The sequence below is a fragment of the Ranitomeya variabilis genome, chromosome 4 (genome assembly GCF_051348905.1).
Source record: "Ranitomeya variabilis isolate aRanVar5 chromosome 4, aRanVar5.hap1, whole genome shotgun sequence".
NCBI lineage: Eukaryota > Metazoa > Chordata > Amphibia > Anura > Dendrobatidae > Ranitomeya > Ranitomeya variabilis.
Window position 1 is genome coordinate 406727412 of NC_135235.1, and position 72089 is coordinate 406799500.

General features: G+C 43.8%; 1 pseudogene; it reads right to left on the reverse strand.

Annotated features, from left to right (window-relative positions):
• Window positions 1–13214: 13214 nt before the first annotated feature.
• Window positions 13215–16951, reverse strand: LOC143767898 (acidic leucine-rich nuclear phosphoprotein 32 family member A pseudogene; annotated as a pseudogene).
• Between the last annotated feature and the right edge of the window lie 55138 nt (window positions 16952–72089).

A 72089-nucleotide genomic window follows, 5' to 3' on the forward strand; every position in this document is an offset into this window, starting at 1 on the left:
TGTATCCTCCCACAAATACATGAGAGCATGCCTCTGTTCGCACAGCCTCTGAAGCATGTGCAGTGTAGAGTTCCACCTTGTTGCAACGTCGATTATTAGGCGGTGCTGGGGAAGCTTCAACGATCGCTGATGGTTCTGCATACGGCTGGAGTGTACGGGCGAACGGCGGATGTGAGAGCAAAGTCGTCGCACCTTGAGGAGCAGGGCTGGTAACCCCGGATAACTTTTCAGGAAGCACTGCACCACCAGGTTCAAGGTGTGAGCCAGGCAAGGTATGTGTTTCAGTTCTGAAAGGGCTATGGCAGCCATAAAATTCCTCCCGTTATCACTGACTACCTTGCCTGCCTCAAGATGTACACTGCCCAGCCATGACTGAGTTTCTTGCTGCAAGAACTCGGCCAGAACTTCCGCGGTGTGTCTGTTGTCGCCCAAGCACTTCATTTCCAACACAGCCTGCTGATGCTTACCACTGGCTGTTCCCTAATGGGACACCTCGTGTGCAACACTGGCAGCTGCGGATGGAGTGGTCGTGCAACTGCTGTTATGGTCTGGTAATTAAGGTGCGACATGCGACTAGCTCTGAGCAGGTGGTAACTATACCGACCGCAGTTCCTGATCTTAACACAGACACTAGCAGTAGCCGTGGGATGTTCCTGTCACTCCCTAGACACCTCGTCACAGCCGGAGATCTAGCTACCCCTAAAGGTAGCAACAGGAAAGCTATCTTGCCTCAGAGAAAATCCCCAAAGGATAGGACAGCCCCCCACAAATAATGACTGTGAGAGGAGAAGGAAATGACATACGTAGTATGAAACAAGATTTAGCAAAGGAGGCCACTACTAGCTAGACAGAATTAGTACAAGACAGAACACTGTGCGGTCAGTAATAAAAACTAGAAAAAGTCCACCGCAGAGAAATGCAAAAATCTCCACACCTGACTAAAGGTGTGGAGGGCAAACTCTGCTGCCCAGAGCTTCCAGCTTAGCTAAATAGATCCATACTGATAAGCTGGACAAATGAGCAAAACATAGAAAGTGCTGAACAACAAAGTCCAACAACAAGTGAACTGCAAAAAGACAAGCAAGGACTTAGCTTTGCTGAAATGGTCAGAGTGGCAGGGAAATCCTCAGAGAGCCATGACTCCAAGCTCAACAATTGACAACTGGCATTGAATTAGGGAAAAGGCCAGACTAATATAGCCGAGCCAGAAAGACGATCAGTGAGAACAGCTGCTGATGCTAAATCCAAGAAGCAGCCATACCACTCAAAACCACAGGAGGGAGCCCAAGAGCAGAATTCACAAAAATGCTACTTATAACCACCGGAGGGAGCCCAAGAGCGGAATTCACAACAGACTGCGCTCTGTGGATGAGCTTTCGCTTCGGCTGGAAGAGGAGGAGGAGGAGGAGTGGCGAACAGCCAACTGTTTCCTAGACCGTGGGCTAGGTAGAACTGTCCCACTGTGGCTGTCCCCTGTGGACCCTGCATCCACCACATTAACCCAGTGTGCCGTGATGGACACGTAACGTCCCTGGCCATGCCTACTGGTCCATGCATCAGTTGTGAGGTGCACCTTTCTACTGACTGATTGCCTCAGTGCATGGAGAATGCGGTCTTTGACATGCTGGTGGGTGGAGGGCTGGGATGGCTTTTCTCGAAAAGAAGTGTCGACTGGGTAGCTCATAGCATGGTACTGCGTAGGCCATCAAGGCTTTGAAAGCGTCGCTTTCAACCAACCGGTAGGGCATCATCTCTAACGAGATTAGTCTAGCAATGTGGGCGTTCAAACCCTGTGTACGCGGATGAGAGGGTGAGTACTTTCTTTTCCTAATGAGAGTCTCTTGGAGGGTGAGCTGGACTGGCGAGGTGCATATGGTGGGACTTGCGGTGATGGTGGTGCTGGTGGACATGGCGGATTGAGAGAGGGTTGGTGATGGGATTCTCGATGTAGGCCTACATGCTGTTTCCTACCAATACACCTGTGATTCCCTGACTGCTTTGCCCTAGCGACGACACCTCCGCATTTGCTGCTGTTGTTGTTCTAACCGGTGGGCTTACAGTGGGGGAAGCGATGTAGCATTGCTGACTACCTGGATTCTGAGCAGGTGCACCAACGGTAGGGGACGTTTGTGAGTTATTCCAGGCTTGCAAGTGCATGCTGGTTACATGTCTGAGCATGCACGTTGTATTTAAAGAGTGGGAATTCTTCCCTCTGCTAAATGTTTTTGAGCATTTCTTACAGATAACTTTGAACTCCTCATTCGGATCTTGGGTAAAAAATTGCCACACTACACTCTTCCTACTATGGAATACCTTTTCAGGCATTGCACGCTGTGTTACTTTCACCGGATGGCCACGCTGTCCTAAAACTGTTTTTCAAACTTTTTTGGCCAGAGACGGGCCTGCCAGATGAAAGCAAATGTGATGTAGATGGCTGCTGCCGATCCTTCTCCGCTTCTGAGCTACTGCCAGCGGCACCCTCTTCCCTCAATGGCTGCCAATCTGGGTCAACAACTGGGTCATCTATCACCTCCTCTTCAATCTCATGTTCAGCTATCTCTGTGTCACTGTGTAAGGTGCTATAACATTCGGGAATGGGCACCATCGTCTCATCAGGGTCAGTTTCTGGCTCAGTACACAGCAAGGGCAATGTAGTGATGTGAGTCAATGGAACAGCATGACAATCTAGCTGTGGCTGTGCATCAGTGCACTCCATGTCCGAATCATCTTCTAGTGGGCTGTTAACTATTTCCCTTTCTAACCCAAGCACAGTATGTGTAAAGAGCTCCATGGAGTAACCTGTTGTGTCGCCTGACGCATCCTTCACTGTTGTTTTGGGGGAAGGACACAAGGAATCAACTTGTTCCTGACCGGGAGCATCGACCGACGACTGGCTACTTTTCAATTTTGTACTATCTGAAGAGGAGGCGAAAGAGCTAGAGGCAGAGTCAGCAAGGAAAGCCAAAACTTTTTCCTGCTGCTCCGGCTTTAACAGCGGTTTTCCTACTCCCAGAAAAGGTAGCGTTCAAGGCCTTGTGTAGCCGGACGATGACGCTGGCTCAACAACTCGAGACTTAGGTGCTATTTTGATTTTCCCTCTACACCCGATGCTCCACCAGCACCACCATCAGCATTACCAGATGACAATGACCGCCCACGGCCACGACCTCTTCCACCAGCCTTCCTCATTCTTGGAAAAATGTAACCAAACTAACAACCGTTATATGGTACTGAAAAAAAAGGTAGAAGGTGTATGTCAACTTGTTGTGAATATAATATATCTCCCTTTTTATGTGTGGGTGAGTGCCGAATAAAGCAGGCCCACTGTATTACAGTATAGTTTCTGTGGCAGAAAATGACAGACTGAGATACAGACAGGACTGGCACAGATGCACAGATTTGGCAATATTAATCTCCCTTTTTTGGGGGGGGGAGGAGACTAGTGAATAAATCAGGCCCACACTGTATTACTGTATAGTTTCTGTGGCAGAAAATGTCAGACTGAGACACCACAGACAGGACTGGCACAGATGCACAAATTTGGCAATATTAATCTCCTTTTTTTTGTTTTTGGTTGACGTGAATAAATCAGGCCCACTGTATTACAGTATAGTTTCTGTGGCAGAAAATGACAGACTGAGATACCACAGACAGGACTGGCACAGATGCACAGATTAGGCAATATTAATCTCCCTTTTCTATGTGTGGGAGACTAGTGAATAAATCAGGCCCACTGTATTACAGTATAGTTTCTGTGACAGAAAATGACTGACTGAGATACCACAGACAGGACTGGCACAGATGCACAGATTAGGCAATATTAATCTCCCTTTTTTTTGTTTTTGGGAGACTAGTGAATAAATCAGGCCCACTGTATTACAGTATAGTTTCTGTGGCAGAAAATGACAGACTGAGATACCACAGACAGGACTGGCACAGATGCACAGATTTGGCAATATTAATCTCCCTTTTTTTTTGGGGGGGAGGGGAGACCAGTGAATAAATCAGGCCCACTGTATTACAGTATAGTTTCTGTGGCAGAAAATGACAGACTGAGATACTACAGACAGGACTGGCACAGATGCACAGATTTGGCAATATTAATCTCCCTTTTTTTGGGGAGGGAGGAGACTAGTGAATAAATCAGGCCCACACTGTATTACTGTATAGTTTCTGTGGCAGAAAATGTCAGACTGAGACACCACAGACAGGACTGGCACAGATGCACAGATTTGGTAATATTAATCTCCTTTTTTTTTGTTTTTGGGAGACTAGTGAATAAATCAGGCCCACTGTATTACAGTATAGTTTCTGTGGCAGAAAATGACAGACTGAGATACCACAGACAGGACTGGCACAGATGCACAGATTTGGCAATATTAATCTCCCTTTTTTTGGGGGGGGAGGGGAGACCAGTGAATAAATCAGGCCCACTGTATTACAGTATAGTTTCTGTGGCAGAAAATGACAGACTGAGATACTACAGACAGGACTGGCACAGATGCACAGATTTGGCAATATTAATCTCCCTTTTTTTTTGTTTTTGGGAGACTAGTGAATAAATCAGGCCCACTGGATTACAGTATAGTTTCTGTGGCCGTAAATGACTGTGTCAAGCTGCTGCAGTGCAGTACAGTGCAACCTCCACCAGAGGCGTCTAGGGAGGAAAGTAAGAGTGCACTAACAGGACAGCAGAACAGACGCCACCAAGTGGCGAGAGAGTGGTCAGACAAGCAGAGTAAAAAAAAACACTAGATAGCACGACAGTATAATAGGATTAGACAGATGGATAGTCAGAACATAGCCAGAGATCAGTAAACCCGAACGGGCAAATACGGTACAAAAGGGACAAACAGCAACTAAGTAACCAAGCCAGAAGATCAGAACTGGAGAATCAAGCAGACAAACAGACAGAGAAACACTGGGAGAAGGGCAGACAGAGGGAGTTAACAAACGCAGGACAAGTCAGGGTTCACAGCAGGGCAAATCAAGAGCTACCAGCAGGGTCAGGTTAACACGCCAAAGGCAGAACTATAACTGACACTGTCAACAAGATTCATGGGAGCTAAATAGCAAACCTGAACCCAGAATGAGGCAGAGCAAAGTTAACCCTTGACATGATCCGTCCAGAAAAAAGGGCAGACACTAATAAACCCTGGAACGGATCATGACAGTACCCTCCTCTCAAGGGGGAGCCACCGGACCCCCAGGTTTCCCAGGATAACGTGCATGAAATGCCCGGACCAATCGATCAGCATGGACAGATCGCGCCGGGACCCAAGATCGATCCTCAGGACCATAACCCCTCCAATGGACCAAATACTGAAGAGAACTACGGACTATGCGAGAATCCACAATCCGTTCTACTTCAAACTCGGTCTGACCATCCACAGAGACAGGAGGCGGAGGAGATGGAGGCCCAGCGGAAGATGGTACAAAGGACTTAAGAAGGGATTTATGGAACACATTGGGAATCCGAAGCGACTGAGGAAGGCGTAACCGAAAGGCAACTGGATTGACCACCTCAATGATCTCGTAAGGACCAATAAACCTGGGACCAAGCTTAGGAGAAGGAATCTTTAGACAAATGTTCTTGGTAGACAACCACACTTTATCTCCTACTAGAAATATAGGTCCTACAGACCATCGCTTATCAGCAAAAAGTTTGTTTGCCCTGAGCCTTCCCAATGTTTTTCTGGACCTCCCTCCACACCTCCCCCAATCGTTGCACTGCCGTATCAGCCCCTGGACATCCTGAATCCAGCCTAGAAAATTCACCAAAATGGGGGTGAAACCCGTAGTTACAGAAGAATGGAGAGGTGCCCGTGGACTAGTTAATCCGATAATTAAATGCAAATTCAGCCACGGGCAATGAAGAACACCAATCATCCTGCTGAGATGTAGCAAGACACCTCAAAATCTGTTCAAGTGACTGGTCCTCTCTGTCTGCCCGTTGGTCTCAGGATGGTAAGCAGAGGAGAAGGTCAAACAAATACCCAATCTTTTACAGAATGCCCTCCAAAATTTGGACACAAATTGTACCCCTCTATCAGAAACCACACTCAAAAGCACGCCATGCAGCCGTACAACGTTCTCAACAAACAATCTAGATAGTGTCTCAGCATTAGGCAATCCTGCCAGAGGTACAAAATGCGCTTGCTTACTGAATCTGTCGACCACAACCCAGATTAGTTTTGCCATTGGAAGGAGGGAGATCAGTGATAAAATCCATGGACAAATGAGTCCAAGGTCTATCTGGAATTGACAATGGCATCAATTCCCCGGCCAGCCGGTTATGGGAGCTCTTAGCACGGGCATAGGTATCACAAGCAGACACAAACTCAATGATATCAGAGTTCATGGAGGGCCACCAAAACAGTCTAGCCATAGCTTTCCGGATGGCAGAGATCCCCGGGTGACCACTATGAGCAGAATCGTGGAACTCCCGGAGAATCCTCAATCGGTACTGAACTGGGACAAAAAGCTTATTGTCAGGCAGAGAGGGAGGAGCAAGAGACTGAGCCTTTCGAATCTCCTGCTCCAATTCAGAGGATACCCCCGCAACAACCACCCCGTGCTGAAGAATGGAGGAAGGAGGTTCGGGAGGTGATATCGGATCAAAACTGCGAGATAAGGCATCAGCCTTGACATTCTTGGAACCAGGCCGAAAAGTGATTGAAAAATGAAAACGAGAGAAAAAAAGCAACCATCTTGCCTGTCTTGGAGTTAACCGTTTGGCGGTTTCAATATAAGACAAATTCTTGTGGTCTGTAATCACAGTGATCCGATGAACCGCCCCCTCCAAAAAATGCCTCCATTCTTCAAAAGCCAATTTTATGGCCAATAACTCCCGGTTCCCCACATCATATTTCCTCTCAGCAGAAGAAAACTTACGGGAGAAAAAGGCACATGGTCTCAAGTTGATCAAAGTAACGGGTCCCTGAGACAACACCGCCCCTACTCCCACCTATGATGCGTCCACCTCTACAATGAATGGTTTAGATGGATCAGGCTGAACAGGAGCAGACATAAAACATTTTTTTTATGTAATAAATGCTTCAACTGCCAAGGATGACCAAACTTTGAGATCAGCCCCCTTGCAAGTGAGATCGGTGAGTGGCTTGACTATCTGAGAAAACCCTTTGATGAATTTCCGATAATAATTGGCAAAACCCAGAAAACGCTGCAACCTCTTGAGGTCTCTGGGTTGCACCCAATCAACAATGGCCTGTACCTTTCCGGGATCCATCCGAAACCCATTCGCAGAAAGGATGATCCCAAGAAAAGAAAGCTCCTGGACACAAAACAAACATTTCTTTGGTTTAGCAAAAAAAGAATTTCCCCGTAACCGGTGAAGAACAGCACGTAAATGACCAATGTGAGATTCCTTGTCAGGCGAGAAAACAAGGATATCATCCAGGTATACAACCATAAAGCGCCCGATAAAATCAGAAAATACATCATTCATGAAGTTCTGAAAAACCGCAGGCGCATTAGTGAGACCAAAGGGCATGACCAAATTTTCAAACAAGCTCTCGGAGGTGAGAAATGCCGTTTTCCACTCATCCCCTTCCTGAATGCGGATAAGGTTATATGCTCCCCTTAGATCGAGTTTGGAAAACCACTTAGCCCCAGACCATTGGTTATAGAGATCAGGAATGAGTGGGAGAGGGTAGGTATTTCTCACTGTAATTTTATTTAGTTCCCGGAAATCGAGGCATGGGCGTAAACCACCATCTTTTTTCTTGACAAAAAAAACCTGCGGCCACAGGTGAGACAGAGGGACAGATGTGACCTTTGCGTAGACTATCAGAGATATAGTTTTTTATACCAGGACGTTCCGGGCCAGAAAGATTGTACAAACGGGCTTTGGGCAATTTAGAACCCGGAATAAGGTTGATGGTACAATCATAAGGACGATGGGGGGGTAAGACCTCAGCCTCTTTTTCGGAGAACACATCACCAAAGTCCTTTAGGTACTCCGGAATACACTCCGGACTAATGGTGGACACAAACACAGCAGAAAGACAACCATTGGAACAATTAGGACCCCATTTAACAGTATCACGAGATCCCCAGTCTATAACAGGATTATGCCTCTGTAACCAGGGGAACCCCAACACCAGTCCCGCAGGAAGATTATTCATAACATAGCATGAAATTTGTTCCTAGTGCAAAGCACCCACCTTGAGGAGGAACTCCTCAGAGACAAATTTAAGGACATTTTGAGCCAACGGTGTCTTATCAATGGCAACGATATGGATGGGAGTCTCTAGCCTAACTGTCCCTAACTTTAACTTGGACACCAGACTATAGTCAATGAAGTTCATGGAAGATCCACAGTCTACAAACGCTGAAGTGGATGCAAAAACACCTCCATAATACAGTTCCACCTCTAACAAAACTTTTTGAAATGACGAAAAAGGTATCTGTGAGTCTGGATGACCGCCTAGACCATCACCCAGACTCGGTAGCTTGTTACTCGATGGACAAGAGGGGCAGTCCTTCCAATGTCCCGGATCTCCACAGTAAAAACATAATTTCCCATCACGTCGCCGTTTCCTCTCCTCCTTGAAATTGATGGTACCAACTTCCATAGTCTCCTTGAATGACATCACCTCAGACTTGGCAGGCAAAACAGGAATCTCACGCTGGATAAATCTCTCCCGTAATCTCCGGTCCATATGAATGGTCTGAGTCATGGCCTCCACCAGGGAACTGGGAGGCGTGTGAAGGGCCAGCGCATCTTTAAGATGATCAGAAAGTCCTCTCTCAAACAAGCGCCTCAGAGCAGAGTCACCCCAAGACACCTCAACGGACCACCGCCTAAACTCAGAATAATACTGTTCAGCAGTGAGTTCATTCTGGGAGAGACTCATGATCATGTCCTCTGCAACCCTGACCCGGTCCGGTTCCTCATAAATAAGTCCCAGAGCCTCAAAGAATCTATCCACAGACAAACGTTCAGGGGCAGAAGCAGGTAAAGAGAGAGCCCATGATTGAGGTCCCTCCCGCAGTAAGGAAATAATTATCTCCACCCGCTGACTCTCATCTCCAGAAGATCTGGGTCTGAGAAAAAAAAAGCTTGCAATTCTGCTTAGAAGTATGAAATCTCTCCCCAGAGAAGGTGTTATGATCCGGTGACTTTGGAGCCGCATGAACTTTCTCTGGAGTAGGTGGAAACTGTACTGACCGCAAAACCTGAACTAACACTGCAACTAGAAGTAGCCGTGGGGTGTGCCTAACAAACCCTAGACACCTCGACACAGCCTGTCTAGGATTCAGCCGCTTGGCTGACTCGAGGTAAATCAAATTCTTATGATCGGTCAAGACCACAATACGGTGCTTAGCTCCCTCAAGCCAATGTCGCCACTCCTCAAATGCCCACTTCATAGCCAACAACTCCCGATTGCCGACATCATAATTGCGTTCAGCAGGCGAAAATTTACGGGAAAAGAATGCACACGGTTTCGTCAAGGAACAAACATGATCCCTCTGGGACAAAACGGCCCCTGCGCCAATCTCAGAAGCGTCAATCTCAACCTGAAACGGAAGGGAAACATCCGGTTGGCGCAATACTGGAGCAGAAGTAAATCGACGTTTAAGCGCCTGAAAGGCAGAAACAGCCGCAGAGGACCAATTCGCCACATCAGCACCTTTTTTTGTCAAATCGGTCAAGGGTTTAACCACGCTGGAAAAGTTAGCAATGAAACGGCGATAAAAATTTGCAAAACCCAAAAATTTCTGAAGGCTCTTTACGGACGTGGGTTGAATCCAATCATGAATGGCCTGAACCTTAACCGGATCCATCTCAATAGATGAAGGAGAAAAAATAAAACCCAAAAAAGAAACCTTCTGCACCGCAAAGAGACACTTAGACCCCTTCACAAACAAAGCATTGTCACGAAGGATCTGAAATACCATCCTGACCTGTTCCACATGAGACTCCCAATCATCAGAAAAAATCAAAATATCATCCAAATATACAATCAAGAATTTATCAATATAAGTCCGGAAGATATCATGCATGAAAGATTGAAAAACAGATGGAGCATTAGTGAGCCCGAACGGCATCACAAGGTATTCAAAATGGCCTTCGGGCGTATTGAACGCAGTTTTCCATAAATCACCCTGCTTAATACAAACAAGATTATACGCCCCCCGAAGGTCAATCTTCGTAAACCAACTAGCCCCCTTAATCCTAGCAAACAAATCGGAAAGCAAAGGTAAAGGGTATTGAAACTTGACCGTGATCTTATTCAAGAGGCGATAATCAATACAGGGTCTCAAGGAGCCATCCTTCTTAGCAACAAAAAAAAAATCCCGCTCCCATCGGTGAAGAAGATGGCCGAATATGCCCTTTCTCCAAAGACTCCTTAACATAACTCCGCATAGCGGTATGTTCAGGCACAGACAGGTTGAAGAGTCGGCCCTTAGGAAACTTACAGCCTGGAATCAAATCAATAGCACAATCACAGTCCCTGTGCGGTGGAAGAGAACTGGACTTGGGCTCATCGAATACATCCTGAAAATCAGACAAAAACTGGAATTTCGGAAAAGGAAGAAGAGGAGATGGACTTTAAAGGAACATCATTATGAACCCCCTGACAACCCCAACTAGTCACAGACATAGACTTCCAATCGAACACAGGATTATGTACCTGCAACCACGGAAAACCCAACACGATAGCATCATGTAAATTATGCAATACCAGAAATCGACAATCTTGCTGATGGGCTGGCGCCATGCGCATGGTCACCTGTGTCCAAAACGGGATTATTTTTAGCCAAAGGTGTAGCATCAATGCCCCTTAAAGGAATAAGGTTCTGCAAGGGCTGCAAGGGGAAACCACAACGCCTGGCAAACTCAAGGTCCATTAAGTTCAAAGCGAAGCCTGAATCCACAAACGCCAAGACAGAAAATGATGACAATGAGCAGATCAAGGACACCGATAACAGAAATTTAGGTTGTACAGTACTGATGGTAAATGAACTAGCGATCCTCTTTGTCCGTTTAGGGCAGACTGAAATGACATGAGAAGCGTCGCCACAATAATAACACAACCTATTCTGACGTCTGTGTCCTTGTCGTTCTGTCCTTGACAGAATCCTATCACACTGCATTGGCTCAGGACTCTGCTCTGAGGACAACGCCACAGCGCGCACAGTTCTGCGCTCCCGCAAGCGCCGATCAATCTGAATGGCCAAAGACATAGAATCACTCAGACCGACAGGCGTGGGAAACCCCACCATAACATCTTTAACGGATTCAGAAAGACCCTTTCTGAAAATTGCAGCCAAAGCATCATCATTCCATTTAGTCAACACAGACCATTTTCTAAATTTCTGACAATACAATTCTGCCGCCTCTTGACCCTGAGAGAGGGCCAACAAGGTCTTCTCCGCTTGATCCACAGAATTAGGTTCATCATATAATAGTCCTAAAGCCTGAAAAAAGGAATCTACATTAAGCAAAGCCGGATTCCCAGATTCCAGGGAAAATGCCCAATCCTGTGGATCACCACGCAGCAGGGAAATGACGATTTTAACCTGCTGAATAGAATCCCCAGAGGATCGAGGTCTCAAAGCAAAAAACAGTTTACAGTTGTTTTTAAAACTCAAAAATTTGGACCTGTCACCAAAAAACAAATCAGGAGTAGGAATCTTCGGCTCTAAAACAGGAGTCTGAACAATATAATCAGAAATTCCCTGTACCCTAGCAGCAAGCTGGTCTACACGAGAAGCTAATTCCTGAACATTTATGCTAACACAAGACTCCTTAGCCACCCAGAGAAAAAGAGGGAAGAAAAGGCAAAGCAAACTGCAGAAAAAAAAATGACTCAACACCTTTCTTCCCTTCTTCTGAGATGCATTTAACTCATAGTGGGCCAGTTGTACTGTTATGATCCGGTGACTTTGGAGCCGCATGAACTTTCTCTGGAGTAGGTGGAAACTGTACTGACTGCAAAACCTGAACTAACACCGCAACTAGAAGTAGCCGTGGGGTGTGCCTAACAAACCCTAGACACCTCGACACAGCTGGAGGACTAAACTACCCCTATAGATAGAATAAGGAATACTACCTTGCCTCAGAGCAGAACCCCAAAGGATAGGCAGCCCCCCACGAATATTGACTGTGAGTAGGAGAGGAAAGACACACGCAGGCAGAAAACAGGATTCAGCAAAAGAGGCCACTCTAGCTAAATAGGGAAAGATAGGACAGAATACTAAGCGGTCAGTATTAAAACCCTTCCAAAAATATCCACAGCAGATAATACAAAAAGTTCCACAATCTAACTAAAGACATGGAATGTATATCTGCCACTCCAGAGAATCCAACAAGACTGAGAAAATACTGACACAATCTAAGCTGGACAAAAAACACTGAATAGCACAGAATTATTAAGCACACAGCATGTGTGCCACAGAAACAAAACCAGACACTTATCTTTGCTGATTTGGCAGAAGGCAGAAGGATCCAAACCAGGACCCAAACCTCCCAACAACCATGGACAACTGGCAAGGACTAATGAATCCTGCACACCTAAATACCCCAGTCAGAACTGCAATCAGCAGATACACCTGACCAGGACTGCAACTCAGGGGCAACTGCATTACCACCTACAACCACCGGAGGGAGCCCAAAAGCAGAGTTCACAACAAGAAGGTATCTGGGAGCTTGACAGTAGGTTCGGGAGAGTGCAAAGAAACATCCACAGTGTCAGAGTGCTTACAGTCAGTCTGCAACAATTTAACTGTGTCAGAAAGCTCCCTTTGCAGGTGTTTATGAGACGAGGACAAGGCCCTCTGTTCCACAAACAGGTCTTGTAACATGGTTGTCAAACTGTCCATTTGATCTGCCAAGTTATGGAGCGGATCCATAGCAAACAGAGCAGAGGAAAAAAAAATGCAGAAATCCCTTAAAATGTATGGGTCGGTTATAATGTCGGGCTGCTGCAGTGCAGTACAGCGCAACCTCCACCAGAGGGGGCTAGGGAGGAAAGTAAGACTGCACTAACAGGACAGCAGAACAGATGCCACCAAGTGGCGAGAGAGTGGCCAGACAAGCCGAGTCAAAAAAAACACTAGATAGCACGACAGTATAATAGGATTAGACAGATGGATAGTCAGTACATAGCCAGAGATCAGTAAACCAGAACGGGCAAATACGGTACAAAAGGGATAAACAGCAAGTAAATAACCAAGCCAGAAGATCAGAACTGGAGAATCAAGCAGACAAACAGACAGAGAAACACTGGGAGAAGGGCAGACAGAGGGAGTTAACAAACGCAGGACAAGTCAGGGTTCACAGCAGGGCAAATCAAGAGCTACCAGCAGGGTCAGGTTAACACGCCAAAGGCAGAACTATAACTGACACTGTCAACAAGATTCATGGGAGCTAAATAGCAAACCTGAACCCAGAATGAGGCAGAGCAAAGTTAACCCTTGACATGATCCGTCCAGAAAAAAGGGCAGACACTAATAAACCCTGGAACGGATCATGACAGACTGACAGAGATACCACAGGCTGGACTGGTGCAGATGCACAGATTTGGCAATGTTAATCTCCCTTTTTTTTTGTTTTTGGGAGACTAGTGAATAAATCAGGCCCACTGGATTACAGTATAGTTTCTTTGGCAGAAAATGACTGACAGAGATACCACAGACAGGACCGGTGCAGATGCACTGATTGGCAATATTAATCTCCCTGTTTATGTGTGGGAGACTAGTGAATAAATCTGGCCCACTTGATTACAGTATAGTTTCTGTGGCAGAAAATGACTGACTGAGATACTACAGACATGACTGGCGCAGATGCACAGATTTGGCAATATTAATCTCCTTTTTTTTTTTGGGGGGGGGAGACTAGTGAATAAATCAGGCCCACTGTATTACAGTATAGTTTCTGTGGCAGAAAATGACTGACAGAGATGCCACAGGCAGGACTGGCACAGATTTGGCAATATTAATCTCCTTTTTTTTTTGGGGGGGGGGGGAGACTAGTGAATAAATCTGGCCCACTGTATTACAGTATAGTTTCTGTGGCAGAAAATGACTGACAGAGATACCACAGACAGGACTGGCGCAGATGCACTGATTGGCAATATAAATCTCCCTTTTTAGGTGTGGGACAGTGCAGAAAAATACAGGCCCACTGTTTTACACTACACAGTTTCAGGGGCAGAAAGTGGCTGGAAGATATATATTAAAAAAAAGGGACTGTACTACAATTACTATCTCCCTACAATAATCTCAGAAAAGTATGGCAGGCAGCAATAAAAAGGACTGCTGCACACAAAAGTGTGGACAAACAAACAAGATAGCTGTGCAGAAAGGAAGGAGCAACAGGATTTGTGCTTTTACAAAAACAGTTGGTTTGCACAGCAGCGTACAAACAGCAATGCAGCTATCAGGGAGCCTTCTAGGGCAGCCCAATAAGCTACAGAGCTGATGAATAAAAATCTAGCCTCCACTGTCCCTGCAAAGAAAAGGTGGTGTTGGACAGTGGAAATCGCTACAGCACAAGCGATTTGGGGGTTAATGTACCCTGCCTAACGCTATCCCTGCTTCTGACGAAGCGGCAGCAACCTCTCCCTATGCTCAGATCGCCAGCAGTAAGATGGCGGTCGGCGTGCACGCCCCTTTATAGCCCCTGTGACGCCGAGGAGAGCAAGCCAATCACTGCCATGCCCTTCTCTAAGATGGTGGGGACCGAGACCTATGTCATCACGCTGCCCACACTCTGCATCCACCTTCATTGGCTGAGAAAAGGCGCTGAAAGCGTCATACGAAACGCGACTTTGGCGCGAAGATCACCGACCGCGTGGCCGACCCCACACTAGGGTCGGGTTTCACGAAACCCGACTTTGCTAAAAGTCGGCGATTTATGAAAATGAACGATCCGTTTCGCTCAACCCTACTGTTCAGTATAATGAATGAAACTAACCCTAAAAACAAATGTATCTGTGTTTTCCTTGAAAGTCTTTAATACTCGTAAATAAGTATGTGATGACTGCTTAAATCTCTGCAGCCATACTTCAGCTTCTTCTTTGGCAAAAATCTTTGTTCTAACCTTTGCATGGAACCAGCCTTCATCCTCGCCTTCCTTGAAGCACGCTACGTCATAATCATAGCTGCTTGGTAGAATATCCTGCAATGTGGTATGGCAGAAGGGAGAGAAAAGGTTAAGTTCTGCAACGGGTCTCACATCACTAAATGACGGCGGCCTGACAGTTACTTGCTGCGGTGTTCATCTCCCTCCTAATCTATACTAACTATACACAGTATTTCTCAAAACTGAGTACACCCCTCACTTCTTTATAAATGTTTTATCGTTTCATGGGACAACACAGAAGATAACACACTTTGATAAAATGTAGTCAGTATTCAGCTTGTATAAAGGGTACTTTAGATATTCAATCATCGCTCCGATGATCGCTGCTCAGAGCGATGATTGAATGTGTAAACGGCCAGACGACTTGGCAGCAGGAGCGATGATCGGCTCCTTGCTGCCAGTCATTTGATTTCAACATGCTGAAAAATTGTCGCTAGTTGCAACAATTTTCCAACATGTAAAGGCCCCGCAGCTACTTGTGAGCAACGAATGTGAGGACGTGTAATCCTCCGGGAGCAGCAGCCACCGATTGGCTGCTGCTGCTCCTATAGGGGATAAAGAGGATGCCACCTGAGTCTTTTACCTGCTCCGGGTCTGCTCTGCCTGCAGCTGGAATAGCTCCAGAGCAGAGCTCACGATGCGCCCAGCGTCCACCGGTACTGGGAGCTTCACTGCGTAGGAAAAAGCTGGCGGCGTTGATGGGGCCTGGCGGCGTAAAAAAGCCTGCTAGCCAGCTCCCGCCAATGGGAGAGGAGGGGTGGCCACACCCTCGACACTCCCATAGATTGTGCAGCAATCAGCTCTGTTCACGGTGTATAGCTCTGTTCACAGTATATAGCTCAGGATGGGAGATGCTCACCTATGCAGCTCTGGTTACAGTTTATAGCTTAGGTCAGGAGTGCTCGCCTAAACAATACACAGCTCTGGTTACAGAGTATATAGCTCAAGTAGCTCAGGTTGGGAATGCGCGCCTACAGCATACAGCAGCTATCACAGGCGCACGATTCCGTACTGACTAAGCACACTTCTGAATGCGCGCCTTCCACCTTCTAAGCCTGCCCCACGCTGCCCTGATACACCAATCAGCGTCAGGCCAATTGCAGCCTGGCAGCCAATCAAAGCATGGAGCTGCACAGCCAATGAGTAGCTGCAGCTCCCAGAGACTGACACTCCCACTACACAGAGGACTTTTGAAGTGCAAACTCGCATCCTGGTCAGCCTCCTCTTTTTTAGAAGCTTCATCATCCTCCTCTTAGCCGCTAACGTCCTCCCCTTCTACCTCATCTTCATAGTCCTCTTCCTCGCCCTCTATATCCATGGGAGTGTCCTCATCATAGTCTTTCTTCGTCATCTTCATCTTCTAAAGCCTCCATATAGTCGTCATCAGTCAGGCGCTTCTCTCTCATACCCATCTAAATAGATGAGCTGGAGAAGGAGCTTGAAGACTTCTCTGTAGTCACAGAGGTTGGTGACTTTGCAGTTGAACAGGTCTAAGCTCTTTTAGGGTCTCTAATTTTTCAGCAATTCTATTGTGCTCAGGTCCTTTATTCTGTTTGTACTTAGGTTAAGATGTGTGAGGTTTTGACGCTTTTCTGATAACCTCTCTGGTGGACTGGAAATACTATCACTCAATTCCAACCTTTTCAATTTGTTTAACTTTGGTAAATTTGCGACAGAGCTGAGGCAGATATTGATTGTGCTCAGAAATTCCAGTTCCTCAAACTCGTCAGTCAAGCCCTCTATTTTTCCATCTTTTGACCGTCAATTATCGAGAACGAGCCCTTTTACATCTGCCGGGGTCTGATTCCGCAGCTCCAGGTGAATGCCCTTCTTCATGGTGAAGTAGGGTAAGGTGAAGAAGAAAAACATGATGGTAAAATTTTGTATGTGAAAGTATGAAACAAAGATGGTGCTGATTGCCCTGCGGCTCCCAGTTTGTCTCCACCCCCTTAAATTGTCCCTGAAGGATGGACGTGTGTGTGTGTGTGTGTGTGTGTGTGTGTGTGTGTGTGTGTGTGTGTGTGTGTGAACCAGAATTTAGTTTGGGTGGAGACCTGTCGTGTATGTGGTGTCCCCTGTTCGCACATGAACCATTAATCCTCCTACTCTTAAACCAGGATTGCATGCTTTGTTATTACCCCACCATCCATTTCCATAATGTGCCCCTCCTGACAAGTGCCCCAAATGTTACACCCCGCAAATCTTGGAGATGCTCCCAATGAACATCATGCCTGCACTGGATGGCACGAACGCCCCCTCAAGACCTGCCCTGCCCTCCACCTCCTTCCCTGACACAACACAAATGGATGGAGCAGTGATATGTCAGTCTTTTGCTGCCATCTGAGACAAACTAGGACAATTAGTCAGGGTGGGCAGCCCACCTTAACCCCTGCTGTTCGCCTGCTGTACTTGCCCAGATTGCTACCACCAGACTTTACACCCTAGTCTAGGGGACCTGGTACTGTAGAGCCCCAGCAGTGTGTGTGTGGCATCTCTGGGTTCCTAGTGAAATGCTGGCCATGATGAGTAGAATGCCAGACCCTGACATATTTCCCATGTCATTTGTTACAGAGGTTAGAAAAAAATAGTTATGGTTTTTGACATTGCTGGTGAGATTTAGAGAACCTGGTGTTAGTAGAAGAAGGTGACACCTTTTACCCCCTTGTCGCAGGGGCAATAGAAGCCCCACTCGCAGATTATACTTCACTAGTTTGGGGGAAGCAGTATATGAGAAAACTCACCCAGTGGGGTCAGGACAGGTTAGCCTCCCAGTCAGCCATTCTTCATGATATCCAACAGGATGCTAGTCAGTAGAAAAATATTATACCCGACTCTGTCACAGATGGCAGGACGTACAAGAACACATCTAAGGTCGACACCTGTTTACCGTCCCATGCCTTTGTTTAAGGTTTAAAGCCCATGGTTATAGAGCCATTAATAATGTCCCACTCAAGGTATCAAGTCATGTCCCCAGCTCTGATACTCTGAATAGCCAAGGCTGTGGAAGGAACCAAAAGCCCTGAATAATAAGGCAAAAACCTGGTCCAGAGCCCCTCTTACGTAGGCCAGGCAAGGGCAAATAAATTTCACATGCTATGATTATGTAAAGTATGCACACAGAAGCTGCAGGTCTGCTATACTCAGAGCACATAAGCCCCCTTCTCAAGTCTCTTGGGGGAGTCAGGGTCATGAGTCATGTGCTGCTGTACTTGTCCTAACTTTCTCCCTCATTGTTTGTCTCTCATGATGTTACAGGCATTCTCTCTGAGTACTGCTTGACATCTGAGGTTTCAATGTGCCCTCCTCATGCCTGATAACATCACCATTCACGTTGCACTACTGATTCCAGCCATCTTGTTGTCTCTGGAGGGGGGGTAGTGAGTGGTAGTGATAAATTGGATGACCTGCTAGTTGAGCCACAACAGGAACATGACTGTGTACAAATAATGTCCCATGGGGGTTTGTCATGTTGCCAATGTCCCACTACTTAACCCAGACCATGAGCTCTTTGTGGGTGGATCGCCGTATGGCTTGGATGGCCTGTTCTACACCAAATATGAAACCATAAATGCAGAACTGTTGCCTCCACTCGTCCGTCCTGGAAGCTGAACTCCGTGCCCTAGAAGAAACCTGCAGACATCCTAAAGACCAAAATGCCACCATTTATACAGACAGCCGCTATGCTTTCTCAACTCTGGACCTTTATGGACCGCTTGATGGTTCATCGCAACTGCAGTTAAGCCTATCAAGAATGATAAATTTGTCCAACTCTTGATGGAGGCCCTACTTTTACTCAAGAAAGTTGCCATAGTGAAAGTCAAAGGCCATGTAAAGGCAGCTTATCAACTGAAGTGGGCCTTTTGGTGGCAGCGTCCAACTCGGCCTGGCAGACTGGAAATGTTTTCAACCAAAATTGCACATTAATGTAAGTAGTGATAGTCCAGGCAATACCCATAGGAGGTAGCAGGATAAGTAGGGAAAGTGGCAGTCGGTGAGGGTCCAAGCCTTTGTGTGTTTCCTGCCTCAGAATTATGAGAATAACTGCTGGCTGGTCTGCTGTATGGGTAGTCAGCTTCTCTTTGTTGGGGTTCTCGTTGTTGGGGTTTTGGTCTCGGACGGAAAAGTCAAAAAAACCCCATCAATGTCTTCATGCGGTGAAAATGGAGCAGGGTCCTCCAAAGCTGTCAGTGACATCTGCACCATAGTCATAAAAATTGACTGCCTATCCAGTGGCAGTGAACGAGCCTTCCTTGCAATAGTCAAGGCAAAAATTTGGATTTTTGATCAAATCCAGAGTATCATTTGCGACTTTAACTGTTTTATCATTTTTTTTTTTTTTTGCTCGGCTCTCCTGGATAGGCTACTTTTTCTCTCCTCTGTTACAACAGCTTCTGCGGAACCAGATGCTCCCAACAGCTGCTGAATCAGATGTGCCTGCAGCAGCTGCTGATGTGGCACCAGCAGAAGCTGTTGCAACAGATGGAGAACTGGTGCCACCAGCTCCAGAGGAATTTCCTGCTCCATCTTCAGATTCATTATCAGCAGGAGGCTGTCGGAGAAGTGTTCCCTTCAGTCCTGTGTGAAAAAAAACTATAATAATTACGGTATTTTCCCAACGCTGCGTAGGAGCAACACTTTCAACGCAGCAAAAAGGCCGCTCCGCCCAAATCGCTGCCCCTTTTTTGTTCGCGTGGTGATAACGCATGTGTTCATTGCAAAAATGCGTTATCACCACATGCTCTCAATACACTGTGCTAGTTATTCTTGCGGAGTCAGAGCGCCAACGCAAGATAAATAGACATGCTGTGGTGTCAAGACACGACGCATGTCCGGTAACTGTCTGACACCTCCATCTCTGGAAGCATAGTGGAGACGGGATTTCAGAAAATCCCCTCCACTATGCTGTAACATCTTGATGTTGCGTATTGAACGCTGCGGCTGTAAGCAGCGTTCAGTACGCAGCCAACTGCGCTACGCCACATGTAAAACATCAGAGGCTTCATATATCGTTAATTAAAGATTTCTCTATTTTTTGTTTAAAAATTACCTCCGCAATGTCCTGCTTGTGATAAGAAATTGCAATTCCTCATAAAATGGAAACATTTTCTGTCTGGGAGAGGAGCCACTTTTATCACAGGTGTTTACAAATTTAGTGAACCAGTCCCTCACCGACCGCCACCTCTGTTTAATATCTCTCTCTAAAAAATATTTTAAAAAATTATCAATCTTAGTGAATTTTGTAGAAAGTATAATATTACTTGTTAAATAACATTATAATTACCAATTTGCAATTGCCTTGCATTTGTACAGGAATCCCATTCGGGATATAGCTTGTTGTGAATTCTGTTCTCAAACTCCCTCCTGTGGTCATGAATGGTACGTCAGCGAGTTCTGTCCATGGACTCCCTCTGGTGGCTGTGAGTGGAGCTGCTGGTTCTGAGGTTCCTTCCTCAGCTGACCTCGTTTAGTCCTAGGCTGGCTGCTCTATTTAACTCCACTCAGATCGTTACTTGATGCCAGCTGTCAATGTTCTAGTACTGGTTCAGATCTCTCTTGGATCTTTCGGAGGACCTGTCTACTCCAGCAGAAGCTAAGTCCCTGCTAGTTTATTTGCTGATCTTTGTTTTCTTGTCCAGCTTGCTATCATGATATTGCCTTGCTAGCTGGAAGCTCTGGGAGGCAGAGTGGCACCTCCGCACCGTGAGTCGGTGCGGGGGTCTTTTTGCACACTCTGCGTGGCTTTTTGTAGTGTAGCAAAGATACCTTTTCTATCCTCAGTCTGTTTAGTGAAGTCTGGCCTCCTTTGCTGAAACCTGTTTCATTCTTATGTTTGTGACTTTCATCTTAACTCACAGTCAATATTTGTGGGGGGCTGCCTTTTCCTTTGGGGAAATTTCTCTGAGGCAAGGTAGGCTTTATTTCCTATCTTTAGGGGTAGTTAGCTCTTAGGCTGTGAAGAGGCGTCTAGGCAGAGTTAGGTACGCTCCACGGCTATTTCTAGTGTGTGTGTGATAGGATTAGGCTTGCGGTCAGCAGAGCTCCCACTTCCCAGAGCTTGTCCTGTGTGATAGTTTAACCATCAGGTCATTCCGGGTGCTCCTAACCACCAGGTCCATAACAATAGCTCCCGAAATATTTTTGTCCAACAAATGTCTCGGAAATATTTGTCCTTATAGAACTCAACTGCGGCATCCCATTTTGCTGGAAAATCACAAACGTACAATGAATACAATAATGTAATTAGATACTATATCCAACACCAAAACAATCTTAAAAAAATAAATTTAAAAATAATAAATTTGGTATATATTTAGATCTAACCCCTACCCTAACGCAAGGCCTCACCATAAGCCAAACACCAAAAAGATTAAAAAAAACCTAATCCAAAACATAACGCCAGGCCTAACCAGAACCCTAATCTCAACCCTATCCCTAACCCCAATAGCAACCCTGCTAACCCTAATCTCAACGCTAACCTTAATAGCAATCCTAATCCCAACCCTAACTGTAATTTCAACCCTATCCATAATCCCAAACCTAATTCCAACCCTAACCCTAATCTCAACCCTAATTGCAATAGCAACCCTAATCCTAACCCTAATCCCAGCCCTAACCATAATAGCAACCCTAATCCCAACCCTAACCCTAATCTCAACACTAACCTTAATAGCAATCCTAATCCCAACCCTAACCGTAATCTCAACCCTATCCATAATCCCAACCCTAACCCTAATCTCAACCCTATCCCTAAGCCTAGGAAGGGGCCATGGATAATGTCCCCACCCTGGCTACAAATACCAGCCACTGGCATATGGGTTAATAATTGGTTAATGTCCCCTTGCTATTGTAAGGTGACATTAAGCCCGGTTAATAATGGAGAGGCGTCAATAAGACACCTAACGATTATTAATCCAATAGTGTTAATAAAGAGTAAATTAAACACACAGACACTAGAAAAAAGTATTTTAATGAAATAATGAGTGTTTTTGACCATAATTTTATTTCACGCTCAATCCAAGCGAAGCCCTCGTTCTCCTGGAAAAAAGTAAAAAATAACAAACAAATTTATACTCCCTGATCCGATGTAGCCGATAACGAGTGTCCCACGACGATCTGCCATGGAGAACAGTCACATCAGGTAATAACTTGATACCAGCTATGTTTTGCGGAATAAACTTTTCATTAAGTTAAAAGATTAGTGATAAATATTTTGTTTGCTTATTTCTTAAACACTTTTTATTGTGTTAGTCTAGAAAGCGCGATTCTCTAAGTTCAGGTCTACTAATGGGAAGACAAGATCACTTTATTTTAGAGGTTAGTTTATAATGTTGGTAACAACAGGGTTTTCAAGAAGAATGGCGGTACATCCTTGCTATTCATAAAGATTCCGTGCACAGAGGGGATACATCACAGAAGCTGATATTATTTGAAGTATGCTTTATTTGGTAAGAGAGTCACACACCATTTCAGGGTCTAAATAGAAGCTGAGATTGCAAACTCGAGGAGTATCTTTTGACAGTATATGAACAATGGTTTTAGTTACCGTATTTTTCAGCGTATAAGACTACTGGGCGTGTAAGACGACCACTTGGGAGTGGTCCCGGATAGTTCCCTGGGTCTGGAGGAGAGGAGACTCTCCTTCGGGCCCTGGGATCCATATTCGTGTAAAAAAAAAAAAAATTCTCAGCGGTGCATGCGGCGGCTTCCGTTCCCAAGGGATGCATTGCGCGCCGCGAAGGACCTTTGTGATGTTACTTTATGTATATTTGATCTATGAGAATTGATTCTATAATCAGTGCCTGTGTGGTCCGACCAACGTATTGTTTCCTGCATATGCATTCAATAACATAAATTTACAAATTCGGTGTTTCATGTCAAAAATTGATTTGTAGGAAAACCCTCACCTGTAGAGGTTGAGAAAAACATAGTTGTGCCATGATTAATAAAGCTACAGCAAAGACAATTCTTGGAGTTACATTTAAAAATGCCCCTTGGTTTATTAATTTGGTGACATGTATTATCTGCCAGAGATGGATTGAGTCGCATTGGAGCTAAAATATTTTTAATTGTCGGCGTTCTGCGGAAAGTGATATTCAGGTTCCTGGGAAGGGTTTTTCCTAGGATGGCATCACTTTGTAAAATGTGCCAATGGGTCTGGAAAATTAAGTGTATTTCCTTGTAGCTAGAGTTGTATTGGATGATAAAGTTATGTTCATATCTATTTTTTGTTACTGTTTTTTCCAGGAGTGTTTTCTGATTAGTCTTCATGGAGTTAGAGAACGCTCGCGTAACTAGTTTATTAGGGTATTTCTCTGAAAATCTATTTTAAAATTTTTGCTTGTAGTTTGAACTCATCTCGGCTGCAAATTTTTCTAATTCTTTAATTATGTGGTATATTGTCCAGCCATTTGACAGAGGATATTTATGTCCACCTTCTTAAAGGAGGTTGTTGTTATAATTGACCCATTTATGCCAGAGATTGTAATATCCCAAAAATTAATAGCTAAGGAATCCCAAATAGGTGAAAATGAGAGACCCCAATTGTTACTGTTTATATCGTGAATGGAAGATGTCACATTTTTATTTGTGTCATCACATACGAAGAAGAGGTCATCTATAAATCTTTTGTAGAGGATTGTGTTTTTCCCATTTATTAGTGTGATGAAGATGTCTTGAAATATGCCCAGAAAAAGATTTGTGCGACTTTTGAACCTATTGCAGTGCTTTTCTTTTGGTAACAGTGGGTGTCTTCAAAAGCAAAATAATTGTTTTCAATGATAAAAGATAATGCATGTGAATAAAGTTTTTTTGTTCTACAAATAGTCTACTATCTTTTGATAGATGTTCTGAATAGCACCTTAGACCGATGTGGTATGTTTAAATAAAGAGCTGCCACATCTAATATGAAGAACATATAATTGCATTCCCAGCAGACTTCCTGTAGATGTTGAATGAGATGGGTAGAATCTCTCAGATGACATTGTAGTTTGGATACATGTTCCTGCATTGTTCTGTCAATATATTCTGATCGGTTACTGGTAGTGCGGAGCGAATATACTCGTTGCTCGGTTGATCTCCGAGTATTTATTAGTGTTCGAAGATTAAGTTTTCATCACCTCAGCTGAATTATTTACAGCTACTATCCAGGCTGAGTACATGTGAGGGTTGCCTGGTTGCTAGGGAATCTCCACATGTAATCAAGCTGGCTAATAGCTGTAAATCATTCAGCTGCCGCAGATGAAAACTTAATCTCCGAGCAGTCATAAATACTCGGAGGTCACCCGAGCGTGCTCTGGGAAAACCCGAGTAACGAGTACACTCGCTCATCACTAGTTACTGGTCATGGAGCCAATACCCGATATGATGGGTCTGTCAGGGGGATTTTGGTAAAAAATTGGGTGGTCGGTGGGAAGGCAGGATTCTCCTTATCTTTGTTGATAAGAAAATGTCTTTCTAATGTAATTTCTCTACTAAAGATTTGTAGGTCCATAAACACGTCAAAATCTTTGATGCATGCTGTGGGTCAAAAGGATAGTCCTTTAGATAGTAATGATTCTTCATATTTTGTGAGGGAATTTGAAGATATATTGAAGATATTGATGGGTTTTAATGCATGGGACTGGATGTGGTGGTACTGCTACCTTTTTGCTTTTTTGCCTCCTAGTTTTCTTCTAAATGATTTTTTAATTTTTCTCTTCATCTTGCTTGTGGCGAAAATAATTTTACTATCAGTCCCTTTTTGGGGGACACTGCTCAGGGTAAAAAATGAACTAGAGCAGATTTTCCAGACATAGTGTGGTCAACAGTCACTTTTTTTGGTATTTGGGTGTGTCAGAGTTTGGCAGCAGCATTTTTAGCTGGTTTTTAGCTAGAGCCGATTCCAGGTTTTAGTGGTCCCCGTGCGAAAGAGTCTCAGTGGGCCCCTTTAACACATAGCACAATTCATGATGCACAGAAACGGCAGTGAAATATATGTATAGTACAAATGCCAAAGGTTTCACTGGCTGCTTACATGAGTGATATCTACTGTAAATTCTACAATACCATACAGCAGGGGGCTTTATGCAAGTCAACCCCTTATGTGACTATTCTTGTGCCATACCCCCTCCCTCAGTTCCAGTCAGCATTTTATTCTTAGCTGAATTCCCTGCAAAGACAAAAACTATGGACATTGAATATGAAAAATGTTTTATTTAAAACTTTTTAGAGTTCACATTGTAAAACATTAATGCAGAACATTTGTAAAAGTGCAAAAAGTGAAGAAATTACAAAATGGGTTGCAGCATCACATACATATTTGTTGTCCCAGTTCCGTGCTTTGAATTTGCTCCAGGTTTGGTTGGTAAAATACTGATGCAAAACGTTAACCTAAATAGTGCCATGTGCAAGAAGAATGCAGCCTAAGATAAATTAAATAAGACAAAAAAACAAAACCAGTAGTGCAATTAGGTGGCAAACTGTAGATAATGTGATTTAAAATTGCTAAACGTGTTGTGAATTTGGATTCTGGGCTCCCCCGGTGGCTACTGGTGGAATTGAACTGGTGTTTTCATCTTCTCTGTTCACCTGTTCCCATCAAGATGTGGGAGTCGCTATATAACCCTGCATCTCTGTTAGTTGCTTGCCGGTCAACAATGTTATCAGAAGCCTCTCTGTGCTTGTTCCTGCTCCTAGACAACTACTAGATAAGTTGGACTCTTGTCCATGTTTGTTTTTGCATTTTTGTTCCAGTTCACAGCTGTAGTTTTGTTACTGTGTCTGGAAAGCTCTTGTGTACAGGAATTGCCACTCTGGTGTTATGAGTTAATGCCAGAGTCTTAAAGTAATTTCTGGATGGTGTTTTGATAGGGTTTTCAGCTGACCATGAAAGTGTCCTTTCTGTCTTCTGCTATTTAGTAAGTGGACCTCAAATTTGCTAAACCTATTTTCATACTACGTTTGTTATTTCATCTTAATTCACCGCCAATACATGTGGGGGGCCTCTGTCTCCTTTCGGGGTATTTCTCTAGAGGTGAGCTAGGACTAATATTTTCCTCTGCTAGCATTATTTAGTCCTCCGGCTGGCGATGGGCATCTAGGGATAAAACGTAGGAATGCTACCCGGCCACTGCTAGTTGTGCGGTAGGTTTAGTTCATGGTCAGCTCAGTTCCCATCTTCCAAGAGCTAGTTCCTATATATGCTGATGCTATGTTCTCTTGCCATTGAGATCATGACAGTTTGACCGGCCCACTAAAGGGTTAAAATCCTTGGCTGAGAAAGGAGAGAAATAAGAAGTCTGCTGAGAGTTTTTTTTTTTTTTTTTTCTCTTGAGTGTGCTCTTAATTGGACCTCTTGCCAGTCTGTCTATGCTGCAGCCTTTTTTTTTTTTTTTTTTCCTTTCTCTCCTTCTAATCTTTGAATGGCTCTGTGTCCACCTGTTTGTAATGGATCTTCAGAGTGTAACTGCAGGTTTGAATAATCTCGCCACGAAGGTACAAAATTTGCAAGATTTTGTTTTTCATGCACCTGTATCTGAGCCGAGAATTCCTTTGCCGGAATTTTTCTCGGGGAATAGATCTGGGTTTCAGAATTTTCGAAATAATTGCAAATTATTTTTGTCCCTGAAATCTCGCTCTGCCGGAGACCCTGCACAGCAGGTCAGGATTGTGATTTCCTTGCTCCGGGGCGACCCTCAAGACTGGGCTTTTGCATTGACACCAGGGGATCCTGCGTTGCTCAATGTGGATGCGTTTTTTCTGGCCTTGGGGTTGCTTTATGACGAACCTCATTTAGAGCTTCAGGCAGAAAAAACTTTGATGTCCCTTTCTCAGGGGCAAGATGAAGCTGAAATTTACTGCCAAAGATTCCGTAAATGGTCTGTGCTTACTCAGTGGAATGAGTGCGCCCTGGCGGCGACTTTCAGAGAGGGTCTCTCTGATGCCATTAAGGATGTTATGGTGGGGTTCCCTGTGCCTGCGGGTCTGAATGAGTCCATGACAATGGCTATTCAGATCGATAGGCGTTTGCGGGAGCGCAAACCAGTGCACCATCTGGCGGTGTCCACTGAGAAGACGCCAGAGAGTATGCAGTGTGATAGAATTCTGTCCAGAAGCGAGCGGCAGAATTTTAGACGGAAAAACGGGTTGTGTTTCTATTGTGGTGATTCTACTCATGTTATATCAGCATGCTCTAAGCGCACTAAAAAGCTAGATAAATCTGTTTCCGTTTGCACTTTACAGTCTAAGTTTATTCTATCTGTGACCCTGATTTGCTCTTTGTCATCTATTACCACGGACGCCTATGTCGACTCTGGCGCCGCTTTGAGTCTTATGAATTGGTCCTTTGCCAAACGTTGTGGGTATGATTTAGAGCCTTTGGAGACTCCTATTCCTCTGAAGGGGATTGACTCCACCCCATTGGCTAATAATAAACCACAATACTGGACACAAGTAACTATGCGTATTAATCCAGATCACCAGGAGATTGTTCGCTTTCTGGTGCTGTATAATCTACATGATGATTTGGTGCTAGGATTGCCATGGCTGCAATCTCACAACCCAGTCCTTGACTGGAGAGCTATGTCTGTGTTGAGCTGGGGATGTAAGGGGGTTCATGGGGATGTACCTTTGGTTTCCATTTCATCATCTATTCCCTCTGAAATTCCTGAGTTCCTGTCTGACTATCGTGACGTCTTTGAAGAACCCAAGCTTGGTTCGTTACCTCCGCACCGAGAGTGCGATTGTGCCATAGATTTAATTCCGGGTAGTAAATACCCAAAGGGTCGTTTATTTAATCTGTCTGTGCCTGAACATGCTGCTATGCGAGAATATATAAAGGAGTCCTTGGAAAAGGGACATATTCGTCCATCGTCATCTCCCTTAGGAGCCGGTTTTTTCTTCGTGTCAAAAAAAGACGGCTCTTTGAGACCATGTATTGATTATCGGCTTTTGAATAAAATCACTGTTAAATATCAATACCCATTGCCGTTGCTGACTGATTTGTTTGCTCGCATAAAGGGGGCCAAGTGGTTCTCTAAGATTGACCTTCGTGGGGCGTATAATTTGGTGCGAATCAGGCAGGGGGATGAGTGGAAAACCGCATTTAATACGCCCGAGGGCCACTTTGAGTATTTGGTGATGCCTTTTGGTCTTTCAAATGCTCCGTCGGTTTTCCAGTCCTTTATGCATGATATTTTTCGCGATTATTTGGATAAATTTATGATTGTGTATCTGGATGATATTCTGATTTTTTCGGATGACTGGGACTCTCATGTCCAGCAAGTTAGGAGGGTTTTTCAGGTTTTGCGGTCTAATTCTTTGTGTGTGAAGGGTTCTAAGTGTGTTTTTGGGGTACAGAGGATTTCCTTTTTGGGATATATTTTTTTCTCCCTCTTCCATTGAAATGGATCCTGTCAAGGTTCAAGCTATTTGTGATTGGACGCAGCCCTCTTCTCTTAAGAGTCTTCAGAAATTTTTGGGCTTTGCTAACTTTTATCGTCGATTTATTGCTGGTTTTTCGGATATTGTTAAGCCATTGACCGATTTGACTAAGAAGGGTGCTGATGTTGCTGATTGGTCCCCTGATGCTGTGGAGGCCTTTCGGGAGCTTAAGCGCCGTTTTTCCTCTGCCCCTGTGTTGCGTCAGCCTGATGTTGCTCTTCCTTTTCAGGTTGAGGTCGACGCTTCTGAGATCGGAGCTGGGGCAGTGTTGTCGCAGAAAAGTCCCGACTGCTCCGTGATGAGGCCTTGTGCCTTCTTTTCCCGTAAATTTTCGCCCGCTGAGCGGAATTATGATGTTGGGAATCGGGAGCTTTTGGCCATGAAGTGGGCTTTTGAGGAGTGGCGCCATTGGCTTGAGGGGGCCAGACATCAGGTGGTGGTATTGACTGACCACAAAAATTTGATTTATCTTGAGACCGCCAGGCGCCTGAATCCTAGACAGGCGCGCTGGTCATTATTTTTCTCTCGGTTTAATTTTGTGGTGTCATACCTACCGGGTTCTAAGAATGTTAAGGCGGATGCCCTTTCTAGGAGTTTTGAACCTGACTCGCCTGGTAACTCTGAGCCCACAGGTATCCTTAAGGATGGAGTGATATTGTCAGCCGTTTCTCCAGACCTGCGGCGGGCCTTGCAGGAGTTTCAGGCGGATAGACCGGATCGTTGCCCACCTGATAAACTATTTGTTCCTGATGATTGGACCAGTAGAGTCATCTCTGAGGTTCATTCTTCTGCGTTGGCAGGTCATCCTGGAATTTTTGGTACCAGGGATTTGGTGGCAAGGTCCTTCTGGTGGCCTTCCCTGTCACGAGATGTGCGAGGCTTTGTGCAGTCTTGTGACGTTTGTGCTCGGGCCAAGCCTTGTTGTTCTCGGGCTAGTGGATTATTGTTGCCCTTGCCTATTCCTAAGAGGCCTTGGACACACATCTCGATGGATTTTATTTCAGATCTGCCTGTTTCTCAGAAGATGTCTGTCATCTGGGTGGTGTGTGACCGTTTCTCTAAGATGGTCCATTTGGTTCCCCTGCCCAAGTTGCCTTCTTCTTCCGAGTTGGTTCCTCTGTTTTTTCAAAATGTTGTTCGTTTGCATGGTATTCCTGAGAATATCGTTTCTGACAGAGGAACCCAATTTGTGTCTAGATTTTGGCGGGCATTCTGTGCTAGGATGGGCATAGATTTGTCTTTTTCGTCCGCTTTCCATCCTCAGACTAATGGCCAGACCGAGCGGACTAATCAGACCCTGGAGACATATCTGAGGTGTTTTGTGTCTGCTGACCAGGATGATTGGGTTGCTTTTTTGCCATTGGCGGAGTTCGCTCTCAATAATCGGGCCAGCTCTGCCACTTTGGTGTCCCCGTTTTTCTGTAATTCGGGGTTTCATCCTCGATTTTCCTCTGGTCAGGTGGAATCTTCGGATTGTCCTGGAGTGGATGCTGTGGTGGAGAGATTGCATCAGATCTGGGGGCAGGTGGTGGACAATTTGAGGTTGTCCCAGGAGAAGACTCAGCTTTTTGCCAACCGCCACCGTCGTGTTGGTCCTCGGCTTTGTGTTGGGGATTTGGTGTGGTTGTCTTCTCGTTTTGTCCCTATGAGGGTCTCTTCTCCTAAGTTTAAGCCTCGGTTCATCGGCCCGTATAAGATATTGGAGATTCTTAACCCTGTTTCCTTCCGTTTGGACCTCCCTGCATCCTTTTCTATTCATAATGTTTTTCATCGGTCATTATTGCGCAGGTATGAGGTACCGGTTGTGCCTTCCGTTGAGCCTCCTGCTCCGGTGTTGGTTGAGGGTGAGTTGGAGTACGTTGTGGAGAAAATCTTAGACTCCCGTGTTTCCAGACGGAGACTCCAGTATCTGGTCAAGTGGAAGGGATACGGCCAGGAGGATAATTCTTGGGTGAATGCATCTGATGTTCATGCCTCTGATCTGGTTCGTGCCTTTCATAGGGCCCATCCTGATCGCCCTGGTGGTTCTGGTGAGGGTTCGGTGCCCCCTCCTTGAGGGGGGGGTACTGTTGTGAATTTGGATTCTGGGCTCCCCCGGTGGCTACTGGTGGAATTGAACTGGTGTTTTCATCTTCTCTGTTCACCTGTTCCCATCAAGATGTGGGAGTCGCTATATAACCCTGCTTCTCTGTTAGTTGCTTGCCGGTCAACAATGTTATCAGAAGCCTCTCTGTGCTTGTTCCTGCTCCTAGACAACTACTAGATAAGTTGGACTCTTGTCCATGTTTGTTTTTGCATTTTTGTTCCAGTTCACAGCTGTAGTTTTGTTACTGTGTCTGGAAAGCTCTTGTGTACAGGAATTGCCACTCTGGTGTTATGAGTTAATGCCAGAGTCTTAAAGTAATTTCTGGATGGTGTTTTGATAGGGTTTTCAGCTGACCATGAAAGTGTCCTTTCTGTCTTCTGCTATTTAGTAAGTGGACCTCAAATTTGCTAAACCTATTTTCATACTACGTTTGTTATTTCATCTTAATTCACCGCCAATACATGTGGGGGGCCTCTGTCTCCTTTCGGGGTATTTCTCTAGAGGTGAGCTAGGACTAATATTTTCCTCTGCTAGCATTATTTAGTCCTCCGGCTGGCGATGGGCATCTAGGGATAAAACGTAGGAATGCTACCCGGCCACTGCTAGTTGTGCGGTAGGTTTAGTTCATGGTCAGCTCAGTTCCCATCTTCCAAGAGCTAGTTCCTATATATGCTGATGCTATGTTCTCTTGCCATTGAGATCATGACATAAACGTTTCTCCTGGTTTTTTTCAGCAGCAAAACAACGTATTACTTGATTAAAATATACACATTTTGCTTCTTATTCACTCAATTGAAAGAATTGCCAGGGAGTTTAACCTGTCTTGAGACATCTGAGAGCTGAGGAAGTTTTTAACTGACTTCAGTTTGCTGAAGTTTCTTTCAGCTGACACAACTAAAACTGGCACCGTTACCAGTAGCTTCAATTCCAGATTTGGGAATGCCAGGTTCAGTGAATTACAGAACACATATTGCAAAGTTTCCTGTGGACTTAGATGAATGGAGAGTTTGCTGTATCAGCAAAGTTTAAACACTGTTAGGGGTCGAGTTCCTGCCTCTGCACAGGGGGAATCTTGATCCTTCTCCGCTGCGGTCTCCCTTTCTTCTCCTGCCGCAGTGGAGCCTGCTCAGCGGAGGCGTCGGTCCCAGCGTCATGCTCAGTCTGACACTGTGCGAAGGGGTTACTGCTGTCCTTCCAGCTTCTGCCATTGTGGCCAGTACTGGTCAGCAGCGAGCAGACGTCTTTGGGACTAAGTCCTACTTTTCCTCTTCTGAGCATGCCCAGGGTGTAAGATCTCTCATTGGAGATCAAGGGTCACATGCTCAGGTACTGCAGCAAATCCTATTGGTCCTCTAGGAAGGTCCTGAAGGTGTTCAACGTCTGTGGCAGTCTCTCATTGGTCCTTCTAGGAAGCTTCTGTACTTGCTGCAGCTATAAGAGGTGCGCATGACCGCACGGCCATGCGCTAGTGTCAATTTATGTACGAGCTCGGCGCCAGTGTGGTCATGTTTGTGTGTGTATTCAGGGACCCGGCTGAAATAAGCCCCTAGAATGCTGGCACCTCCGGCGAGGAGCTGCGTGTTTGCATTTGACTGCATGACCACCATCTGCTCTACTAAGTAGCTGTGTTCCTCTGTGAGCCAAACAGGACACATCCTTGCTAACAAACTGTGAAGTAACAGAGTCTGTTTATATTACTAAATTGTACCGCCATATCTAGCTGCAGGTGCTTTCCTGCACAGTGGATCCCGGGTTGCGGACGCACCAACTTCTTCTAATAAATATATATATTCAGTGCGTTCCGCCAACCCTAACACACTGTTGTTCTAATATCGGCAAGTCTGTGTTAGGGCTGGTGGAACGCACCAAATATACTGTATATATATGTTATTAAAGATGTGTTCGCAGCCCGGGGTCCACCGTGCAGGAGAGGAACCTGCTGCTAGCAATTGACGGCACTATATGGCGGTATAAGCGAACTCTGTTACTTCACAGTCACCTAGATAGAAAAACGCTGTGCCCTGTTAAACTCGCAGAGGATCACAGCTAGCTAACGGAGCAGAAAGCAATTAGTGGTCATGCAGTCAGCTTAGCACACACATACAACTCCTCTCCGGTGGAGCCGGAATTCTAGTGGCAATACGCCTGCCCTAAATTCAAACACACAAAACTCCTCACCGGGGGTGCCGGTATTCTAGGGGCTTATTTCAGCCGAACCTGACCACAAGCAGACATGACCACCAAATAGCAAGCTCATAACATAAGCTGATACTAGCGCATGGCTGTGCGGCCATGCAAACCTTTTATAGCTGCAGCAGACAAGGACCTTCCTAGAGGACACATGGGAGTTGCTACAGGACCTGAGCGTGTGACCCCCGACCTCCAATGAGAAGTCTTCCTTTGGGCATGCTCAGAAGGGGAAAAGCAGGACTTAGTCCCAGAGGCATCTGCTCGCTGCTGACCAGTACTGGCTACAAAAGCTGAGCCTGCAAGAGCAGCGGCAACCAAGCGCAGAGTTTCTGCCTGAGCCAGTCGCTGGGACCGACGTTTCCGCTGAGCAGACTCCACTGTGGCTGGAGAAGAATGAGGGACAGCAGCGGAGGTGGCTCGAGATTCCCCCTGTGCAGCGGCGAGAACTCGACACCTAGCAGTCTGTTGCTGCTTTCTTTTTCAAACAATTTTATTAACATTTTGAGAATAGTTATAATACTGATTTTAGCAGATTTTAAGATATCTCCTAACTGGGGAAGGTAGGGGGAAGGGAGGGGAGGAAAGAAGGAACGGGGGTAGGAAAGATACACAAGATTTGTATATATAATCTTTTTAGCAACTTCTACAGTAGTCAGTTGCTTAATTTCCATAAACAATAAACATAAACCTTAAGTTTTGGGCCGTCGACCTAAATAGGTCAAGAAACAAACAACTGAGGCCCAAGGATTAACTGTATTAATAATCTACAACTAATTGGTTTACTTAAGTCATCAACAGCTCCTGCAGTCTTTTAATTATTCTATTGTTTGAAATTTAATGTTCCATTTATTCAATTTTTTTTCGTATTTATATAAGCAGCCATTCACTATTGAGAATTTATGATCTAGCGTATTGTGTAAATTTAAGTTGTCCACAATGCTAGGGAAGCTCGGAATTTCTGAGCTCCTTCACAGAGCTGCAATTTTATTTTTTACTATGAGCAATAGGTGAATTACAACAGATCTTGTTGAATAATGCATCTATGGAGAGAAGTGCAGCCTGAGGAGTGAGAGCATAATCCTCGTTAAGAAGTGTGCCTATATATCTGGATACCTGATTCCACAGATTCGTAATTTTTGGACAGGACCAAAAGATATGAAATAAGTCTCCTTTAATTCCACATCCCCTCCAACATAAGGGTGAGGAGTCTCCTCCGAAATAAGAAATTCTATTCGGTGCGAGGTACCACCTTGTTAGTATTTTATAGTATGTTTCGTGTAATTGTAGCGAAATGTTAGAGGAGTAGGTGTTTTTGATTGCATCCTTTCATTGGTTCTTGTTTGTTTATATTTAATATTCTCCCCCATTTTATCATATATTTATTTTTTGGGAATTTATGGTCTTTGCTAAAGATATTGTATAGGTACTTTGTGCTCCAAAATATCTTGTCATTAGCATTTTTAAGTAATAAATAGGTTGCTTCTGTTTTGGGGGGAATTTTAGAAATGAGTTCTTGGAGGGATTCTTTAACCCCTTCACCCCCAAGGGTGGTTTGCACGTTAATGACCGGGCCAATTTTTACAATTCTGACCACTGTCCCTTTATGAGGCTATAACTCTGGAACGCTTTGACGGATCTTGGCGATTCTGACATTGTTTTCTCGTGACATATTGTACTTCATGTTAGTGGTAAAATTTATTCGATATAACTTGCATTTATTTGTGAAAAAAACGAATATTTGGCGAAAATTTTGAAAATTTCGCAATTTTCCAACTTTGAATTTTTATGCCCTTAAATCACAGACATATGTCACGCAAAATACTTAATAAGTAACATTTCCCACATGTCTACTTTACATCAGTACAATTTTGGAACCAAAATTTTTTTTTGTGACGGAGTTATAAGGGTTAAAAGTTGACCAGCAATTTCTCATTTTTACAACACCATTTTTTTTTAGGGACCACATCTCATTTGAAGTCATTTTGAGGGGTCTATATGATAGAAAATACTCAAGTGTGACACCATTCTAAAAACTGCACCCCTCAAGGTGCTCAAAACCACATTCAAGAAGTTTATTAACCCTTCAGGTGTTTCACAGGAATTTTTTGAATGTTTAAATAAAAATGAGCATTTAACTTTTTTTCACACACAATTTATTTCAGCTCCAATTTGTTTTATTTTACCAAGGGTAACAGGAGAAAATGGACCCTCAAAGTTGTTGTACAATTTGTCCTGAGTACGCTGATACCCCATATGTGAGGGTAAACCACTGTTTGGGCGTATGGCAGAGCTCGGAAGGAAAGGAGCGCCATTTGACTTTTCAATGCAAAATTGACTGGAATTGAGATGGGACGCCATGTTGCGTTTGGAGAGCCCCTGATGTGCCTAAACACTGAAACCCCCTACAAGTGACACCATTTTGGAAAGTAGACCCCCTAAGGAACTTATCTTGATGTGTGGTGAGCACTTTGACCCACCAAGTGCTTCACAGAAGTTTATAATGCAGAGCCGTAAAAATAAAAAATCATATTTTTTCACAAAAATGATCTTTTTGCCCCCAATTTTTTATTTTCCCAAGGGTAAGAGAAGAAATTGGACCCCAAAAAATGTTGTGCAATTTGTCCTGAGTACGATGATACCCCATATGTGGGTGTAAACCATTGTTTGGGCGCATGGCAGAGCTTGGAAGGGAAGGAGCGCCATTTGACTTTTCAATGCAAAATTGACTGGAATTGAGATGGGACGCCATGTTGCGTTTGGAGAGCCCCTGATGTGCCTAAACATTGAAACTCCCTACAAGTGACACCATTTTGGAAAGTAGACCCCCTAAGGAACTTATCTAGATGTGTGGTGAGCACTTTGACCCACCAAGTGCTTCACAGAAGTTTATAATGCAGAGCCGTAAAAATAAAAAATCATATTTTTTCACAAAAATGATCTTTTTGCCCCCAATTTTTTATTTTCCCAAGGGTAAGAGAAGAAATTGGACCCTAAAAAATGTTGTGCAATTTGTCCTGAGTACGCTGATACCCCATATGTGGGTGTAAACCATTGTTTGGGCGCATGGCAGAGCTTGGAAGGGAAGGAGCGCCATTTGACTTTTCAATGCAAAATTGACTGGAATTGAGATGGGACGCCATGTTGCGTTTGGAGAGCCCCTGATGTGCCTAAACACTGAAACCCCCTACAAGTGACACCATTTTGGAAAGTAGACCCCCTAAGGAACTTATCTTGATGTGTGGTGAGCACTTTGACCCACCAAGTGCTTCACAGAAGTTTATAATGCAGAGCCGTAAAAATAAAAAATCATATTTTTTCACAAAAATGATCTTTTCGCCCCCAATTTTTTATTTTCCCAAGGGTAAGAGAAGAAATTGGACCCCAAAAAATGTTGTGCAATTTGTCCTGAGTACGCTGATACCCCATATGTGGGTGTAAACCATTGTTTGGGCGCATGGCAGAGCTTGGAAGGGAAGGAGCGCCATTTGACTTTTCAATGCAAAATTGACTGGAATTGAGATGGGACGCCATGTTGCGTTTGGAGAGCCCCTGATGTGCCTAAACATTGAAACTCCCTACAAGTGACACCATTTTGGAAAGTAGACCCCCTAAGGAACTTATCTAGATGTGTTTTGAGAGCTTTGAACCCCCAAGTGTTTCACTACAGATTATAACGCAGAGCCGTGAAAATAATTTTTATTTTTTTTCTCAAAAATGATTTTTTAGCACCCAGCTTTGTATTTTTACAAGGGTAACAGAATAAATTGGACCCCAAAATTTGTTTTCCAATTTGTCCTGAGTACGCTGATACCCCATATGTGGGGGGGAACCACTGTTTGGGCGCATGACAGAGCTCGGAAGGGAAGGAGCGCCATTTGGAATGCAGACTTAAATGGATTGGTCAGCAGCCGTCACGTTGCATTTGCAGAGCCCCTGATGTACCCAAACAGTACAAACCCCCCACAAGTGACCCCATATTGGAAACTAGACCTCCCAAAGAACTTATCTAGATGTGTTTTGAGAACTTTGAACCCCCAAGTGTTTCACTAAAGTTTATAGCGCAAAGCCGTGAAAATAAAAATTCTTTTTTTTTTTCACAAAAATGATTTTTTAGCCCCCAGTTTTGTATTTTCACAAGGGTAACAGGATAAATTAGACCCCAAAAGTTGTTGTCCAATTTGTCCTGAGTACGCTGATACCCCATATGTGGGGGGGAACCACTGTTTGGGTGCATGACAGAGCTCGGAAGGGAAGGAGCGCCATTTGGAATGCAGCCTTAAATGGATTGGTCTGCAGGCGTCACGTTGCATTTGCAGAGCCCCTGATGTACCCAAACAGTACAAACCCCCCACAAGTGACCCCATATTGGAAACTAGACCTCCCAAGGAACTTATCTAGATGTGTTGTGAGAACTTTGAACCCCCAAGTGTTTCACTACAGTTTATAACGCAGAGCCGTGAAAATAAAACATCTTTTTTTTCCCACAAAAATGATTTTTAGCCCCCCAAATTTTTATTTTCCTAAGGATAACAAGAGAACTTGGACCCCAGAAGTTGTTGTTCAATTTGTCCCGAGTACGCTGATAACACATATGTTGGGGTAAACCCCTTTTTGGGCGCACGGGAGAGCTCGGAAGGGAAGGAGCACTGTTTTACTTTTTCAACACAGAATTGGCTGGAATTGAGATTGGACGCCATGTCGCGCTTGTAGAGCCCCTGATGTGCCTGGACAGTGGAAACTCCCCAATTCTACCTGAAACCCTAACCCAAACACACCCCTAACCCTAATCCCAACGGTAACCCTAACCACACCCCTAGCCCTGACACACCCATAATTCTAATCCCAACCCTAATCCAAACGTAAATGTAATCCAAACCCTAACCCTAACTTTAGCCCCAACCCTAACTTTAGCCCCAACCCTAACTTTACCTCCAACCCTAGCCCTAACCCTAACCCTACCCCTAACCCTAACCCTAAACGTGACTGAAATACGTGGCACTGAAATACGTGGCACTGAAATACGTGGCACTGAAATACGTGGCACTGAAATACGTGGCACTGAAATACGTGATACGTGGCACTTAAATACGTGGCACTGAAACACGTGGCACTGAAATACGTGATACGTGGCACTGAAATACGTGGCACTGAAATACGTGGCACTGAAATACGTGGCACTGAAATACGTGGCACTGAAATACGTGGCACTGAAATACGTGGCACTGAAATACGTGGCACTGAAATATGTGATACGTGGCACTGATACGTGGCACTGATACGTGGCACTGAAATACGTGGCACTGAAATACGTGGCACTGAAATACGTGGCACTGAAATACGTGGCACTGAAATACGTGGCACTGAAATACGTGGCACGTGGCACTGAAATACGTGGCACTGAAATACGTGGCACTGAAATACGTGATACGTGGCACTTAAATACGTGGCACTGAAACACGTGGCACTGAAATACGTGGCACTGAAATACGTGGCACTGAAATACGTGGCACTGAAATACGTGGCACTGAAATACGTGGCACTGAAATACGTGGCACTGAAATACGTGGCACTGAAATACGTGGCACTGAAATACGTGGTACTAAAATATGTGGCACTGAAATACGTGATACGTGGCACTGAAATACGTGATACGTGGCACTGAAATATGTGATACGTGGCACTGAAATACGTGGCACTGAAACACGTGGCACTGAAATACGTGGCACTGAAATACGTGGCACTGAAATACGTGGCACTATGACTGTCAGAAAATGTTCATTAAACGGTTAGGGGTGAGGTTAGGGGTAGAGTTAGGGTTAGGGTTTGGATCCCTTTATCACCTTGATGGTGGTGGGTGGCTTTTCAGTGTGTTTAAATGCATGCGTTTTTAACGCAAACAAACGCATGTGCTTAAAAACGCAAGAAAATACTGCAGGTTGTATTTCTGAAAATGAACGCATGCAGAAAAAAAACGCATGCGTTTGAAAACGCGACCAAACGCGTACAAAAAAACCGCATGCGTTTTCAATGTTAAATATAGGGAAAAAACGCATGCGTTTTTTTGTGCAAAAAACGCTGCAGACAAAAACGCAAGTGTGAAACCAGCGACGCTTTTTATAGCAAAAAAGTTTTTGCGTCTCCACATTTTGAGACCTATAATTTTTCCACATTTTGCTCCACAGAGTCATGTGAGGTCTTGTTTTTTGCGGGACGAGTTGACGTTTTTATTGGTAACATTTTCGGACACGTGACCGTTTTTGATCGCTTTTTATTCCGATTTTTGTGAGGCAGAATGACCAAAAAACAGCTATTCATGAATTTCTTTTGGGGGAGGCGTTTATACCGTTCCGCGTTTGGTAAAATTGATAAAGCAGTTTTATTCTTCGGGTCAGTACGATTACAGCGATATCTCATTTATATCATTTTTTTATGTTTTGGCGCTTTTATACGATAAAAACTAAAATATAGAAAAAATAATTATTTTCGTATCGCTTTATTCTCAGGACTATAACTTTTTTATTTTTTTGCTGATAATGTTGTATGGCGGCTTGTTTTTTGCGGGACAAGATGACGTTTTCAGCGGTACCATGGATATTTATATCAGTCTTTTTGATCGCGTGTTATTCCAATTTTTGTTCGGCGGTATGGTAATAAAGCGTTGTTTTTTGCCTCGTTTTTTTTTTTTTTTCTTACGGTGTTTACTGAAGGGGTTAACTAGTGGGGCAGTTTTATAGGTTGGGTCGTTACGGACGCGGCGATACTAAATATGTGTACTTTTATTGTTTTGTTTTTTTTATTTAGATAAAGAAATGTATTTATGGGAATAATATATATTTTTTTATTATTATTTATTTAGGATTTTTTTTTTTTTTTTTTTACACATGTGGAAAAAATTTTTTTTAACTTTTTTACTTTGTCCCAGGGGGGGACATCACAGATCATTGATCTGGCAGTGTGCACAGCACTCTGCCAGATCGACGATCTGCTGTGCAGGGCTGCAGGCTTACCAAGTGTCTGCTCTGAGCAGACACTCGGTAAGCCACCTCCTTCCCTGCAGGACCCGGATGCCGCGGCCATCTTGGATCCGGGACCTGCAGCCAGGAAGGAGGTAGGAGACCCTCGCAGCAACGCGATCACATCGCGTTGCTCCGGGGGTCTCAGGGAAGCCCGCAGGGAGCCCCCTCCCTGCGCGATGCTTCCCTATACCGCCGGTACACTGCGATCATGTTTGATCGCGGTGTGCCGGGGGTTAATGTGCCGGGGGCGGTCCGTGACCGCTCCTGGCACATAGTGCCGGATGTCAGCTGCGATATGCAGCTGACACCCGGCCGCGATCGGCCGCGCTCCCCCCGTGAGCGCCGCTGATCGGTGATGACGTACTATCCCGTCGGCGGTCATACGGGCCCACCCCACCTCGACGGGATAGTACGTCAAATGTCGGGAAGGGGTTAATAATATAATAATGCATAAATTCTGATGATGGGATGTTAAATTTTTGTTTGATTTTCGAAAAATTTAATATTTTGTTATTCGAAAGCAGATCTCCTAATTTTTTTTAATACCTTTTTGAACCCATAAGTCCGGGATTTGATGCCCGTAGATTGAGGTAATCAGAGAAATTGGGAAATTTTCCATAGGTGCCCATATATATGTTCCCTTTTCCAAAATGACTAGCCAATTTGTCCCATGCTTGAATAATAGCCGAAATAATCGGATGATTAGATTTATATTTGCATATGTTGAAGATATGTTTGAGAAGGTTTTCCAAAGAATTAGGTTTATAGAGAGATGCTTCCATTTCTAGCCAAGCTGTCTTTTCGTCTTTAACCAATCCTGACTTTGCTTTTAGATTTGAATTGTGATATGCAAATAGGTTTGGAAGACTCAGCCCCCCAATTACCTTTATTTTTATAAAGAGTATCCCTGGATATCCTTGCTTTTTTGCCATTCCAGACGAGTGATAGCACTTTTTTTTGACAATTTTAAAAAAAATCAGGAGGGAATTTCAACGGCAAAGCTCTAAAAATATACAAAATTTTTGGGAGGATTATTGTCTTGATCGCCAATACTCTGCCCATCCATGAAAGGCCGATTTTGCCCCATGATTGGAGGTCTTTTGTTATTGTACTTAAGATGTAATCCCCGTTAGTATTAGCAATTGTATGTATTTTTTTTTGTTAATAAGATACCCAGATATGAGATCTGGTTCTATTCCCAAATAAAATCCACCAGTTTTTTTAGTGAGTCGACCGTTTCTTTGGGTAGATTAAACTGTAGAATCTTTGATTTTAGAATTATTTATTTTAAACTATGAGATCAGAGAAAATTCTTCCAATATTCCCAGAAGGTTTTCAATAGATTTGAGGGGGGTCTGTGAGTTAATATCATATCGTCTGCAAAAAGACTATCTTTATATTGTTTGTGTCCTAAGTCAATTCCTGAGATACTCTTGATTATACGTATTGTTTCCGCTAGGGGCTCGATTGCCAGGGCGAAGAGAAGGGGAGAGAGTGGGCAGCTCTGTCTTGTACCGTTGCTTATTGGGAATGCCTTTGACAAGTTATTAACATATATTTTGCACTTGGGGTCGAGTAAAGGGCAAACACCGATGCCAGCCACCCCTCATTGAAGCCAAAATTTTCCATGACCATTCTTAGGTACTGCCAATTGATCCAGTCAAATGCTTTTTCTGCGTGAAAATAAACACCGTGTGCACAGCTACAAAGTGGTGCTGAGACTAGGTTCCCAAACCGTCAAGTCAATATGAAAAAGTCTAGCACTCAACTTAAGCATCCATTAGTTGATTTATTTGTAGCACTTGAAATGTTTCAGTCCGTGAGGACTTTCATCAGTCACTACAGTGATATAGCAAAAACAAGAACAAATCAAATGTTAGGTACACTGAAAAATACATAACAAAGAAAGTATATACATATAACAAAATTCAGGTCATTGTAAATAATTGGTACATAGAAAGAGGTATAGCAGTGGTGCCAAAATAAACAGCCCCGCTCAATGAGGTGTATGGTATGTGGGAAAATATAAGAGCCGATATACAAGGAGAAAAGTCAGGTACCGTGCTGTGCTTAGCATATGTGGCAAAATTTTTCACAGTAGAATGGTACACGTATCGTGCCTAATGTGGCGTCAGAAGAAATCAGGGTTAATGGACTAATAGTCGATAGTGAGGAGGTGGAAAGTATGTAGCATACTTACAGAAGGGCCGCCATGCTGTATGGCAGTGATAATAGTTTTTAATATAGCTGTGGAACAACAACATCCCGGTATTTTATACATTACCGAAGATCCATAAGAACCTTGAAAATCCACCCGGGAGGCCCATTGTAGCCTCTACGGACTCATTACTAACCCCCATTGCCAAATACATGGAAAAAATCCTCACTCCTCTAATACAACAATCCAAATCTTTTCTTTTAGACACAGGCTCTCACGTCTATTAGAAAGCACAGAAATGGATATTGACCAGGTATCCCTTTGCACGGATCTCTTGAAATTAATACTCACGTCTAATTTTTTTCTTTTTCAAGATACTTTTTATTTACAGACACAGGGGACTGCGATGGGCTTGCACGCAGCACCTCCATATGCTAATGCGTACATGATTGCTTTTGAGGAAAGTGTTATTTATAGGAATTTTCTCTTTAAAGATATCGTCATCTTGTGGAAGAGATACATAGATGACGTATTCTGTGTATGGCGTGGCTCCATTGAAACCCTCTATACATTCTTTGAAGTCCTCAATACCTCCTGGCCAGGTATTGGCTTCACAATCAATCACGATCCCTGGAGTATGAACTTTCTGGACACACTTGTTATTAAAAACTCAGAGGGCCCTTTAAGTACCGACCTTTACTCCAAAAGTACAAATCAAAATAGTCTCTTACATTTCCAGAGCCTCCACCCTCCCTCAACCAAGTAATCTATACCCAAGGCACAATATCATAGAGTACACCGGATTGTCTCTGATTCTTAAACCAGAGACTTGCGCACACTCGAAATGACAAATAAGTTCCATGCGAGGGGGTACCCACTTCCCCTTTTGGAGGAATCAAAGTCGTCACCTAGCAGGCCCGGAACAGACACCACCAAACTGATTCCATTCGTACATTCGTTTCACCCCTTTATGTACAGAATACATAAATCTATACGTAGGAACTGGTCAATACTCTAGACTGCCTACCCAGACATTCCCGAATTCGGACAACCATTTTTACCCTGTTTCAAAAGGGCTCCCGGCTTAAGGGACACTTTTGTCAGAGCTGACATAGGCCTTAACACTGTAATGAAACAACGTTTTCTTCTTAAAGCTAGGGAAGGGACCTTCCCCTGTCTACACTGTGTACAGTGCAATAACGTCCTCAAAGGCGATAAGGTGACACACCCATACTCAGGAAAAGAGTTTAAAATACAGGGCTATTTTACATGTAATTCGACACACGTAGTTTACGTCATAAAATGCCCTTGCGGCCTTCTGTATGTAGGAGAGACATCCTAACCTACTCGTGATAGGGTATCTAAGCACAAATCGACGATTTGCTGCAAAAACCTCCTCCTACCCATACCCCACCACCTTATCACACAGGGACATAATATTTCCCAGTTGAAATTTCAAGTTCTAGAACAAATACCACTACCAAGCCGAGGGGGCAACAAAATCCTAACCCTTAAAAAACATGAAGAGTTCTGGATTCATACACTAGATACGATGTCAGCCAAAGGCTTGAACAGAGAGTGCGAGATATCTGCCTTTATCTAATGTGCCTATAATATATGTATAACACCTGTTAGACAAATTGTATTTTGTATGACATAACTGTGACATATATACTAACGCATGTTTCTGTTCCTTCAGAGTCGTCTTTATTAAGTGATTTGATGAGCACATCACGAATTCTCGTCACCACTGGATTTATCACTAATTTCCATTTGTATACTACGACCTGAAGACATCGTATCACGCTTCACCGTAGGCACAGCAATATGCTACAAATAGATGTAACTATGTCATCAGTGCACTTTATATCTATAGGTAACTTCTTCCTTCCCACAGGCACGCCGTATCCACCAGCGGCTATCTAGTGTCTTTCCCATCTATACAGTCCTACATCTATCCCACTCGTTAGGCTCCACCCCTTGGTCCTTCCTCTTTATCCTCGTCTCACATTACCAATTTTACTTACAGCATACTGCGGTATCTCTTTTTTAAGCCACACGAGCTGTCCGCACATTTTTTTTTTTACAGTTTTTACATACTTTACAGATGTATGCATAACTGTGGAACGCACCCCGGGCTGTTGAACCGCACAGCCATCTTCTTCCAGTCCATACTGAGCCGGGCGGCGTCACATCCTGTGACCGCACTCCACCCCCAGTCCACCCGGCTTCCACCCCACACTGCACTTAATCACATAGGGCAGAGCGTACCCCAGACAAACGGTGGATACCGCGTCTGTAGGCCAAGTCCCTCGCTCTCTAAACCGGCTTTAACAGGTAACCAAATGCCACACCACTGCGGACAGGGCACACATTAGCTACATTATACTGTGTACTAACAGACATGTTCTTTTCAGCCCCTATATGCTAAAGGTTACGTGTGGTCACCGCCCCACCCCTACAGCATTTATTTCAAGGTATTGATCAATATAGACTACTGTCTATGCGTATTTATTACCTGGCCCACCGGCCGTTTTCTACAGGCAGTCTCATTACCTATCGTTGTTCCACAGCTATATTAAATACTATTATCACTGCCATAAAGCGTGGCGGCCCTTCTGTAAGTATGCTACATACGTTCCACCTCCTCACTATCCACTATTAGTCCATTAACCCTGATTTCTTCTCACGCCACATTAGGCACGATACGTGTACCATTTTCCTGTGGAAAATTTTGCCACATATGCAAAGCACAGCACGGTACGTGACTTTTCTCCTTGTATATCGGCTCTTATATTTTCCCACATACCATACACCTCATTGAGCGGGGCTGTTTATTTTGGCACCACTGCTATACCTCTTTCTATGTACCAATTATTTACAATGACCTGAATTTTGTTATATGTATATACTTTCTTTGTTATGTATTTTTCAGTGTACCTAACATTTGATTTGTTCTTGTTTTTGATTTTGCTATTTCACTGTAGTGACTGATGAAAGTCCTCACGGACTGAAACGTTTCAAGTGCTACAAATAAATCAACTAATTGATGCTTAAGTTGAGTGCTAGACTTTTTCATGTTAAATGCTTTTTCTGCATCAAGCGCCAGAAAGACAGAAGGGGTATTATTATAATTAATTTTGTTCAATATGTTGAGGAGTCTTCTGGTGGCATCAGAGGTTTGTCTCCCCTCGATGAATCCTGTCTGATCAATACTTACTATTTTCAGAAGAATTTCTTGCAATCTGTTGGCCAAAATTTTTGAATAAACTTTAAGATCTGTGTTTATGAGCGATATTGGTCTGTAATTATTATTTCGTCCAGATCATTTTGGGGTTTTGGGATCATGATTAATATAACTTCTAACATTTCTTTAGGAAAGTAACCGGTTTCCGAGGCCAGATTAAAAATTTTTGACATCTGGGGAGCAAGGGTCTCCGAGAAGGTCATATAGTATTCATTCACTAGCCGATTGGGGCCCGGCGATTTCTGAGATTAAGGGTTTTTATTGTTTCTACAACTTCAGATGTTGTAATAGTGGTTGTCAGGCTGGTTAGTTCAGAGGATTCTACTTTGGGGAGCTGCAATTCATTAAGAAAGGACAATATTTTTTGTGGATCCGGTTTAGGTATTAGGGGATCATCTTTTAAGTTGTATAGTTTATAGTAGAATTTGGCAAATTCATCCGCTATATCTGTCGGATGATATTTTGTTTCTCCCAAATTATTTTTTATTTTATTTATTTTATTTCTGATCCTATCTTTTTTGAGTTTGGCTAGCATAAATTTTGTTGGATTCAGAGTAGTTTTTAAATTTAGATGCTTTGATAATTTTTTTGAAATCTTCTATAATGGCTTTATTAAGTAATTGTTGTAGACTTAGAATTTCCACGTAAATTTTTTGTGATTCAGTGTTTGAACCATTAAGGCTACTTTCTTTTGCACAAATTTGTTCTTGGATATTCTTTATTTTTTCCCTTTTTTTTTTCATTATGCCTGGCTGAAATCTGGATTAGTTTCCCTCTTATGACTGCTTTGTGGGTGTTCCAGACCACAAATGGATCGGTTTCACCATTATCATTCTCCTTTAAATTATGTTGCATTGAGGTACTAATTTCCTCTTTGTAGTCCGTAACGTTCAATAGATAGCTGTTACATTTCCACAAAGCAGAATTTTTAAAGGGGGGTCCAATCAACACCTCAGTAATCACAGGGGAGTGGTCAGAAATTGATTTATCCAGAATGGTAGATTTTTTAATTTTTGCTGTGGAAAATGTCGGTAAGGAACAGGTCGATCCTAGATGAAGATTTGTGCACCGAGGAAAAAAAAAGTGAACTCTCTAGAAGAGGAGTTCAGATATCTGAAGACGTCGTATAATTCGTTACTAGTGATTCAGGTGTCAAGACTATTTGATGAATGATGTGTAACTGTCGTAGAGTCAAGTTTCCCGTTTGGAACCATATTGAAATCACCTAGAATGTGTAGGTTTCCTTTTTAGTTTTTTTCGATCTTCCTAATGACCTTATTGAGGAAGCTTAGCTGTTTTGTGTTTGGGGCATAAATGTTTACAATTGTGCAAACTGTTGTATTTATTTGGCAGATTAAGATGTGATATCTACCGTTTGGTACTGTTTGTCCTTAATTTCTTCTATGAGTTGAAAGGGAACAGTCTTTTTGATCAGTGTGATCACGCCTGCTTTTCTCCTCTGTCAGAGACGAGAAGCAGTGTGGGAAGTTTTTGTTTGAAAATGTGGGGTGATTACCTTCACAAAATTTTGTCTCCTGCAGGCATATGACATCCGCTTGTGACTGTTTGATCTCCTTCCATAAAGTATACATTTTCCATGGTCTATTGAGTCCCCTAACATTGTAGGATAGGAACCTTAGCTGCATGTTGGAGCTGTTGATGATACTGAAAAAACACTACAAATAAGTTCAAAAGATTAAATACAGCAAAATTGAACAAGAATAATAACAAAATGTGTTGTGAACTGCACGTAAACTTAAAGTTCAATCTTCAGGTCTTTTTTCCTGAATGGGACTGTTGACCTAGTGGGGGAAAAGTTCGTATATAATATACTCCGTATTGACCCCATTATTTTTTGAGACCGATCGTTGACTGAAATCTACTTTAGAGGGAAAAAAAATGGGTTAATTTAACCCCTCATATAAACCCGCATAAAATCACTGAGTAATTCAGGTGTGGGAACTGAAGAGATTCAATCCTTCTTCCACTGAATTGATGATCATAAACTTATCTTTATAATTAAACATTAGTTTTGTGGGGAAACCCCACCTGTATTGGATATGATTCTCCCTAAGAATGTCTGTCAAGGGTTTGAATGATCTGCGCGTGTCTAAAGTGTGCTTAGGCTACGTTCACATTTGCGCCTTTGGGCGCAGCGTCGTCGACGCAACGCACAACGCATGGTAAACGCATGTAAAACGCAGGTTTTTTTGACGCATGCGTTCACCGCACGCGTCGGAAAACGCTGCGTTTTTAACAACGCAGCGTTTTCTGACGCATGCGTTGGCCTAAAGTGATGTCATTCTTTACACAATTGCACAAAATAAAGCCCCAATTAGTGTCTAGACACTAGATAAAGACCACCAATGGCTAGAAGAGGGTGGGTGTAATGGAATTTGTGTATATATACCCTGGCAGAAATGAATTCCTCACATTTTGCTGGTGTGCATCATGATGGAGCGAGTATCTACATGAATATGGAGATGGATTTTGCCTTGGCTAATGCTTATGCTATTGCCTATTACGAGCAAAGGAAAAGAGATAAACGGAGAAGGAGTCATTGGCGCTTTTGGCTACACCCTATAGTTGAAGTCCGGGAGAGCCGTGGAGCCTACCATTGCTTGTTTGGCGAGCTAAATGACAACCTGGAAAAATATTTTGAATATACCAGGATGTCTCAAGACAGCTTCTGCTATCTGCTGCGTCTTGTGGAAGGAGCCATTACCAGGCAGGACACACAGCTCCGGAGATCAATTTCTGCAGAGGAACGGCTGCTGGTGACTCTACGGTACGTAATTTAGCTATTTGAACGACTGTCATATGTTCTGCCCTTTATTTATTTTTTTATTTTTTTGTTTGGTATGGTAAATGTATTTTTTTTTCTTAAAATGTACTTTAATTAAATTTATTTATTTCTCTTCTTGGCAGTTTCCTGGCTACCGGAGAGACCTTAAGATCCCTGCATTTCCAATTTCGGATTGGAGTCTCCACACTTTCTGGAATTATTGCCGACACATGCCGCGCTTTGTGGGACAATCTCCGGGATGAATTTTTACCAATCCCAACAACAGAGTTATGGGAGGCCAACGCCAATAAATTTGAACAACTGTGTTCTTTCCCTAACTGTATTGGAGCTGTGGATGGGAAGCACATTAGGATTACAAAGCCTGCAAGAACTGGATCTCTGTTTTTTAATTATAAAAAATATTTTTCCACCGTGCTCATGGCAATTGCAGGTGCGGACTGCAGGTTTCTCGCCGTGGACATTGGAGCGTTTGGCCGTACAAATGACTCACGGACATTTAAGGAGTCTGATATGGGCCAAAGGTTATATGGGAACAATTTTAATTTCCCCCAGCCACGACCTCTTCCCAACACCGAAGGCCCGGCAATGCCATTTGTTGTGGTTGGGGATGAGGCATTTCAAATGTGTGCCAACCTACTGAAACCCTACTCCAGTCGGGGCTTGGACCACACCAAAAGTATTTTCAATTACAGACTGTCCAGGGCCAGAAGAACTGTGGAGTGCGCCTTTGGCATCATGGTCTCCAAATGGCGTATTTTAGGAACCGCCATTAATCTGAAAATTGAGACAGTGGATGAGGTGGTGAAGGCTTGTATGGTTCTCCACAATTATATTATGGCCAAAGAGAGACTGAACGTGAAACTAGATGAACCCATACCAAACCCATTGCCCGATTACCAACATCATCCTCTGAGGACAACATTTGAAATTGGGCAGATGAGGGATCGATTTGCTTCCTATTTTGTTTCTGATGTTGGCCGTGTGTCATGGCAAGATACAATGGTGTAGTGTTTGTTTTAGTTATACTTTATTCTGATTTTAACTGAAAAATACTAACTTTATTGTGCTTATAATAAAGAATATAATGACAATAAAAGATTTGTACACTATCGTGTCCAATAAATGTCATCAGTTTAAAGGTGCCAAATGTAATGTTATTGCAAATTTGTAATCTACCTAGATTTTCAACTGTTGTGTGTTTTGAATACAATTACTTTATTGTCCCTTAACATATCAAAACCTGCTCCCCTTTTTTTTTTTAAATGTTGTTGTTAATAAAAAAATGTTTACACTTTTCCAATGTCCATTTTCCTACCAAATGGTCTAAAAGTGTGTACCGCCAAAAATGTACGCAGGTGATCACCACCTCCCAAATATATTCAGGTGATCCCCAGCTCCCAAATTGACTCAGCCAAACCACCCCACTTATGTTCACATGGCCGTGTGTTCGATAGTTGAGCGAACATGATCGGCTCCCTCCTTGGCAAACTGTCAAGCTTCCCGACTAGTTGCATATGGAACCCGGCTTCATGGAGCGCGCTGGCTGATCAGCAGTTTTCACCCGCCGCAGCTGCATGTGCTGCGGCTGTGTGACAGGCACTACACATGCATGGCGAGGCCAACAAATAGGCTTGGGTTGTATATGTGTTGTGCCTGTCATAGCCCTGGAACATGCGGCTGCGGTGCCGGAAAAAAGCAGACCATCAGCCGCACACCAGGAAGCCGGGTCCATATGCAAGTAGTCGGCAAGTGGCTTGCCAAGGAGGGAGCCGATCATGTTCGCTCCACTCTAGCGAGTAAAAACTATGCAAGTCAGGATGCTGAAATACATCCTGATTCAAATAGTGTCGACACTTGGCCACGTGACCATTGCAACCACCTCACCTGAGCCATGACCTTATTGTATGTGTAAAATCTATAAAAGATGTGATAATCCTGTTTGTGTTTGTAAAGACCGCATAGAACAATGAGAGACACCAAAAAAAGCTAATTAAAATTTGATAAAATAGTGTCTGACATTGTATATATAGGGGGTGTACAAAACACAAGATTTGTGTAGACGGCGCATGGTGTGAGTTGCCGTAAAATAATTTTGAACAATACTAGCAAATATAGTTTAAAATATAACATGTTTATTTGGGGAAACAGAAAAAAAAGGGGGAAAGATAAAGATAATTTAGGGGTATCCACTTGGGCTATATGGGGTGAATGATAGCTTGGGAGTGGGTAGAGGAGTAGGAGGAGGTGGAAGCATAGTCCAACAGGTTTGAGGGTAGTTCACACCACCCTGTATGAGAGGGTGACGATATTGCCACCTCTGTAGGGGAGGGAGGAGGCAACACTAGTCTGCTGGTAGATCTTAATTGGCTCTGGCTGCTCCTGCTCCGGCTTGACCCCGGCCGAGACCTTGGTGTGTGGGTTGGAGCAGCCAGAGACGCAGCAGCTGTCCGCGTTGTCTTCCTCCTTTTCCTCCTTTCTCCCTCTGCTTGTTCCTCAGCTTGAGGGGTTCTGGAGGTTGAGGTACTAGCAGGAGCAGGACTCGTAGGCTGTGTGTGTCGGTGGTGGTGTCCCTCGGCACGCGGACCTCGGTAGAGTGGCTGTGCAGCAGGAGTCGGAGTCATGCTAGCCAGCGATGGTACTACGGGCATTGTAGTCGCTGACTGCATGATCTGAGCCTGCTGCAGAGCACTCACGTAGGCGTTGTTGTAGGCCTCAAAGTGCCGGTCGATAGTGGCCAGAGCAGTGTCCATCCTATCTCCCAGCACCTTGAAACAATTCTGGAAAACCGTGCCCAAATGAAAATATTCGGGCATTAGACGCTGGCGGGAATACCCAAAAGACGGAGCGGCAGAGGCCTCGGCCAGGGGAACACCAGATGGACCGGCTGCCGGTTCTCCAGAAAGTGGTGCAAGCCTGCTCTCGCTGTGGGATGGCTGTGACGGGTCAGATGGCGATTCATGAAGGACTGCTCCAGATGGCCGAACAGGTTCGAGGGTGCTGCTGTGCGTTCTGTGAAAAGATAAGGAAAACATTAGTATTCTAAAAAAACATTTCACATACGCCAACTCCTGTGTAATGTAATAAAGTTAAAATTACATCACACAACACTATAAAATAATTGAACATATAATTGTAAGGGTCACTTCCGTCTATCAGTCTGTCTGTCCTTAACTCACGATAATCATTCGCTGATTGTTCTCGCCAGCTGCCTGTCATGGTTGACGCGAGCAATCAGTGACGGGCACAGTCCAGAAGAAAATGAGCGCTTCTCCCCGCAGTCAATGCCTGTCGCCCGCATACTCACCACTGTCATTGCTACACGGCCAGCGTTAACGCAAACCGTTGTCGCCGAAAAACGTTGGTGTCACCAACTGTTTACTATTGACGCTGCCTATGCCACATCAATATTAAACAATTTAAAGTTACCAATTTGATTAAAAAATATACCCTGCTATACTTGCCTGTTATGATCCCAATGGCAAGGGATCTCAGAGATTAAAGCAAAGTCTGCAAACATAAATACCAGCGCATAGGGAAGTGGTAACTAGGCTGACCATATAGCTGATCCTAGCACAAACACTAACAGTAGCCGGGGAACGTGCCTACGTTGATCCTAGACGTCTCGCGCCAGCCGGAGAACTAACTAACCCTATCAGGGAAAATAAGACCTCTCTTGCCTCCAGAGAAAAGACCCCAAAGAAATACAAGCCCCCAACAAATAATAACGGTGAGGCAAGAAGAAAAGACAAACGTAAGAATGAACTAGATTTTAGCAAAGAGAGGCCCACTGACTAAATAGCAGAAGATAGTAAGATGACTTATATGGTCACCAAAAAACCCTGCAAAATATCCACGCTGAATATCCAAGAACCCCCAAACCGACTAACGGTGAGGGGGGAGAATATCAGCCCCCTAGAGCTTCCAGCGATATCAGGAATCACATTTTGTACAAGCTGGACAAAAATAAGGACAATGCAAATAAACAAAAGTAAGAAAGCAGGACTTAGCTTATCTTACAAAGAACCAGGACCTGAAGACAGGAGCAAACAGAAATGAACTGATTACAACGATGCCAGGCACTGGACTGAGAATCCAGGAAGTTTAAATAGCAACACCCCAGGCCTAACGAAGCAGGTGAGTACCAACCTGGGAAAAGACAATCCAAGTGCCAAACCACAAGAGACCACAAGAAGGAGCCAAAAAGTATAGTTAACAGTACCCCCCCTTTAAGGAGGGGTCACCGAACCCTCACCAAGACCACCAGGGCGATCAGGATGAGCAACGTGGAAGGCACGAACCAAATCGGCCGCATGAACATCCGAGGCGACCACCCAGGAATTATCCTCCTGACCGTAGCCCTTCCATTTGACCAAATACTGAAGCCTCCGTCTAGAAAGACGAGAATCCAAGATCTTTTCCACCACGTACTCCAACTCGCCCTCAACCAACACCGGAGCAGGAGGCTCAACAGCAGGAACCACAGGCACAACGTACCGCCGCAACAAAGACCTATGGAACACGTTGTGAATGGCAAACGACACAGGAAGATCCAAACGAAAAGAAACCGGGTTAAGAACTTCCAAAATTTTATAAGGACCAATAAAGCGAGGCTTAAACTTAGGAGAGGAGACCTTCAGAGGGACATACCGAGAAGACAACCAAACCAATTCCCCAACACGAAGTCGGGGACCCACACCGCGGCGGCGGTTGGCAAAACGCTGAGCCTTCTCCTGTGACAACTTCAAGTTGTCCACCACATGATTTCAAATCCGCTGCAACCTATCCACCACGGAATCCACCCCAGGGCAGTCAGAAGACTCAACATGACCCGAGGAGAAACGAGGATGAAAACCAGAGTTGCAGAAGAATGGCGAAACAAAAGTAGCGGAACTAGCCCGATTATTAAGGGCAAACTCAGCCAATGGCAAGAAGGTCACCCAATCATCCTGGTCCGCAGAAACAAAACATCTCAAATAAGCCTCCAGTGTCTGATTAGTTCGCTCCGTTTGACCATTAGTCTGAGGATGAAAGGCAGATGAAAATGACAAATCAATGCCCATTTTAGCACAAAAAGATCGCCAGAATCTGGACACAAACTGGGATCCTCTGTCGGACACGATATTCTCCGGAATGCCGTGTAAACGAACCACATTCTGAAAAAACAAAGGAACCAGATCGGAAGAGGAAGGCAACTTAGGCAAGGGTACCAAATGGATCATCTTGGAAAAACGATCACACACCACCCAGATGACAGACATTCCTTGAGACACCGGCAGATCAGAAATGAAATCCATGGAAATGTGTGTCCAAGGCCTCTTCGGGACGGGCAAGGGCAAAAGCAACCCGCTAGCACGAGAACAACAAGGCTTAGCCCGAGCACAAGTCCCACAGGACTGCACAAATGACCGCACATCCCGTGACAAGAAAGGCCACCAAAAGGACCTAGCCACCAAATCTCGGGTACCAAAAATTCCCGGATGCCCTGCCAACACCGAGGAATGAACCTCGGAAATGACTCTGCTGGTCCATTTATCAGGAACAAACAGTCTGTCGGGTGGACAAGAGTCAGGTCTACCAGCCTGAAATCTCTGCAACACACGTCGCAAATCAGGAGATATGGCCGACACGATTACTCCCTCTTTAAGAATACCAGCTGGCTCCGAGACTCCAGGAGAGTCAAGCACAAAGCTCCTAGAAAGAGCATCAGCCTTAACATTCTTCGAACCAGGCAGGTACGAGACCACAAAGTCAAAACGAGAGAAAAACAATGACCAACGAGCCTGTCTAGGATTCAGGCGCTTAGCAGACTCGAGATACATCAGATTTTTGTGATCAGTCAAGACCACCACACGATGCTTAGCACCCTCGAGCCAATGACGCCACTCCTCAAATGCCCACTTCATGGCCAACAACTCCCGATTACCAACATCATAGTTCCGCTCAGCAGGCAAAAACTTCCTAGAGAAAAAGGCACATGGTCTCATCACAGAGCAACCAGAGCCTCTCTGCGACAAAACAGCCCCAGCACCGATCTCAGAAGCATCCACTTCAACCTGAAAGGGAAGTGCGACATCAGGCTGGCACAAAACAGGCGCCGAAGTAAACCGGCGCTTCAGCTCCTGGAAGGCCTCCACGGCTGCAGGAGCCCAATTAGCCACATCAGAACCTTTCTTGGTCATATCCGTCAAAGGTTACAACACTAGAAAAGTTAGCGATAAAGCGACGGTAGAAATTAGCAAACCCCAAGAACTTCTGAAGACTCTTAACAGACGTGGGTTGAGTCCAATCATGAATAGCTCGGACCTTGACTGGGTCCATCTCCACAGCAGAAGGGGAGAAAATAAAACCCAAAAAGGAAACCACCTGCACTCCAAAGAGACACTTTGAGCCCTTCACAAACAAAGCATTATCACGCAAAACCTGAAACACCATCCTGACCTGCTTTACATGAGAATCCCAATCATCAGAAAAAAACAGAATATCATCCAGATAAACGATCATAAATTTATCCAGATACTTCCGAAAGATATCATGCATAAAGGACTGAAACACTGAAGGGGCATTAGAGAGCCCAAAGGGCATCACCAAGTATTCAAAATGACCTTCGGGCGTATTGAATGCAGTTTTCCATTCATCTCCCTGCCTAATGCGCACAAGGTTGTACGCACCACGAAGATCTATCTTGGTGAACCACTTGGCACCCTTAATCCGAGCAAACAAGTCTGACAATAGTGGCAAAGGATACTGAAACTTAACAGTGATTTTATTCAGAAGCCGATAGTCTATACAAGGTCTCAAAGACCCGTCTTTCTTGGCCACAAAAAAGAATCCCGCACCAAGAGGGGAAGAGGATGGACGAATATGCCCCTTCTTCAAAGACTCCTTGACATAAGAACGCATCGCGGCATGCTCGGGTACTGACAAATTAAATAATCGTCCCTTAGGAAATTTACTGCCAGGAATCAAATCTATAGCGCAGTCGCAGTCCCTATGAGGAGGAAGAGCACTGGACCTGGACTCACTGAATACATCCTGATAGTCACACAAATACTCAGGAACTTCTGAAGGAGTAGAAGTAGCAATAGACACCGGCGGAGAATCGCAATGAATTCCCTGACAACCCCAACTCAACACAGACATAGCCTTCCAATCCAAAACAGGATTATGGGTCTGTAACCATGGCAGACCTAAAACAACCAAATCATTCATTTTATGCAGAACAAGAAAACGAATCACCTCCCGATGTTCAGGAGTCATGCACATGGTCACTTGTGTCCAATACTGTGGTTTATTTTCCGCCAGCGGCGTAGCATCAATTCCTCTGAGAGGAATAGGAACTTTTAAAGGCTCCAAAACAAAACCACAGCGCTTGGCAAACGAAAAGTCCATAAGACTCAGGGCAGCACCTGAATCCACAAATGCCATAACAGGGTAGGAAGACAATGAACAAATTAAAGTCACAGACAAAATAAATTTAGGCTGCAAATTACCAATGGTGACAGGACTGACAACCTTGGTTAGGCGTTTAGAGCATGCTGATATAACATGTGTAGAATCACCACAGTAAAAACACAACCCATTCTGACGTCTATGATTTTGTCGTTCGGTTCTAGTCAGGATTCTGTCACATTGCATTGAGACAGGTGTCCGTTCAGACAACACCGCGAGAGGATTAGCGGATTTGCGCTCCCGCAAACGCCGATCAATCTGAATAGCCAGCGCCATAGAATCATTCAGACTTGTAGGAATTGGAAAACCCACCATCACATTCTTAATGGTTTCAGAAAGGCCATTTCTGAAATTTGCGGCCAGAGCACATTCATTCCATTGAGTAAGCACGGACCATTTCCGAAATTTTTGGCAGTACACCTCAGTTTCATCCTGGCCCTGAGAGATAGCCAGTAGAGCTTTTTCTGCCTGAATTTCAAGATTAGGCTCCTCATAAAGCAATCCGAGCGCCAGAAAAAACGCATCAACATCCGCCAATGCCGGATCTCTTGGCGCCAACGAGAAAGCCCAATCCTGAGGGTCGCCACGTAAGAAGGAGATAACAATTTTAACTTGCTGAGCTGAATCTCCAGACGAACGAGGTTTCAAAGATAGTAACAATTTACAATTATTCCTAAAATTCCTAAATTTAAATCGATCTCCAGAGAACAGCTCAGGAATAGGTATCTTAGGCTCTGACATAGGACTGCTAACAACAAAATCCTGAATGCCCTGCACTCGTGCAGCAAGCTGATCCACACTAGTAATCAAGGTCTGAACATTCATGTCTGCAGCAAAGCTTCAAGCCACTCAGAGATAAAGGGGAGGAAGAAAGGAAAAAAAAAAACTCAGAACTTCTTTTCTTTTAATCCCACTTCAGCAATGCATTAACTATTAACGGCCTGGCATACTGTTATGATCCCAATGGCAAGGGATCTCAGAGATTAAAGCAAAGTCTGCAAACATAAATACCAGCTCATAGGGAAGTGGTAACTAGGCTGACCATATAGCTGATCCTAGCACAAACACTAACAGTAGCCGGGGAACGTGCCTACGTTGATCCTAGACGTCTCGCGCCAGCCGGAGAACTAACTAACCCTATCAGGGAAAATAAGACCTCTCTTGCCTCCAGAGAAAAGACCCCAAAGAAATACAAGCCCCCAACAAATAATAAGTGAGGCAAGAAGAAAAGACAAACGTAAGAATGAACTAGATTTTAGCAAAGAGAGGCCCACTGACTAAATAGCAGAAGATAGTAAGATGACTTATATGGTCACCAAAAAACCCTGCAAAATATCCACGCTGAATATCCAAGAACCCCCAAACCGACTAACGGTGAGGGGGGAGAATATCAGCCCCCTAGAGCTTCCAGCGATATCAGGAATCACATTTTGTACAAGCTGGACAAAAATAAGGACAATGCAAATAAACAAAAGTAAGAAAGCAGGACTTAGCTTATCTTGCAAAGAACCAGGACCTGAAGACAGGAGCAAACAGAAATGAACTGATTACAACGATGCCAGGCACTGGACTGAGAATCCAGGAAGTTTAAATAGCAACACCCCAGGCCTAACGAAGCAGGTGAGTACCAACCTGGGAAAAGACAATCCAAGTGCCAAACCACAAGAGACCACAAGAGGGAGCCAAAAAGTATAGTTCACAACACTTGCCCACCGTTGGCTTTTGAGACGACCGCCATCTTTTACGCTGATCGCAGGACCTGCCATGACGTCACGGTCATGTGACCGAGATGTAATCACTGTTCCTGCGATCAGACCACCCCTGGCTGGGACCGGAACCTGTCGTGGACTACAAGGTCACGGCTGTCCCACAATGGGCCATGCTCCTGTATATTGGCTATCTGGAGATCAATGTTTATACTCTCCTCGCGGTCCCGTTGTGAAACCTAGAATAATATAAAAACATTAATGTTTTCAATTTTAATGAAAATTGCCAACAACCACCACCACCCCCTGAAAATAAAAAACAACCAAAAATTAAAAAACATTCCTTTTGTTTTGAAAAATACTTACTCGCCATCTTGCCGCCACAGCTTGGCCCCGAGGTTGCTGCTTTTGCTGGGTACCTTCCTCCTCACTTGAAGAAGCCTGTTAAAAATTTTTACAAAAAAAATTAGTGCCAAGTCTACAAATGACACCGAATAGTAAGCAACTGTAGATAATTTACTCACTGAACTCCCCTGCGCCGTGTGGCTTGAGTCTGTCGCCATTCTTTAAACAAGATAAACATTCAGCAAGGCAAAATTGAAAAAATTATTACATTAAAAGCACAAAACAAAGCCACATACAATAAAATAGCAAAAATACCATACATAACATTACTACCACCACGAACAGTGCACCCATAGGACAATGCCAACTCAACAAGCGCTGATCAAACCACACCGCCATACATTGAAATAAAAATCAATGGCAGAGACGACACAATGCAGAGTATAGCAAAAGCTGAATAAAGTTCCAGAAAAGATAAAAAAAACAATTAATCAGCAACAGCCCCCTATGTACAAATAAAAAAAACAAAAAAACTTTTTTTGAAAAAAAAAAAAAAAAACATTCACAAAGGGCCAAGAAAAGCTAATATAAAGCGCCATACTTTACAATTAAAAACAACAAGACATGAGCCAAAACAACACCATCTTGTTACATATAACCACAGAAATACATCAGAAACAGATAAAGGATAAAAACCATTCTATATTTAAAAAAAAAAAAAAAAAAGGCCAATGAAAAGGCAATCCAGTATAAACCGCCATACTTTACAATAAAAAACAGCAAGACATGAGCCAAGAAAACGCCCTACGGTTTTACCCCCAGAAATAAAAAACAAAATTAAAACCACATAAACCTGAAATTAAACTAGAAACTCATATTTCAAAACACAGTGGAACAACCGCATGACATTACAGAACAACCCAAAATAAATTAGAACCAATCCAAAAACACACAAGGCCAGAGACAAGAAAACGCCATCATATAACACCAGAAATACATCAGAACAAGATTTAAAAACACAAATTTTTTTTTTTTTTTTTTTTTAAAAAGAGAAACCGTATAGCCTTAATAAAGTACAGACCAAATATACCAGCACAAATTTTAAAAATGTAAAAATAATACACACATAAAGAAGAAAAATGCACTGAGAAATTATATACTTACAGCTTTTGAAAGCAGATCTCAGGTGTTGTCTGTCTTCTGTCCTGCTGGCAATTGAAAGACAATGCCAACCCCTTTTTTTTATTATAGGGTCTTTTGTTTAAACACTGTCTAGACACTTTTCTTGTTTTTTAATTAAAGGACGCATGCGTCGTACAACGTGCTGCAACACAAGTACTTGCGCCTTCTGCGTTGTCAATAGACTTGAATGGGGGTTTTGGCGCATAGACGACGCAAGCGCGACGCATGCGTTTTTTGACAAAATTATGACGCCGAAAAACTGCAACATGAAGCGTCTGCTGCGCCCTGCCAGGTGCGCCGAAACTACGCATGCGTCGCAAAACGCACCGAAACGCATAACGCATGTCCATGCGCCCCTAATGTTAAAGATAGGGGCGCATGACGCATGTGTCGCTATGCGTCGACGACGCTGCGCCCAAAGGCGCAAATGTGAACGTAGCCTTAGATAGATCAGTGAACACCTTTATACGACTATAGGGTTCTGGCAGAGACCCCTTATCTTTAATGTAGTTTGGGATTTTTTCCTTCGTACCATAAAAATGTAAACGGAGGATAGTGTCTCTAGGTTTTTCTGCTGGAATGCTTTTTGGTTTCGGCAGTCTGTGAATTCTATCAATGCAGAGTTCGAGGCTAGTGACATTTGGTAGAGTTTTTTTGAAGACAGTCTTAACGAAATCAGGTAAATCAGACTGCTTCACCTCCTCAGGGATTCCTCTGATTTTTAAGTTGTTTCTTCTGCTTCTGTCCTCGATATCTGCCATCTTGAATCTTAAGTCAATTATTTCCTTTTTAGTATATTATTTTGGTTAGTAGATCCGTAACTTTTTTGTCATATAGCTCCAACTTTTGGGTAAAGTTGTGGCAAACCTCAAATGTGACTTGTTGCTTTTTAAAGCCTGAGTTTAGTTTTTCATCAATTAGCACAGAAATTTTGTGGAAGAAATCCTCCTGATTCGTTCTTGTTGTTTGTTGGGAGTCTGGGCGATCCCTTTTGTTTTTGTTAATATTGTCTGTATCTGTGGAATCCTCTGACACGTTTCTTTTAGCGGAGGCCGTAGTGTCCATCACATCTGTAGTATTTTGTTTTACCTCAGATGGGTAGGAGTTGTTTTTATTTTTTACTTCTGGGCAGAGACTGTTTGCTTTATCATTGGTTGGTCGTTGAGTTGGAGCCATTTTTTGGGTGGCTGGTCTATTACTACTGGAATATTAGTAATAAACTTTGGCACTCAACTTTGTATGCTGAAAGAATTTTATTTTGGCAGCCACTTGTACACAAACGTTTCGGTCAGTAAAATGACCTTCTTCAGTATGCTGCAATGAATATCAATTTATAAACCATGTCAAAAAAAAATATTATAAACATGACTAAATTAAACTAATACAATAACATCATAGTGCGCTTATAGTGAGGGATAGGAAAAGGGAAACAAGGGAAAAAAAATAAAATAAAATGAAAGGGTACTGAATAGAATCAGTCATACCTTTGTACTAATGAACGAACGTAGGTGTGGCTTGAAGTAGACAAAGGGTCCTATTGTGGATCCTAATAAAGATGGTGGTATACCATAATGAACATGAGGGACTATAATGAGGTATGATAGATAAAGAATTGGATTGCAAACTGACCTATGTTATATAGTAGAATGAGGATGTTGCATGAAATTCCGTTGAAATCTATAGAGATGATGTCCAATGCAAATGGAATGTAAATCTATGTAAGCAAACACGGATAGATTAGGGAAAACCATATCCAATGGTATGAATGTGGACAAAACTACTAATGTACATACCACATGTGCTCTTTTGTTGTAAAAGGACCCGTATGGTGGACCAGTCCCTGTCTGGATGTGAAAAGCATGTTATTATGTAGAACCATCTAATAGTAAAGGGTGTCCCTTTAATAAGTGACAAAGTGCCAAACATGTCTCTTTCCCGGGATAGGCTGTGTGAGTTTCCGAATAGAACGCGGTGTCCGCCGCTTGTTCTGGGATGCAGTAATGTGGTGTCCGCACATGTTTTTGTGTGTGGGAGGCGGGACAAATCCGCCGGCCGCAAACCAGAAGTGCGTCACCGGAAGTGGCGTTACAATAGTCCCGGTATCACTATGTGCGTTCCAGGGGAGACAGGAACTAGTATGGTGGAGCGTTCCACCCATATATTGTGTGAGCGTCACTGCTGAATTATACTAATGCTTGTGTGGCCATAGTAACCAGAGTTGGTGCAGAGTTGGTGCACTATCATGTGTCATGAGGGACATAGTAAAATAGCTATGTATGGGATGGGGAGATGTGTGACTCGTGTAGAAATTAAATGATAATGTGAAAAAAAGAAAAATAAGAAAATTAATATAAACATACAGAAATGGGGAAGAAGAACAGGAGACGGGGACTAAGCTGAGGAGGGGAATCCAGGAGGAAGGAGGATCAAGGAATGTGACTCTGCGTGACGTCGATTCAATATAGGTGACTCTGCAAAACAAAACATTGTATCAATACAGGTGTATACAAAATCATATATATTCATTTGACATATCAGATTTATATTGGAAATCTTGATCTGGGGGAATAAGTTCACATAAAGGAAGAAAGATCATACTCCCTATTTAGACCCCTGGGGGACATGGTGTTCAATTCATGTATCCAAAATGCCTCCCTCCTCTTGAGGGTTTGGATACGATTACCTCCTCGCCTGTGTAGAGGAATATGTTCTATCACCTGAAATTTCAATTGGGGTATAGAGTGTCCTGCGGTGATGAAATGGTATGGTAATGGAAGTAGCATATTCTTGCATCTGATTGTAGATTTATATTTGCTGATGCGATCTCTAATAGACTGTGAGGTTTCCCTGATGTAGAGGAGACCACAGGGACATTTGATGGAGTAGATTACATGTGAGGTGTCACAAGTACTGTAATCTTTAATCTTGTATTGTTTGCCTGAATCTGGATGATAAAAGTGATCCCCTTTCATTACATTTCCATATTGGTTACAATGTAAACATGGGTGTGTGCCCATTTTTGTGTAGCGGTACGTGGGCCTGAGCCGATGTCTGCTTTAATGAGTGTGTCCCGAATGTTGCGGGGACGTTTGTAGCAGGGCAGAAATGGTTTGTGAAATTCAGGAACCTCCGGGTATGATTCTCTAAGGAGATTCCAATTTTTCCTAATGGTGTGATGCAAAATGCGGACATAGGGGTGAAAGGTGTGGACAAATGGCACTCGTCCTGTGGCTGGTTCTCTAGAGATTGCAGGTTGTAATGCATCATGTAAGACCTTGGGAGTATATCCCCGTTCTCTGAATTTGTGATACATTTCATCTATCCTCTCTGGTTTTTTAATGGGATCTGTGACAATTCGTTCGATCCTTTGGAACTGAGAGCGAGGAATAGTATTTTTTGTGGAAACCGGGTGGAGGCTTTTATAGTGAAGCAGACTGTTGCGGTCTGTGGGTTTCCTATAGAGATCTGTGCTCAGGGTGCCATTGTCATCCTTTAGCACTAACCTGTCCAGAAAGCTTACCTGATGTACATCTTTGGTAATGGTAAAGTGTAATCCCGACCAGGTGTGATTAAGTGTATTAAATAAATCGTCCAATGTGTCAGGGGGACCCGTCCATATACAAAAAATGTAATCTATGAATCTTTTCCATGTAATGCAGTGAGTTTTGAAGAGGTTGTTGGGATACACTATCTGTTCCTCAAAGGTAGCCATGTATGTATTTGCATAGGGGGGCGCTACGTTAGAGCCCATAGCGGTCCCTTGTGCCTGCAAGTAATAAGTGTCCTCAAATAAAAAGAAGTTGTGAGTAAGGACTAGCGTAAGTAATTCTAGGCACATATTGATGACATTCGGGTCTAGGTCTGATAGAGTAAGTAAACGTTTGACGCAATCAATTCCCCGATCGTGTGGAATGGACGTGTAAAGGTCCTTCACATCAAAAGACACCAGGATGGAATCCCTGGGAACCTTATCCAAGGTCTGTATCATTTTCAGAAATGTCCCTGTGTCTAGTAGATAAGATTGTGACTTTTGTGTCAATGGGGTCAGGATTTTTTCTAAGAATATGGCTATAGGTGACAGTATAGAATCTGTGGCAGCAATGATGGGTCGGCCCGGCGGATTGATTAAACTTTTATGTATCTTTGGGAGTAAATAGAAGACGTGTGACTGGATTCGTTTTGATGAGAAATTCTTTAATTTTGGAGTCAATGACTCCCAGGTTGAAATAAGTATTAACTATGGTCGATATGACCGTACCTATATCTCTTGTTGGGTCTCTATTTAATTTTGTATACACTCTGTCATCATCTAATTGACGATGAGCTTCTTTGATGTAGTCAGCCTTTTCCATGACAACTATGGCGCCGCCTTTATCAGCGGGTTTGATTAAAATGTTCTTATCATTGCGTAGAGATTGTAACGCCTGAAAATCGAGACTGGTTAGAGTGGATGAAAAGTGTAATTTGCCGTTGTCAGTATCACGTCAGAGTTGATTAAATGCTTTCTCAATGAGTTCTATAAAGGTCTCTACTGCATGTGAGCCTGTTGGAGGGCGATACGTGCTCTTATTTCGAAGGCCAAGATGGCCTATAGAAATCAGAGGGTGACTACTAGAGAGGGTGGAAGATCGTGTTCCATCCATTGTGGCAAAATGTGTTAACAGTCTAATACGACGATAGAAGCGTTGTAGTTCCATATCCAGTCCGAAGGTACTCAACTTAGAAGAGGGACAAAATGAAAGTCCCTTCTGTAATAGATTATGTTCTGCGATGCTGAGTGTTCTTGAAGAGATGTTAATGACTAAAGAGTTGGTACCTGTGAACGTGTCACTCTGAAGAAGTCCTGATCTCTTCCTGCGTTGGCTGCGGCGGGGTCTCTTCTTCTTGGCTGTCGTCTTCGTTGTTCTAAAAAATGACGTGTGTTGCTGGTACGGTTGCTCCTTCTGTCCGTTTCCGAGCCTGAAGAAGATGCTTCATTGGAGGAGTGATGACCAAACCTAGGGGGGTCAGAGTGAGGAAAAAGATTACTGCGCCAATGGTATACACGATTATTATCGTAGTCCTCAAGATCTCTTTGAAATTTAATTATTTTCCTGTTCTCTGTATCCCTTTTATGTTGGTCTATGACAGTCTGTATTTTCGTCTTGAGGGTGCCTAGCTCTTCTGCTGTGCAGGATGAGGCTAGTTGTGTTTCAATGTTCTTAATAGTATCGCTTGAATTAGTGATGGCACCCTGTAGATGTTCAACTGTCAAAGTCATAAGATCAAACGAGCATTTATTTAATATCTGCTCAAATTTCAAACAGAAAGCAGAGGAGTCACTGAAGAGTGTCGGTCTTAATGGTACTCTTAGGCCTCTCGGTATACGGTTGACCCTTAGGTACTCCGATAATGTGGCACAATGTAGTTCGAGATTTACTAAGTGTCGTGATTCACATTCCAGATCCCTTCCCCTGGTCTCCCTTGGTGGAGCCTTGAGAAAATCACTAGAAAAATTAGACTTAGATAGGATGGTATTAGTTTCTTCCTGGTTGTAGGAGAAGATCAAGGAAGACATAGTATACAGCGTGCATACGGAAAAGAAGGAACATATAATGAGATATAACGTGGCACAGCTGAAGTGGTGCTCAAAGAAGGTTCCCACACCAGAGAATTTTAGTAATAAACTTTGGCACTCAACTTTGTATGCTGAAAGAATTTTATTTTGGCAGCCACTTGTACACAAACATTTCGGTCAGTAAAATGACCTTCTTCAGTATGCTGCAATGAATATCAATTTATAATCCATGTCAAAAAAATATTAATTTATAAACCATGTCAAAAAAATATATTATAAACATGACTAAATTAAACTAATACAATAACATCATAGTGCGCTTATAGTGAGGGATAGGAAAAGGGAAACAAGGAAAAAAAAATAAAATAAAATGAAAGGGTACTGAATAGAATCAGTCATACCTTTGTACTAATGAACGAACGTAGGTGTGGCTTGAAGTAGACAAAGGGTCCTATTGTGGATCCTAAGGGCTGTCCCACACGTCCAGATAATTCCGGTACCGGAATAAATCGGTACCGGAGTTATCCGTGTCCGTGTACCTGGGAACTCACGGAGGCCATACGTGCGGCACACGTGTGCCGCCCGTATGGCGAGTGGGTACCACACGGAGCATGTGGTACCCACTCTGCATGGTGCTGAAGCTGCGATTCATATCCTCTCTGCAGTAGCGTTTGCTGCAGAGAAAATATGAAGAATAGTGTTTAAAATAAAGATTTAGGTGTCCGCCGCCCCCCCACCCCCTGTGCGCCCCTCCGCTGGTCAGAAAATACTTACCCGCTCCCTCGCTGCTTTCTGGTCTGGCCGCGGCTTCTCCTGCATGCGGTCACGTGGGGCCGATCATTTACAGTCATGAATATGTGGCTCCACCTCCCATAGGGGCGGAGCCGACTATTCATGATTGTAAATGATCGGCCCCACGTGACCGCATACAGTAGGAGGCGCGGCCAGACCAGGAAGGAGCGAGGGAGCGGGTAAGTATTTTCTGACCAGCGGGGGGGCGCACAGGGGGTGGGGGGGCGGCGGACACATGGATCTTTATTTTTAACACTATTCTTCATATTTTCTCTATAGCAAACGCTGCTACAGGGAAGATATGAATACCGGCTTCAGCACCATGTGGGGGGGACAGCGCTTACTGTAGCGCTGTCTCCTGCACGCACACGGACCCCAGACGGAGAATGTCCGTGTGAGGTCCGTGTTTTACGCGGACCCATTGACTCTATTGGGTCCGTGTAAAACGTGCATTCCCACGAACACTGACATGTCTCCGTGTTTGGCACACGGAGACACGGTCCGCAAAAAATCAATGACATCTGCACAGATGCATTGATTTTTATGGGTCTACGTGTGTCAGTGTCTCCGGTACGTGAGGAAACTGTCACCTCACGTACCGGAATCACTGACGTGTGAAACTGGCCTAATAAAGATGGTGGTATACCATAATGAACATGAGGGACTATAATGAGGTATGATAGATAAAGAATTGGATTGCAAACTGACCTATGTTATATAGTAGAATGAGGATGTTGCATGAAATTCCGTTGAAATCTATGGAGATGATGTCCAATGCAAATGGAATGTAAATCTATGTAAGCAAACACAGATAGATTAGGGAAAACCATGTCCAATGGTATGAATGTGGACAAAACTACTAATGTACATACCCTTTTTCCTTGTTTCCCTTTTCCTATCCCTCACTAAAAGCGCACTATGATGTTATTGTATTAGTTTAATTTCGTCATGTTTATAATATATTTTTTTGACATGGTTTATAAATTAATATTTTTTTTTACATGGATTATAAATTGATATTCATTGCAGCATACTGAAGAAGGTCATTTTACTGACAGAAACGTTTGTGTACAAGTGGCTGCCAAAATAAAATTCTTTCAGCATACAAAGTTGAGTGCCAAAGTTTATTACTAATAATAATCTTTATTTTTATATATAGCGCTAACATATTCCGCAGCGCTTTACAGTTTGCACACATTATTGTCGCTGTCCCCGACGGGGCTCACAATCTAAATTCCCTATCTGTATGTCTTTGGCATGTGGGAGGAAACCGGAGTACCCGGAGGAAACCCACGCAAACACGGAGAGAACATACAAACTCTTTGCAGATGTTGTCCTTAGTGGGACTTGAACCCAGGACTCCAGCGCTGCAAGGCTGCTGTGCTATCCACTGTGCCACCGTGCTGCCCGTATTCTCTGGTGTGGGAACCTTCTTTGAGCACCATTTCAGCTGTGCCACGTTATATCTCATTATATATTACTACTGGAAGACATGGTTGTTGTTTTGTTTATTTTAACGTCATCTGCTTTTTGAGGGGATCTAAATTTGTTTGGGTTAATTAGGTTTGGGATATCGGTATATGATTTAGAGGCGTATTGCATAAGGGTTTGTTTGGGTTTTTGTGAGTTTTTTTATCTCAGTCATTTTTTAGCAAAGTTCTATCAAGTTTGCGTATTTAGGTACTGTCTCTTTAAATGTCCTGTTCTGTCAAGAAAATGGATCTCTGTATTTCTCAGGGATATGATTCCCAAACCTTTAATTGGGATTCTCACAGTATATGTTACGCAATTATTCCACAGCTGTGAACCTACTCTTACCCCAAATAGTATACCACTGAATCAAACAGTCTGCTGCAGCACCCAAGACGGCACAGAAATGTGGCTATTTATATGTGGTTCATGTTCCACAGCTTTTGCTTCCCGCCTATTATCCTGCCCGAAATAATGTTCCACAATGCTCGGGTATCTTATATCATTTGTTCCACAGCTTGTCCGCTTGATTATGAGGCAGACTGGTTTCTAATAGTGGTTTCCTCTCTAATGTGATGTTTACACGGCTTGGCTTCCCCTCACTGTGTATGGAGCGCTTTTATAACAGACTTGTTCCACAATATTGCTTGCTGCTTTTTTGTGTGCCTTAGTAACAGTTATAGTAGTTTGTACCTGTTTTTGAGCTTCTTATTTTAATTATCGTTCTGCAGCCCAGGCCATGTCCCATCCACTAATTCCACAGCATAGGCTCCCGTTCTCTATTCAATAGAGTCACTCTTTGCGCAGATTAAGTTGATTCACAGCAGCTGCTCCCCGCTATTAAAGTTAATGTTAGTTCCACAGCAGTGGCTCCCGCTGCTCAGCTTAGGGAGATCACTCCCTTTGTGTCTGCTGCTCGTTAGTGCTAGGGGGTGAGTTCCCGGTTCCGGGCTTACCTTTGGAACCGACGGGCGGGAGAGACGCCGGCGCTGCTGTTTGCTGGGCTGCTGGATCCCTTCAGCGGCTGCACTTGAAGTTGCTGCTGCAGGCGGGAGCTACGTCCTCGGTGATGGTCCAGGGAGGCTCCAGGCGGTTGCTGATAGCTTCGGATCCTCACGGCGGTGTCCACACAGGGTAGGAGTGCTGACAGCGGCTCATGTTCTTCCCCTCTTTACCCTCCGGTCTGCGTCGCTGCAGAGAGATGCAGGTGGTTCCTCCGTCTCAGTTCCCGACGAACCTCGGGTTGCTGTAGATGGGTCTGAGCTTCTGCGGTGGTGATACCGCTGGATGAGGCCTGCTCGCAGCTGTGTCTTCCTCCGGTCTTCTCCCCGGATCTCTGTTGCTGCTGACCGCTGCTGTCAGGGCGTCGCTGCTCTGTCTGGTGCGGCAGCTCTCCTTCCTGGATCTTAATGCTTTCTCAGTTGGCGGGCAAATATACCCTTGCTCCTCGTTCTTGTGGCAGTGCGCCCCTTCTAGTCGGCCCGAGAGACCCCGTGCCTGCTTTACTTTTCGGCGGTTTCTTCCTAAGCGCTTGTGGGGATAAAAATAATTCCTCTTCTATAGGCTGTATTTGTATGATGTCTGCGCTGTGGTGTCCGCAGCTAGAGTCCGATGAGGCTCAGCTCATTATTAGCTCTGTTTCTTGTAGCTTCTTTGAGCCTCCATATTATGGCTAGTGCCTGTGGCAAGATGGCGACTCCGCTGTGAGATGGTCTGATGAATAGACTTCAGATCTTCATATCTCAGGTTTCCACTTGCCAAAAGTTCCAAATCTGGTCTTCTCAAATGCTTCTGCAGGCTTTAAGGAGCGAAGCAGGACCAGGTATAGACACATAAAGGTCTCAGAAGTCGCTTTTTTAGTCGCTTAACAGGGGTTCCTTGTGGGAGCTCAGGTCTCCTGTGTCTTCACATGCCAAGAGCCAGGCCATGCCCCCCCTGTTGCTGCTTTCTTGATGTCATTGAGAAATCCAAACTTGGCAGTGAAATTGTTTAAGAAAACGAATCTTGTTTCTATTTCTTCAAGCATAGTTTTAATTTAAGGCTTGAAGAATGTTTCTTCATACTCTGTACTTGCATTTAAAAATAATGTTCCACTTCCTTGCTGGCTATGGCAATCTTCATCATAGCATTGCCGAGATTTTTCCCTAGTTCTGTTTGCTGGATACTTGGTAGGTATATCAAGCTTATTACATACAGTATATCTGCAGCTTTACTTTCTGCTTGTTTGAACCCCGATATCAAATACTCTGTGAAGACTCAGCCAGTGGAATAGTGTTGGAAAGGTTTATATTTTTCGTCTGCTGCAGGTCAACAAAATCAGCCTGGCTGTACAAAGTGTCATACCAAACACATAATGATACAACAAAAGGGTACATGTTTAGTGAATCCAGTAGCATCTTTGCTTCCTTGTATGTGTCACTGGAATATTTAGTGCCATGTACAAAAACTTCTAAAGCTTCAACAAGCTGAAGAAACTGAAGCAAAACGTCTTTCACTGATTCAAGCCCAGCACACCATCGTGTCTGAGATAGATCCTTTAGTGTTAATTGTGATAAATGCTCAGAGGCCACTTCCCACCTCTTAATTGCTCCAGAGAAGAATGCATAAAAGCATTTTAAAAAGTCATAAAACTGTTTTGATCAGCTGGAACACTCTGCAGCTTGTACCACTGCAAGATTTCAGTTATGTGGAAATCATGGCACAAAGAGTGCATGAGGATTTTTCTCCAAAACATTGGCCTGCACTCCTTTGTATTGTCCCCTCATATTAGTTCCATTGTCATAGCACTGGTCATGAATATCTGAGACACACAACCCGATGCTGTTCTGTCAATCTTTCTAACACAACTGTTGCTAGGCCTCTTCTAGTTGTGTCTGCGATATGCAGAAATTCAATCAAGCTTTCTTTGACCTCCACTGTTTTGCTCATTTCATCCATGTCCACATATCGCAGCACAAGAGACAACTGCTCTTGCTTGGAGATGTCTGGTGTGCAGTCTACGATTATGCAGAAAAATTTAGCTTGCTTTACTTATTCAATTATCATTTTAATTATTGCATCTCCAATCAACTTTAAAAAGTTGTTTTGCATATCTTTGCTCAAATAATGCACATTTGTTCCTTCTCTAGCACGTTGCAAGTGTTCCTTCAGAACCAAATCAAATTCAGAGATCAGTTCTGGTAACTAGAGAAAAATCCCATTGTTTTCTGTGAATACAGTATCTGATGATCCTCTAAATGGGGGATTGTTTTTTGCCAATGTGGTGTACAGCTGAGGGTTGTACTGACAAGGTATGATGTATCTTATGGTGGCCAAGCTTTCTGTCAGGAGAAGAGTCTTTCCTTCTCAAATTACACACACAGGAAATTCCACAATACAATATTTGCACAGGAACTGCCTCTAGGCAGAAGATTATGATGGTGGTAGTAGTTGGTGCATTTGAGCCCCAGTCATGAAGCAGCCGTAAGAATTTAAAACAGAAGTCTTTTTACTGAAGGTAATGGGGCAAATTATTTAGAAACAGCAGGAAACTGAGGTATAGGATTACACTCCCGGTTGATGATTGCTGTGTACCTGCAGACAGGAGGGTCTCAGTAACCTCTGGTTTTATTAAGTCTGAATATTTTATGTAATAGAATATAGGTCACCGCGCTACCTTACTCCGAAATAAGACTAAATGAATAGTACCCACAGAAAGAATAGAGTAAAAACTTACTTTGTTGCTGTGGTGCCGGTACTGTGTCTATAGGGGCGTTTTTATTTGACGAGGTGGAGCTGGAAGGGAACAGCTGCTCCTCCGTGCGTCTAGAGTTGGGGGTCCGATCGGCGGTGTGAGACGACAAGGCTGCGGGGAGCGTCCTCTCCTGTTGGCGCCTAGCCACCACGCGCACCAGAGAAATGGACAGGCGGCGTCTCGGCCAAGGAACGCCGCTACACTGCAGCGGGGAATGAGGGGGCGTGGTCTGGGTGACGTCACCCGGAGCTGTAAGGAATGAGCAGGAGACTGATGCTGTGCAGGGCCTCTTTTGCCTACGCGTTTCGAAGGTCTCCGGACCTTCTTCGTCAGGGCTAGAGGTCCTTCCAGCTCCACCTCGTCAAATAAAAACGCCCCTATAGACACAGTACCGGCACCACAGCAACAAAGTAAGTTTTTACTCTATTCTTTTTGTGGGTACTATTCATTTAGTCTTTTATTTCGGAGTAAGGTAGCACGGTGACCTATATTCTATTACATAAAGTTTTTCCTTTTACATATGACATGCTTGGCACAGTAGCCGTCTAGGCACCAGCAGCTTCCCTCACCTCCACACTCAACACTTTTTGGAGCGCCGGTGTATCTACTATATATATTTAAGTCTGAATATTTCTTCATCACTGTGCTTTTTCTGCCCTGAGGTAATTCTTCCTCCTAGAGGTGCAATGGCAGTCTTCCTCATTAACTCCCCTTATCTTGTCAGTCCTCTTTTTAAGCAAAGCAGGCAGGGAGAAGGTACGTAATTCCTACACCTACAAAATGGCTTCCTTTTCTCAAGATCTCTGACCACCAACTGCCACTTCAAATTAAAACTCAACCTCAGGACTTGGCTCCTCCTCTTCTGAGATTGTAGAGCTGCAGTCATTGGCTGACTGCCCTGAGGTGTTTTTCCAGAACCTTCTGCATATTAAAGCAGAGTTGGGTCATCTGATCAAGCCTGTGAGAAGATTAACCCTTTTTGTGCTGCGTGTCAGCAGGTCTAACAATTTATTTGAAATGCACAGTCCACATAAAAATTCACAGCATTTACATGAAAACACACTATATATCCCATATCCCATAGAAAGGGCCACTTTGTGGGATACCACACCAGCAATCGAATCAGTATCTCCAGTATCCGCAAGAAAACTTCACGCCAACGTTGTTCTTCTAAATGGATTTGCCGGCGCAAATCTTTGTCAATTACTCTTTCACGTGTTAAGCTCGCTTCCAGCTCTGTCCATTTTGCATAATTTGAGAAGTGAGGGCTGGATATTTCATGCAAGTGTAAGGATTCCTTACTAATGATAGGTATCCAGTCTCTGAAACCACCAGGACTAGAGAACACAGATTTTGCTTCATTGTCAAACAACCGGCAACAGAAGCAATATATTCAATCTCCCTCCACTGAGTAAACAAGACAGTCTCGAACAACCTTTATTCAAGGACTCATCAACCTGTAGTAATGAGTACAAGCGAAGAGTCCCTTTGAACAATCAGAAAAGTTTGTGAACTGGAAATTTTCCAGTCGCTTTCTGCCAGGTATAACAAGCATCAGCTGTGATTCTGCAAGGAGTTTGTATGTTCTTCCCGTGTTTTCGTGGGTTTCCGCTGGGTTCTCGGGTTTCCTGCCGCACTCTTGATAGGGAACCTAGACTGTTAGCCCCAATGGGGGCAGTGCTGATAGTGTCTGTAAAGCGCTGTGAAATTAATAGCGCTATATAAGTGAGTAAAGTAAATAAATAAATTCTTGCTTGTACTGCATTACTTGAAAGGCCAGGGATTTGCTCCACTGGCCACGGGGACGGAAAGCAACAA